General features: G+C 41.4%; 3 protein-coding genes across 9 annotated transcripts in view; 2 read left to right on the plus strand and 1 right to left on the minus strand.

Annotated features, from left to right (window-relative positions):
* The window catches only part of Tex55 (testis expressed 55), a 12,355-nt gene extending 5,487 nt beyond the window's left edge, over positions 1-6,868 (plus strand). The window contains exon 4 of the mRNA XM_010630055.1: positions 6,800-6,868. Within this exon, the coding sequence (XP_010628357.1) occupies positions 6,800-6,835 (36 nt within the window). The 3' untranslated portion in view covers positions 6,836-6,868. The remainder of the gene's footprint in view (positions 1-6,799) is intronic.
* Positions 6,869-18,557: 11,689 nt separating this feature from the next.
* Upk1b (uroplakin 1B) lies at positions 18,558-50,075 on the plus strand. Of its 5 annotated transcripts, none has more exons than XM_010630047.3 (8): positions 18,558-18,683; positions 31,041-31,140; positions 32,655-32,855; positions 35,853-35,927; positions 36,611-36,733; positions 38,803-38,982; positions 44,206-44,289; positions 45,986-46,957. In XM_010630047.3, the coding sequence occupies exons 2-8, from the start codon at positions 31,072-31,074 to the stop codon at positions 46,034-46,036; spliced, it is 783 nt and encodes a 260-aa protein (XP_010628349.1). In that variant the 5' UTR covers positions 18,558-18,683; positions 31,041-31,071; the 3' UTR covers positions 46,037-46,957. The 5 variants fall into 5 exon arrangements, with proteins under 5 accessions (XP_010628349.1, XP_010628351.1, XP_010628353.1 ...); XM_010630049.3 differs by having other exon boundaries at positions 18,612-18,683; positions 31,053-31,140; XM_010630051.3 differs by lacking the exon at positions 45,986-46,957 and adding an exon at positions 49,805-50,075 and having other exon boundaries at positions 18,618-18,683.
* Positions 50,076-52,740: 2,665 nt separating this feature from the next.
* The window catches only part of B4galt4 (beta-1,4-galactosyltransferase 4), a 28,417-nt gene continuing 9,068 nt past the window's right edge, over positions 52,741-72,089 (minus strand). For all 3 annotated transcript variants that reach the window (XM_010630043.2, XM_010630045.2, XM_019208324.2), the window contains exons 2-7: positions 69,766-70,144; positions 65,855-66,087; positions 63,183-63,370; positions 58,349-58,471; positions 56,262-56,366; positions 52,741-53,333 (exon numbers count right to left, since the gene is read on the minus strand). In XM_010630043.2, coding sequence (XP_010628345.1) covers positions 53,201-53,333; positions 56,262-56,366; positions 58,349-58,471; positions 63,183-63,370; positions 65,855-66,087; positions 69,766-70,027 — 1,044 coding nt within the window. In that variant the 5' untranslated portion in view covers positions 70,028-70,144 and the 3' untranslated portion in view covers positions 52,741-53,200. The remainder of the gene's footprint in view (positions 53,334-56,261; positions 56,367-58,348; positions 58,472-63,182; positions 63,371-65,854; positions 66,088-69,765; positions 70,145-72,089) is intronic.

Here is a 72,089-nt window from a genome sequence, read left to right on the forward strand (position 1 = left end):
GCTAGATCCCCGGCCTGCAATGAGTTTTAATATCTAGTAGAACAAGTTCACCCAAAGATGTCTTGGGTATTTTGGACATGTATATTTCCAGATCAGTTTTGAGAATTATTTGTGAAGTTACACAAACATATATACATATTCACACACACACACACACACACACACACAAATGGGATTTTTATTGTGGTTGTGTTCAATCTGTAGATTAATTTGGGGAGACATTATGGCTTTAAGATAAATATTTCCAACCCTTGATTTTTTCCTTTTATATTACTCTTCGTTAAGTTCTCTCAGTACATTTATTATTTACTTAAATGTTTTACATATATTTTAATAGTCTTATTCATAGGTATTTAATATTTTCAATGCTATTGTAAAAATAAAGCTAAAATTTCAGGCTCTGATTGCTGGTATGTATAAATACAATTAATTTTTTGTTAACCTTAGATCTAGCAACTTTATTGAATTCAACTTACTGACTCTAATCCTGTGCCTAAGTATTTCTGCATATACCTTCATATGACTTGCAAACAGTAGTAATCTTCCTTTGGATCTGTATCCTTTTGGCTCTCTTATCTTATTGCATGATATAGATTTCTCCTCTTTTACCCATCAGACCCAGATTCCTATCTTTTCTCTCTACTTCACAAAGGATTGATCCAGAAAGACTAAATCACCATTCTCCTGTCCCTCTCATTTCCAGTCAGGTTAAGGCAAAGGAAAACCTCAGAGGGAGAGGAGAAGGGAAAGTGGGGCCTTATGAGCTCACTTAGGTCTGTCTGCTTGGAGAATTTTTAAGGAATCTTGTGTTACATGACTATTTCCTCTGAATTCTAATAATATTCCCTCTCCCCTTGACCCTTTTAATCCAATCTGACTCTTACTTTGAGTTACTGTATTGTCCCACATGATTTCCCATGTCTAATCCTTTTTAAATAGTTATGAAAAAGCCCTCATTAAATTCGATTTTGAATGCACTATGTCTTTTTGCTGAGAAATTAACTATTTACTACACTGGCCAGAGATTTCCAGTGTAATTAATCCTGAACAGAAGTAGCTGCCTTGATTCATCTTAGTTGACCTTTAAAAATTGCTGTTTACTATTTCATTATTGAGTATAATGTTTATTTATAGGTACCATGAATCATATTATGGTGGTTTCCATCTCATATTTCCTAAGATTTTTTTAATGATGAATTTTATCAAATTATTTTTCCAGATCTAAGATGATTGAATTATTTTACTTCCTTACTCTAAAAATGTGACATATATTCATTTTTAGAGTTTTTCAAGCATACATGCAGAAATGTTTCTAGGTCCTAACTGAATAGATTAATGAATGCCAAGTGATTAAATCTATGTAGCCACCGTCAAGAGATGGAATGTTACTGGCTCCTCAGAAACCGGCCTAGTCCCTACTTCCAATTCCTACCCTTTGTCCTTCACAAAATAACCAAGATCCTGACTTCTTAAATTTGCCTTTTAAAAATTTCATGTTAGTGGAGTTTGATGCATATTATTTGGGATACTTGGGTGCTGACTTCTTTTGGTCCACAATGTATTTGTGATTTCAATGCATATATTATTCATTCCTTTTTATTTCTGTATTTTCTGTTCTCCATCAAATATGTCCAGTTTGGGGTTATAATAAATAACGCTACCATGAACATGCACATATACTTATCTGTTGGAGCACATGTACATGCCTTTCTGTTAGATATGTGTTTTAAAATGAAATTGCTGAGGCACAGACTACTGACATAAGTTCAGCTTTAAAAGATAATGTCACCAGCACATGGGAGGCTGAGGCAGGAGGATCAATGTGAGTTTGAGACCAGCCTGGGCTACATAGTGAGACCCTGTCTCAAAAAACCAAAAAAAAAAAAAAAAAAAAAAAAAAAAAAAAAAAGATAATGTCACTCATGCATATTAAGCCAAGGTACGTGCCTATCTAATGGAATTGTAATTGTCTTCATATTTCTTGTGCTCTGATGCTTCATGCTTCTTGGAGTTATGGGATTACAGTTCTCATGAAATTCATCAGTCACTATTTCTTGCAATATTTTTCTGTCCCTGCTCCCTCCTCTGGGGATTCCTGTTACATGTATTTTGGGACACTGGATGTTGTCACACAGCTTACTTCATGGCAGTTGCCCATTCATTAAAAAAATTCAGTCTCTCTCTATATGTACATTTTTTCCTGTGGCATCACTTGTAATGGCCCTTCTTCCACATATGATTTTCTGTGAGTCTTGTCTTTTTGTTATGCTTATTCTGGCTGAGTGATTTGTTTTTTCTGTCTTTTAAAAGAACAAACAGTTTCACTGACATTTTTATTGCCTTTTTATATTTTGTTTAATTTATTTATGCTCTCTTATTTCTTTCCTACTACTGATTTTGGATTATTTTTCCTTTTCTAGTCCCTTAAGGTGTAATGTTGTTTATTTGAGATGTCACAAGGCAGTGACATCATTTTTGTTTTAATAAAAATGTGCTTGGCTGGGGATTTACCTCAGTGGTTCTGGCGCCTGCCTCACAAGCACAAGGACCCAAGTTCAATCCCCGGTACCAAAAAAAAAAAAATAAAAATAAATAATAATAATAATCTTATGTGTTTGAAGAACTTGCAAGGAAACTTTTTTTTATATTGGCCCAGATAATTTATATTTCTAATTCTCTTTATTCATTGGTTGAACGTCTAGATTTCTTTCTGCAATTTCTTTTCACAAGCTTGAAAAGCTTCTTTTAGAATCTAGTATTGCAGGGCTCCTGGCATGGAACATTGATTGCTTTCCTTCCCCTGAAAAGTTATTTCACTTTCATTCTTATGCAGCAGTTTTATTGAATATAGAACTTAATTATTTTTTGCCCAACTCTTTAAAACTGTGCTTTTCCTATCTTCTGACCTTTGTAATATACAAGAAATCTGTAGTTGACCAGCTGATACTCTCCTGTATGTAAAATCTCATTTTTCTCTGCTGCCTTCATGATCTTTTATAGCTTTAGTTTCCAGGAGTATGACCATGATACTCATTGGAACTTACCCTTTTGGGTGATTAAGCTAAGCTTCTGGAATATATAAATTTGTCTTTAACCACATTTTGAAAAATTTTGCCATAATTTCTTCATATATTTTCCTGTTGCTTTCTCTCACTTTCTCCTTTTCCTCTTAACAATTCACATTACTTTCATGTTGCACCTTTGAATATTGTCCTACAGATTCCTGATGCTCTCTTCATGTTTTAATCAAGTTATTTCTCTTCTTCTGATCAGTTTCTAATTTTATTTGGCTCTATTTTTTTATTAATTGAGTTTATTGGAACATTTAAGGTATACAGTACAATTACGTTCAATATTGGGATCTTGTACCTTTACATGACAGGTCTTGGTTCTCATTTTTTCCCCCTTGTCCCTGCCCTCCCTTCACCCCCTCCTAACCTCCCCATTTACAAACACTTTATTTCCAATTTTTTCATTTTGTCATATTTTTTTCTTTTCCCTTACCAGCTTTCCCCTACCCTTCCCATTTTCCCTACATCTTTAGCCCTTTTCTTCCTATTTCACATGGTCAATTATATCATTAGGACCTTATGCACTATTATAGTTTTTCACACCAGAGAAACTATTCAGTATTTACACATGTGTGACTTATTTATTTCTCTTAGGACTATATCCTCGATATGTATCCATTTTCCTATGAATGAGTCTAATTTCTCATTCTTTATGTCTGAGTAGTATTCCACTTTGTAGAAAAACCACATCTTCTTTATCCAGTTTCCAACTGATGGGCAAATGAGCTGTTTCCAAGTTTTAGCTATTACAAACTGTACCGCTATAAACATTGGTGTACATATATCACTGTAGTGTGATTCTTTTAATTCTTTTGGAAAGATACCTAGCAGAGGGATGGCTGGGTCAAATGGAACCTCTAGTCCCAGCTCTTTGAGGTATCTCCATATTAATTTCCATAGTGGTTGCACCAGTCTGCACTCCCACCAACAATGAAAAAGGGTTCCTTTCTCCCCATAACCCCACCAACATTTGTTATTGATTGATTTCTTGATAGCAGCCATTCTTTGTGGGGTGAGGTGGAATCTCAGTGTTGTTTTCATCTGCATCTCTCCAATGACCAGTGATGTGGAACATTTTTTTCATATTTTTACTTGCCGCTTTTACTTCTTTGTCTGAGAAATGTCTGTTCATTTCAGATGCCCATTTATGAATTGGGTCTTTATATTTGAGGGGGCTGATTGTTTTGAGTTCTTTATATAGTCTCGATAGTAGTCCTTTGTCTGAGAAGCAGCTGGTAAAAACTTTTTCCCCCATTGTAGGTTGTCTCTTAGTTCTGTTGATGGTTTCTTTTGCAGTACAGAAGCTTTTTAATAAGATGAGATCCCGCTTGTTGATTCTTTGTGCTAGTTCCTGTGCTACTGAAGATTTGTTCAAAAAGTCTTGGCTCTATTTTTTTTTAAGTTTACTGAATCCTCTGTCATCTGTACATTGCTATTAAACTCATCCAGTGACTTTTTAAAAATTATTTTTTAGTGACAAAGTTTCTATTTGGTTCACTTTTATATTTTCTATTTCTCTTCTCATATTTGCTGTATGTACTTTCATGTTCAGTGTATTTTCCGTTACCTCACTGAGCAAAGTTCCCATGGCTGCTTTAAAGTCATGGTCTAACCCTAATGATGAGTGGAACCATCTTGAGATTGGTATCTACTGGTTTTATTTTTCATTTAGAATGAATTACATTTTATGGGTTTTCTATGAATAAGATAATTTTAGGCAATCTTTGATGTGTGAGCATTATGCTGTGTAGATAAAGTTCTGCTATGTTCCTCTGCTGAATGTCGATATTTTTATTTTAGGTGGCTGCTGACATGGTTAGATCCAAAGTGTAAGCTCTATTTTGCCATCTGTGACTCATGGGTCATATCTTACGTGAATCCTTTGAGCTTTTGTGCACTGTTCTGAATCTGTCCTCTTAATGCATGTTCCAAAGGTCAGCTTGAGATTTGTGCAGGATTCATATCCAGAACTGGGGAATCGCCTCCCTTTTAGAATTCCTCATCACTCTTCGGCGCCTGGCCACATTTGACTAGGTCATCTCCCTCCTGACTTTCCCACCTGGAAGACAATAGGTTTTAGGTTCTCCGTTCATGGGTTTTCCTGCACTGCCATGGCTATAGCGATGGATGTGGCTGTCACTGAGTCAAACTTTTTTAAATGAGGGATTGATTCCATGTTGGTCACTTGCTCCAAGTTTAGACCCTCCCTCCAAATCTTCCTGCCTTTGTTTAGTCTCCAGAGTTTTCAAGCAATTGGGGATTGTTTTGCTTTGATTTGTTTAGCAGACAGGACTGTATTTTGTTCAGAATATATAGTTGTTGTTTGCATTTTTAAGTGCCTCCTGTGGCATACAGGAAATGTATACATAATATATATTTATATTTAAAGATTTTATCACATACATTTAAATGTTGATATTTTATTTTATTTAGTTCAGAATCACTTATAATGCTCATTTTGATTATTTCTTCAACTTATGGTTTTTTGATGCCTCATTTCACTTACATAAATGATTAGGTATTGGATTTTGCAGTTGTCTATCTCTCCGTTTTTTAAGTCAATTGCATTTTGCTCATGGACACTAGATACTGTCAAATCTTCAAAATGTGTTGACTTGGTTTATGGCACAGTATGCAGTTGCTTATTTTTAATTAATTATATGGAGTTGGAAAAAAAGTTTATTTTGTGGTTACTGGGACATGGCCTGAATATATCCATTAAATCGGGCTTGCCAAACACGCTTTTGAAGCCTTCCAATATGATTGCAATCTGTCCATCTCCTACAGTTCCATTGATACTTGCTGTCTGTAACTGTTTGTGGTTAGTTACTAGGTACATATAAAATTTAGAATTTTTATATCTTTCTGAAAAATGAATTTTTATCATTAAGATGTACATCTGTGCTGAACAGTATATCGCATTTATTTTTGTTAATATTTAAATGCTATCCCTTTTCCATTCTTATTTTAAACATTCTCTGTCCTTAAACTGTAGATGCGTTTTTTTAAATAGCATTGAGTTTTAATTTTTTATCATTATTATTCTAATCTATCAAGTTTTTAATCATTTACATTAGATTTAATTAAAGATATTTTGTTTAAATCTTGTTTTCTATGCTTTATATGTCCTTTCTGTTCTATTTCTTCTATTCTACTTTCACTTTTCTTAATCATACCATTTTTCCCTCTATTGGCTTAGAAGTTATATACTCTTTGGTTTTTTATTGAGGTATTTTTTAATTAATGAGCTTTTTAAAATAAGAACAATTTTAGACTTACAGAAAAATTGAGCAGAAAGCACAATGAATTTCCATTTACCTCTTTACTCTTTCCTTTGTATCCCACCCCAATCTATTAATATTTTTCATTACTCTGATACATTTGTTCGAAGTGATGAGCCAATACAGATATATTATTGTTAACTAACACCTGTAGTTTACTTTAGTGTTCTCTTTGTACTATATATTCTGTAAATTTTGACAAGTGTATATGGCATGTGTCTACCACTATAATATCATACAAATATGACCAGTGTCATAATAACTCCCTTCATATTTTAATGGTTCCCACATGCATCCTTCACTTAGAAAATTCTAAATTATTTTTACCCATTCAGTACTAGAAGTTCTGTATTTTAAAATCTTCAACATATTTAAACCCCACAAGATATGGTAATTTCAAGTAAGCCAAGATTGCAAGTGGAAAAAAATCTTTCTCATTTTCCTTAGGTACAGAAAATGATGAAAAATAGAGGCAAACTGTGAAACCTACAAAGAATGAATCTCTCTTCAGTATTGTTTATAATAATCAATAACAATGCTATGCTCTGTTTCCCAGTCTGAAAATAGTTTTTGAATAGGTATTGGTGGTGAGTCTGGCTAAATGTGTGCTTAATCTTAAAAGAATATGTAGAATATGTTTCTAAGATTCACAAAGCAGTTATAGATATCTCCAGCTAATTGTACAAAAGTACACATGTTATAATTATACATGTATTGGTATTTTAATACGTATTCCCTCAAATCCATGGTCGACAACAAGTTGAAAAATCCTAGAGAAGATAAAATGTTATCTCTTTTCTATTTCTTAATAACTACAACATATTTTTACCATGTTTTACCACTGCCTATCATATCCTGTCATTAATAGATGAGATTTATTCTCTAAGGGTAGCTCACTTCTGATTTTCAACCTAAGCAAAACTCAAACACACAGTACTCTTGTGTACACACCTGTGGGTGAGGCTGAATGTCACTTCCTCATTACCTTTATTCCCTGAAAGGTATCTGCAGCATATGGAATGTGCAACCAGTCCAACTGGAATTTAACAGCAAAAAGCTGTAACTTAGTCTGTCTGGTATGAGACTATCTGCTCAGAAATCATAACTGAGCTGATCATTTGATACTACTTTGTGAGATGAACCTTTATTTTAATTTCTATTTGAACATTGAACCAGACTTGGTTCTTTATATGGTTTGATTAGTAACTTAATATGATTGTATGGTTACATTGCAATGAATCAGGTTTCCATTCCAAATAATACTCATATGCCAGAAAGAAAAGTTCCTTATAACTTCTAGATTCATTTAGCTTGTACTTTCAGTTACTCAAAAAATGTGCATATGCTTAGACTCAGCAAGTCTTCTCCACTCAGACAGATAAGACCCTTCTGTCAAGTGTGGGCTTGCAAATCTAAGTGAAAGCTGAAAACCCACAATGAACCCGGGGGAGACATTTCAGTGACATAACCAAAGCTATAACTTATCCGTTGGTTGAACCACGTAATTGAATGGCCAACGCAATAATTAGTGATCAAAAACCTGGATGCTACCAAAACCATTTGAAACTAATCATTGAACTTAGTTCACTGGTGTTCAGACCTAATACCAGCCCACTTTAACAAGTTTCTTATGGCAGAACGCTCAGATCCGATACATCAGCCACTTCACCCCTTCTCACTGGGAATTTCACAGCTGTCACTCTGGACCTTTACAGTGAGGCAGTGGAGCAAAGGAGATGGACTCGCTATGACCCGCCAGTCCTATCTGAACACATCTATCTGAGAAAGAGGAAGGTGCAGACAAGTTGCACATGCACTGACTCAGACTTTCTGCTAAAAGAGAGTTGCCTAGTGTAGGAGGTAATCAGCTCAAGTATTCAGTGTTCAGTTCTTACTTCCTAAGTGATAGGAAGTATTCCCGGGCCAAACATTAACACTGAAAGTGAACCTCTGAGCAGAGCTACCTGTCAACCAGAAAAGCATAGAGGATCTCAGAATTGGCCCTTGCAGAGTAAAACGGAGGATGCAGACAATCATGTAGAATAAAAATGGAAAATAAAAGCTTAGATGTCAGAGTAAACAGAGAGCAAAAGACATGATCTCTCTTGAAGGAGCTTTACGAAGATGCTTACAAAGGAGTTATGCGTAGAGATATGAGGTGTGGTTGTGTCAAGTGTTTTTAAGTAAGACAAAATGTGTAAAAGCACTTAGAACAGTTATTGACATTGTTAGCCATAAGTTATTTTAGCAGTGCTGTTATCAACAGTGATAATATTGATTGTACCTCAGCAGTCCTAGTAACCTTCCCTTAATCCATTCCCCATCACCCTGGTTTCCTCATAGTAATAGAGAGCAAAGTGACTAGTGTAAGGCCTATCCGCTCCCTCTTCCCTTTAAAGAATAAATATGGCATCACTGGTCAGTAGGGAAATGTGAATCAAAACTATACTGAGATACCACCTCCATTCACTGGTGGAAATATAAAATGGTGCGGCCCTGGTAGAGAGTATTTTAGCAGTTCCTCAAAGAGCTAACTGTCACATTATTGTATGACCCAGTAGTTCCTTACCTACAGTGTATGCCTAGGACAATTGAAAACATATTATTTCCACATAGAAACTTGTATACAAATGTTCTTAACATCTTCCCTAATAACCAAATAGTGGAAACAACTCAAAAGCCCATAACGTGAGGAGTAGATGCAAAAATGTGGTATATCCATTGAATGGGACATTATTATATTCATATGACCTTCCAAAGGAAGGAAATCCATGTTACAGTGTATTATAGATGAGCCTTGAGGACACTATGCTAGGTAAAATAAACCAGTGAAACAAAGAGAAATGTTGCACGATTATACTTACATTAGTATCTAGAGTAGTCACGTTTATGGGAACAGATTAGAATGCCGGTTCTCAGGGGCTGGAAAGGGAGAAAGGAAGGGTTATTTAGGAGTCAGAACTTCCTGTTTTGCAAGATGGAAAAGTTGTGCAGACCTGCTGCATACCAATGTGGATATATTTAACACTGCTGAACAATACACTTGAAATGGTTAATGTAGTAAATTTTAAGTCCTTTATACCACATTCAAAATTTTTTAATTAAAATTTTATAAAAATATAAAGAGTCAATAAATCAAATAGGTAGTTCTTCAAAGGGTTAAACAAGATAGACAAACATTTAACCAAACTTATCAGAGCAAAGAAATGACAAACACACATCAAAGCAGTTAGAAATGAAAAGGACAATGGACTCATCTGAAATCCAGATTACAAGTAACTACTTTGAAGAATTACCAGAACTGAATCAAGATGATATAAAAATACTGAAGAATAAAAATAATGACATTGAGGCAATAATAAAAAACCTACCAACTAAGAAAAGTCCAGGACCTGGTGGATTCACCATAGAATTCTATAAAAACTTCAGGGAAGATCTAACACCATACTCCTCAAATTTTTTCATCAAATTGAAAAGGCAGGAATATAGCCAAAGTTATTCCTGAAAGTTTTCATTACCCTATTACCAAAACCAGACAAGTACTAAACAAGAAAAGAAAACTACAGGCCAATCTCTTTAATGTACGTAAATACAAACATCCTCAAAATGATACTAGCAAGCAGAATGCAACAAGTCATACATCACGACCAAGTTAGCTTTATCCCTGGGATGCAAGAATGGTTCAACATAAATAAATCAATAAATGGAATGTGTCAGATAAACAGAAGCAAGGACAAAAACTACAGAAATATCTCAACAGGCACAAACCACACCTTTGACACACTCCATGTTTTTAAAAAAACTTAAAGGAAATAAGCATGGAAAGATTTTATCTCAATCTGATAAAAACCATTTATTATGAGCCTCCTGGCGACAGCATAGTAAATGGGGAGAAACTGAAGGCTTTTACCCTAAAATCAGGAATAAGACAAAGCTAAGCATTCACAGGACACATGTTCAATATAGTACTTGAAACTTTAGCCAGAGCTGTCAGGCAAGATAAAGAAAAAAATTAAAAGAAGTCAAACCATCCTTATCCTCAGATGATGCAATCCTTTACATAGAGGACCTAAAAAGTTCTGCCAAAAGATTTCTAGAACTAATGAATTCAGCAAGGTAGCATACCATAACTCTGTCTCAAAAAGAAAGAAAAGAAGACAGGAAAAGAAGAAGAAAAAGGACAGAAGGGAGAGGAAACCCAAAGTACAGGTAAGTTAAAGAGCAAAATAAAAAAATAATAATGAGGGGAGTTGTTTTGCAAATGGGAAGGGGATCTAGAGAAGGAGTGAGGGGACTTGAGATGGGAGTGGGAGGAGAATTAAAAAGGATTAAGATATGATATGTGCATAACAAATTCCCTGGGATAAACGTACTTTTTATGTGTTGTGAATATGTACTAATAAAAAACTCAAATAATTAGAAATTAGGGATAGAACAGTATAGCCACAGAGTGGATGGAATATTACTCAGCAACAGAGAGGACTGAAGGGCAGATACACAGCAATGACTTGGATGAGCTTAGAAAATATTGCGCTAAGTGAACGAAGCCTACACAGAAGTCACAAATAAGATGCCACGTATATTAAATGTCCGGCATAGGAAAATCTGCACAGACAGAAGCCCCGTGGTGGCTGCCAGGGCCTAGGATGGGAGCTAATGAGAGTGACTGCCAAAGCGTGTGAAGGGTCTTTAGAGGGCAGGGAAGATGTGCTGGGCTTAGTGATAACCACTGCACAGAGAGTGACGTATAATCTAACAACGCCGGAGCAAATGCTCCCCTTCAAAAGGGTGAATTGTATGTACATGGTTACATGTAAATAGATTTGTTTTTAGAAACAAAGAAATATGGAGTTTAATGATTTTTAAGTTTCACTTTATGACTGAGAAGAGAAGAAAAGCTGTGAAACTCAGAAACAGGGATAACTTGAGACTTCCAGGACCATTATCTCCCTATTTCCCCTCATTCTTTATAAATTCCCTTTACATGCTTTGGTTTCTTAAAAATGCTGTCTTAAAAATAAGCCTCCTACTCTTTCTTGACTGGTAGCTCATTCTGTTTTAGTCACCCACTCTTCTCTACCTTTTTTTTTTTTTTACTCTTATGTAATTAACCTCTGTATTGATTCTTCAAGTGCAGCCAATTTTGTACTTTGTGAGCATGCATGTGTAATTAAGTCTGTTGGTGCTTTTATGTTCATTTGTGTCTAGATATATTTGTGTGCACAGTGATGAGGACAAGTATTGTTCTAAGGGGCTTAAATCTTCGTGTCAGATAGTTGGGGCATTGGGAGTGTAACTCACTGTTTTCAGCGCTTGCCTTGCAGGCTTCAGGCCCTGAGTTTGAAAACCAGCACCACAAATGTTAAAACTTGCTTAATAGGAAATACTGTAGGGACAAAACTCAGGGGAAATCATGTCTTTATGAATAGCAAACAATACAACAGGGTACCAGTGCCTTCTTCAGCCCTCAAAAGACCCTTTTTTTCTGGAATTGTTGGCAGCATTTATAACACCTACTAATACCAGGCAGAGAGCAGTAGTGTAGGTTGCTATTATGAGCATCTAATAGGCAGAGTTATGTTGCCTGCCTAATTCTGTATTTTAGATTTTTTTTTAATGAAAAAGCTTCCTCAAATCCCATGAAAAATACACAAAGAAGGAGGGTAAAGGACCAAAGAGCTTTATGGTTTCTGCCATCATAAAGTGGATGGGATGATAACAATGATAGCTAACCAGAGAAGAAGCCATACCCAAGATTCCTCAAAAGCAGTGAAGTGGAGGGAGAGGATGCTCTTCCAGGGGAGCCCCAGGAAGCTCCCTGCTCACTATGAGCAGATGCAGTGTCACTGCAGGATGCCTCTTCCCTAATGACCTTTTACACCTGTTGCTGTCATCCACCACCAGAGCCATGCCCGGGCCTCACCAAAACTGCCCCACTGAGACGACTCACACGTCAGAAATGACATGGAGCCTGCAGAGCTGCATGTGGAAGATTTGTGTCAAAGTTTTATGTGACAAAATGGGGATGATTGTCCAACCACACATTAGTCAAATAAATCACAGCACATCCGTGCAAGGAATTATTCGGATGAGTATAACTGGATCTACCCCACATCACAAAAAATACTCATATATGGCAAAGAGATTAAAAAGCATTAAAAAAATCAGGAGCACGTGAAACCTTGAATGGGAAAGCCTTTTCTCAGCATAATGTGGAGAGCAAAGACCATTGAAAATATACAATACACATGAAAAACCAAAAGCAGTTCGGAGAAAAAAGTCAAAGGCAAATGGTTAAGAGTAATAGGTGCAATATGCATGTTATCCTAGGATCCCACAAATCTAGCAAGTGCCTACAAATCAATTTGTAAAACTGTACCTATTCCCAATTCAAGAGCACTAAGAACACGAATGAGAAACTTACCAAAGAAAATGTGTAAATGACCAAAGAACTAGAATAAAACAAATTAGATACTAATTAGTTTTTATAGACAGTTTTTTAAAGAAGACTGTAAATGGCATTATTCCAAATATGTGAGGGTGAAAGGCAAAGAAAAACCACAGGAAGTACCATGAGGCTAGGGCTTCCTGTCCACTCTACTCATCCTAGAACCACACCAGACACACACGAATCCCTCGAATAGATCCTGACTGGGTGCTTGCACACCAGTATGTTTATTGTGTTTATCACTGGTGAGAAAACATAGCTACCTGCTATATATAATGAAAATGCATTTACTTTCTTAGCAGAATAAAATAATACACATTATCTTTAAAGCAGGGAATAATTTAGGACATTATTTCAGAAGTGCAGCGGTCTTCGTGTAACTGGCACCTTTGTCACGCAGTTTGGGCTGTTCTCAAGCATTACTTACCGCAGTGGTTTTCTCCCAGGACTGAGCAGAACTAATTTATTCTAAACCTCCCAAGTCAGAAATTCATTTGTCCTTTCAAAACAATTCAAGTTTGTTAGAGTAAAGCAGCAAGGGCAGAGAACGAAAGACAACAAATAAACAACACCAGGTTTTGCTTCCTTTTACAACAGAAATATGAAACAAGGTGATGTGAGGGAAAGTCACTGGAGCGGGTGGCACAGGTTGTCTTCGGTGTTTCAGAATATTTAGGGGAATAGGAGAAGCTTCTCAGAGGCCAGGAGAACAGAGTCTTCATCACTGCACATCAGCCCGGGCAGCAGAGGGAAGAATGGATTTCCACTAAGGAGGGGGCCAGTGTGAAACCCATGTGGTGGGAGCACACAGAAGGTTAAACGCAGTACCTACTGAATTTGGAGCTGAACACATGGGCGACTTAGAAGCCCCAGTGAGGCGCTTGGACCTTATGCTGAGTGCGAAGGGAACCACTGAACGAGCTAAGGAGAGAAGAACATCTGATCTATGCTCCTAAAATTCTCAGAACCTTTCAATTAAAGGGCAGATTTAAACTGCATCACAGAGTCTTCTACATCTAATATTCAATAAACAAAAACCTTTTTAAAGTGAAGGTATATACGCTGGAAGTGGTGATGCACACATACCTGTAATCCCAGCACTGAGGGAGGCTAAGGCAGGAGGACTGTGGGTTCAAGTCCCAATTTAGCAAGACCTTGTCTCAAAATTTAAAAACAAAGAGGGTCGTGGATGTAGCTCAGTGGCAGAGCAACACTGCATCTGAGCCCCAGCGCACATATATAGCAAATATCAAATTAAGAAAGACCACAACCTAATTAAGCATTCTTCAAAAACTGGTGGCCATGAAAAGAAAAATGGTTCTCAGAGGAAAAAATACACACTGAAAAAAAAGACTAAAAGACTAAAAGCCTGGAATATTTACTATTACCTTTCTTTCTTCTTCTTCTTCTTCTTCTTCTTCTTCTTCTTCTTCTTCTTCTTCTTCTTCTTCTTCTTCTTCTTCTTCTTCTTCTTCTTCTCCTTCTCCTTCTCCTTCTCCTTCTCCTTCTCCTTCTCCTTCTCCTTCTCCTTCTCCTTCTCCTTCTCCTTCTCCTTCTCCTTCTCCTTCTCCTTCTTCTTCTTTCTTCTTCTTCTTTCTTCTTCTTCTTCTTCTTTCTTCTTCTTTTCTAGCTTTTGAGACAGGGTCTCACTGTGTAGCTCACAATACATTATTTCCCTTAAATTTAGGCAGACTTGCTTCATCTTTTTGTTTTTGTTGTTGGAGGGGGCGGTCCTGGGGATCGAACTTGGGACCTTGTGCTTGCGGCAGAATCACTGAGCTAAATCCCTCTACCCTGCTTCATCTTTTTTAATGTCTAACCAGGACACAGTGGAAATGAGGGAAGGTGTGGGGGCTGCCTCCTTTTGGTGAAGTACAGTTTCAGAGTTAGAATTGAGAGCTGGACCCAAAGGCTGGAGTCTACTACCATGATTGGTCAGACCAAGGAAGGGACAGCAATGGAAGGACTAGCCAGAGAAACTGGGGAATCACAGAGAATGTCATCCTATAGAAGCCCTAAGAATGAAATATTATTACAGGATGAATAGAAGAGTCTGCTGTATCAATTGCTGCTCACCAACTGAATAAATGAAACAAAAGAGGATCTGCTGAATTTGGCAAAATAGGGCTTTGCAACTTGAAAAGCAGTCTCAACAGAATGGTGAGGATAGAAGCAAGAATGAATCTGGTCAAAGATCTGTAGTCCCATAGGTGAAAACAAGAAGCATACTTCTTAGAAGTAGTATAATTCTTCTTCATGCTGAGACCAGAGACGGTTTCTCTCAGGCCTTTTTGTACTCAAAATGCAAGGTCATACATAACATCCTTAACTCTATCTCTACAATAAACACAAGTCTTATACAAATGTACTCCAATATTTAATGTCAGAGATATTATGGAGGACTGGCTTTATTGCATGAAAAATTGGGCTAACGTTTTGTATTCGTCAGCTTCCTCATCACTGAAACACAGTATGTGCCATCCACAATTCAAAGGAGAGGTTTAATTTGACTCAGTTTTGGGAAATTGCCCTGACAGTTAGCTGGCTGCCAGGCAGAAATGCCATGGTGGAAGGGTACGGCGGTGCTAAGCTAAGGTGCTTAGTTTTTGGTGGCTGGGAATCAGAGCAAGGGGTACAGTGCCAGAGAGGATGCGGTGAGGGACCAGATATAAACCGTGAGGCCTTCACTCAGACACACCCATGAGAGGGCTGCACCAGTAACTCAGGTGGATTCACCACAGCCAGCGAGCATCACGGACCCTCGGTTCCCTCATCTGGAAGCTGGGACCATTAATAGTATATTCCTTGAGAAAAGGAAAAAGTGGAAACAAAGTCTGCATAAATAGGGACGGGGGGGCGGTAAGGGGTGAAAGGAGGGGAAGGGGAGGGGGGAAAATGAGAACCAAGATCTGTCGTGTAAGGATACAAGATCCCAGTGGTGAATGTAACTGTGCTGTACACCTAAAATGTACCAATAAACTCAATGAGATTAAATAAATAAATAATATGTATCCCATTCCTCCCCCCAACCCCCCACTAAAGGTTTTTAAGTGAAAAAACAATTTTTTTGAGTATTCCTCACAGGGCTCTTGTGAAGAGCACAAGTAACTTTAAGCAGCTGGGACTTCAATAAGCACTCAAACTCTTAGGCAACATTACAGTCTGAGAAGTCTTCATCCTGAAACTGGTGACCACAGCGAGCAAGAGACGTTTACTAACCCACATTCCGAATTCAGGAACTTCTGGATAAGGAATCCAGCACTTTGGCACAGCTTACATCGCAGCAGCCTCCCTCCACCATGGGAAAGCACACTTGAAGTGAAGGGTTCCTTCCGGGAGCGCAGTGCTCATAAAGGGAGACATTCCAGTGGTTTCTTGCTCCCAAGATGAGATGGAAAAGTCTGGGGGAGTGTGTAGGACCAACATCTTTAGCCCACCCCAACATCACATTATCTGTTGACTGCTTTTTCTGAAACTACCACAGAAAAAAGTGAAAGAGTGGCGGGGGACAGGACAGGGCAGTGGTGCCACAGGCTGAGAGCCAGGTGGTCCCCCTTTAGTTCAAGGCTCCAAGGATGCACAGGGTGGGTCTGTGTAAGGATGGGCTGCACGAGAGCAAGTGAGTGGGGGTGGGGACACTACTGGCTGCAAACTAAAGAAGTGGGCAGAGTGCCGTCCTGTACTGGGGGGCTGGCTGGGCTCAGAGAGAACGCCCACTGGCAGACGGTCCCGCCGCCCCACCGACAGGGCTGCTGCGGGGGTCCAGAGGGTGGTGCGAGCCAGCAGAAAGGGACGGCACCTCTCCTAGTCCAGCCACAAAGGACGATGTCCGTCTCCTCCTCAGAAGACTGCACACTGGGAATTGGGAAGGGGTTGTGAGACAAGCTGAACCACCTAGTACCCTTTCATCCTCCCAAACCATTAGAGCCTCCAGTCTTTAAAAAACAAACAAAAAAAAACCAACAAAAAAACTACGTCTTTCTAAAAGAACTGAGATTTTCAGTAATGAGAATTCAATGATGAGTTTTAGAATCCAGTTAAGATTATGGTAAAGGGAGTTACCTAGCCAGAGTGAAAGGAGGGATTAGTGGAACAGGTTTAGAAGTCAGATTATTGAAAAATAAACCTAATCACACATTAAGGACTTTTCCACACTAATCAGATGCACATTTATTTGGTTTTTTGAGACAGGGTCTCACTATGTAGTTGAGACTGACCTGGAACTCACTATGTAGCCCAAGCTGGTCTGGAACTCACAGCGATCCTCTCCTGCTGTGGCATTAAATGTTTCTCTGTGGCGTCATTCTTAACTGCTGTGTAGAATTCTATTCTGTGAGCTGTCATAATTTATCTAACCAGGCCTTGGAGAGCTAAGGAGGAACAAGGGGTGGTGATCGACAGAGATACCCCGCATAGTCTCTCTTCCAGGGAACACTCGTTACCTGGCTGTTGGGAGCACTGGCAGCCTCATGCCTCTGTCACCTTTAGGAATTGCCTCAACTCAAGAAACTGCGTTTTCAGGGTGACCCACGCACAAGGACAACCCGCAAGGGACCCAGCAGAGACCTCTGACTGGCCATTTTCCTCCGGAAGCCCGGGGGTGGAGGTACCTGAGGCTTCCCACTTATACTGAAGCTTGAATCTCCTCTCCCTCTCCCAGGACCTATCTCGGTGCACTCCCCAATAAAGACACTGTATTAATGATATAATTGACCATGTGAAATAGGAAGAAAAGGGCTAGAGATGTAGGGAAAATGGGAAGGGTAGGGGAAAGCTAATAAGGGAAAAGAAAAAAATATGAAAAAATGGAAATAAAGTGTTTGTAAAGGGGGAGGGAAGAGAGGGTGAAGGGAGGACACGGAAAAGGGGGGAAAAATGAGAACCAAGACCTGTTATGTAAAGGTACAAGGTCCCAATGATGAACGTAACTGTACTGTATACTTCAAATGTACCAATAAACTCAATTAATATAAAAAAAGACACTGTACTGAAGAACCAACCTGGTGACTGAAATGGTCCTGACCCCGAGGAACTCCCAAGTTATTGATTAAAGCACCCAACAAATTCTAACACTGCCACCCTTCCCCAACCCTAACAGCAGGTAAACAAGCCACAGAGCAATGTGTGGTGATGCGTGGCAAGCCCATTAGAAGCTGTATTCTTGGTGCTGAGTGTGACATGCCGTGGCTCCAGAGGGATGGGAAGGGGGACGGACAGAGAAAGGAAGAGAGGATTGGGTGTCACTAGGCGATGACTTGAGCCCCTCTTTGTCTGAGTTTCTCCCCATCTCTTTGTTTCCTTGTCTCTTGCTCCTTCTTAGTCTCTGGATCACCCAGAGTGTGAACCTTACTCGGGCAGTTACTATCCCCGTGATGTGTTCGACAGCACCCCTGCTGCAGCAGACACAAATTACGGAAACCGAAGCTGGCCGGTGGGCAGGCACCAGCATCCTTAGGAGACATGAGAGGCAACAGGCCTTTTCATACATAAAGGCAGAAGCAGTGAGCAAATCACACTAACAGAGCAAGTTAAATAAAAATAAAAACAGAACCCAGAGGGTGTAGTCTGGCAGCAGTAAAGTCCAGACTTTGGAGGCATTCAAAGGAGTAATGAGCTGAGCCCTGTCAAGGCACTTCCGCAGGTTAGAATAGCAGCAACAATCTGGTCACAGGCTTCCTGCAACTGACTCTCGGCTCAGCCGGGCAGGCTCAGGCAGCACTGGGCTCAGCCCATGTGAGATGCCTCCTCCCAATCACAGACCACTTGTCCCTGGACCAGAGCCCCAGAGAATTGCTGCAGGGTAGAAAAGCACCTTGGGCAGGCAAGGACTGCAGAGTGGGCTGGTGCAGCACCAGAAGGAGGAGGAGAAGGAGGCAGCGCTCTGTGAGTAAACTGATTTCATCCATGGGGAGGCTGGCTGAGCTCTCTCAGGTTGGATTGCTTTCCTGGGAGTGAAGCTAGTGGACTAAGAGGAAAAGGGAACCAAGTTAACAGAATCTGTCACTTTTGGTAATTTAGGATATTACAGCTGTTCTGTTCACTCTTACTCTGACCCACACGCGTTGTTTTCTTAAAAGCTTTGATGTCATTGTCCTGTACTCAGAACTGAGGTTAAACTTCTGGGGGTGTTTGTCAGGTCTACTGATGCCAACCTTAAAACTTCCTCCACAGAATGACCAACAAACACTCAAGAACCCTGGGGAAGCCTTTGTGCCCCTAAATAAAAAGTGGATGAACAGATGCCTTGACAGACCCCTAATTTATTAGAGGTGGAGCTAGAAAAGCAACAGAAAATTTAAAGAAATAGTCATGTTCTTTCACAATCGCCTGTCCTTTAGCCTATGAGAGAGAAAGTTTCCAGATCTTGTCAGAAATCATTTGGTCTTGCCAACTCATAATGGGTTTTATGGAGCAGTTCACTCACATACCTTCTCTGCAGAGTTCTGTTTAATAAATGTGCCAGTTGACGTAAGGCAACAAATTAGCTTTATTTACACAATGTTTTTCTTGCATGATTTATTTTTGCTTTTCACCAATTAGTTGATCCACTAGCATCCACAGGTCCTAAATATATTTTTTGTTCTAAGATTTTTACACAAACTACAAATTAAGTTTCTAATCATGCTAGCGTTATTTATACTTATATCTTTGTTTATATTTTTAATTCTAAAACTCCACTTCTAGCTAGCATTAAAGATTTTTTAGGGTATTTAAGAATTTATATTAATTTTAATATCTTTAAAATTGATGATGATGTTTACTGATCATTTATTGCCTCAATAAAGGTGACAAGCACAACTGGAAAGAACTCACTTGGGTTTTTTCATATATATTTGAGTTATATATAAAACTTTGATTCTGTAGTTTTCAAACTTTGTGAAGAAATAGTTCTTTCTGTTGATTAATCTTCCCAATGAGGAGAAAATTCTGTTTTGCTTTCTGCTTACAATACACTGTTTTGCATTCAATTCACTTTTTTTTTAACTATCTGGGATGATTCATGGACTTTTAAATATAAAGGGGAACTTAGATACTATTTAGTCAAGAAAAACAAATGAAATATCAGAATTTCTTTTTTATCTCTTCTGCTTACATTCTTTCAGCTTGTATTTTTTATTAGTACATATTTATAGGACATAATGATTACATTCTTGTGGGGCAAGGCTCATGTACATAACACACCTCAATTATCTTCACCATTCCACTTCCCCTTGTTTCCCCCTTGCTCCATCTCTTGATCCCGTACCCATTTGGAAAAGATCTATCTCTCTGTTTCCTATTACCTCTTAATTTGCTCTGTACTTATACTTTGGGCTTTTCATACAAGAGAAACTATGTAATATTTAAGCTCCTGTGTCTGACTTACTTTACTTAACATTATGATCTCAAGATGAGTTGGTTTTCCTATGAATGACTCAAGTTTATCTTTGTGGTGGAGTAGTACAGCCAACACCAGTCAGTGAGCCCTAGACCCTGGTATACCCTACGCTGGAATCTGGGCCTGATGGCCACTCAGGCTGTGCACAAAACTGATAGGCACCATTGCCAAACTGGGACAGTGACCACAGCACCAGGAGGTGTCTGATCTAACTCCCTCATGGAGTCTCCACCATATTCCTGCCCCAGGGCTATGCTCCCCAGGGGCATAACCCACACTTGTGAGCACCTGAGCCACTGCAAACTTAGTCCTTGATTTCAGGTGGTGCGTGACTGTGAGCAGCACAGGGAGCACCAGGAACCTCGAGCAGCACTATCTGATAGAAGTTCCTGTGACGCCAGGAAGTTCTAGATGATAGCCACTACCACATGTGGCAAGAGTGTGCCTAAAAGGTGGCTAGCACAACTAAAGAACAGAATTTTTGCTTCCACTAAATTGAATTCATTTGATTTGAAATAACTTCATGTAGCTACTAGCTACCATACTGGTCAATGCAGGTAGAGAGCTTTAAAGCAAAATTAAACAAATACATAAAAATAATAATAATATGACCTGTGACCTGCAAGAGTCACAGCCATGGAAACAAGCTCCCTTCACCATCATCAGGGACACATCCTGCCCTACACTTAAGCTGACATCAACTGTGTGATCTAAAATCTCCACACCCATCTTTATATTCTAAACTATACAATTGTCTGCCCTTGTCCTTGGCTTCAGGGTCAGAGCTAAGGAAACAGCATAATATGTTTCTTTTCTCTCTTTCTCCCATTTAAACTTTTTTGTTGTTGTCGTTGTTGTTAATTCAGATTTGTCTAGAATAAGTGAAGTTTGAGGTGTGGGTGTGTTCTTTAAGTTCAAAAAAAAAAACACACCTTGAGTAAGGACAGGAGGTAATGAACTAAGAAGTAATCTCATGCTTGGTTGGTGAGTCTTTTTTCTTCAGCTTTGAAAATTGGTTTGTTTAGTGAGCAATTGTTTTGAGACCTATTCAATGTGTCTAGAAACATCAATGTCCTGGATAAGAGTAATTTTCATAAGAAAACAAACTGAATTAAGGCACAAGAAACATATCTCTAGCCTTAAAAAAAAAAAAAACCTGCACTTGTCAAAGCAAAGAAATTCCCAAGGTGTTAGCAATTTGAGTATATTATCATGGTACCAGGTCAATGGAGGATTTTTCCACAGGGTGGGGCTTACAAGGAAACTATTTAAGGTGAACTGCCCACTTTGGTCTGCAGCAATATTATTGCTAAAGTGGACAGTAACTTCTCTGACCACAGCCAGTTCCCACTTTTAAAATTCGCCTCATCCCGGGCCGGGGATTTAGCTCAACGGTTCGGTGGCCTGCCTTGCAAGCGCAAGGACCCGAGTTCAATCCCTGGTACCAAAAAAAAAAAAAAATTCGCCTCATCCCATTTGTTCCATTTCCAGCCCTTTCAGGCACAGGAAGCTCTGCATTACAATAATAAAAGACACTTTCAGAACACCACACATTTGAAACAGCTTCTACTACTGTGGGCAAAAAGAAAGGCTGGAAGGAGACCCATCGCATCACCAAGAGTCAGTCTCTACCCACAGACGTAGACAGTGAGTTGAAGAAGGGGCTGACTCTAGAGCTCTGCTCTATAGCCAGAGCTGATGTTCTCTCATTCATGGCTAGTAATGACTGCAGGATAATCCCCCCCTAATTATACACCTTCCTGGTAAGATAGAAACTGCCAGAATACAGTCACTGAATTCTGGGTATGTCACTCAATCTTAAAAGTTTTTCATTTTGCTTTTTAAATACAATTCTTCACTATTAAAATGCTAAAAATACAATTCTTTGTCATGTTGGTTTTTAAATGTATAGAAATCTGTTCCTTTATTTTGAATATATTTAAACAAATTTGCGTAAAGAAGAAAGGTAATAAAGTACTGGGTGAGGTTAATCATACAGAAAACCCATACATGCATAGCCTCCAAATAGGACATGGTCTAACTCCCCTGGAGAAATATTTGCCCAAGATGAGGGGAGAAGAGGATAGGAAAGAAAGGACAATTCTGGACAAAGACAGTTGGATAAAGAAGAAATTTTTGAGTTGAGCTTCAGAAGCCAGCAGAGCTTGACAGACAGTGGTAGAAGAAGGGATCCCCAAGGGAGGGTCAACCTGAGCGCAGCAAGTGGGGCTGGTCAACCGCTCAGAAATGCCAGGTACTTCCTGTCTCAAACACACCTTTGGCATTTGCACTGTCATCCCTCAGGTTGTCCAACTTCTCTTTCATTCTAGAAGAATGAAATGCTTGGGTCTGACCAAATCCTGTAGAAACAAGAAAAGGGAGTCACTGATGTGTCTCCAAGAGCTAAAAAGCCATGACTTTCTCTCAAATCCAAACACAAAAGATTATAACAGGAGCAGATCTGGCTATGAAGAGACTGGTCAGCAACAGTGAGTGGGTGGGCAGCAATAGGGAGTGAGGGGGAGCCAGGGCTGAGCTGGCGGTGAGAGGGGCTATTTAGAATTCTTCTTTGAATGTAGGCCATAGGGAGCCCTTGGAGGTTTTTAAGCAGAGGAGTAATATAAAATCAGAGTTGTCTTCAGGACAGTAGAGCTCCAAATTGATTAAATGACTGGCAATTGAAAGGCTTGTCTGCCAGGTGTGGTGTCACACATCTGTAATCCCAACATTCAGGAGGCTGAGGCAAGAAGATCCCTATGAGTCTGAGGCCAGCTTGGGCTAGCTACATCATGAGCTCAAGACCAGTGAAACCCTGTCTCAAAAGAAAAAAGTCTCATTTATGGAACACTACAACGTATTGATATGCTAAACTTAAAATAATGAAATAGATCATTATATATTTATACTAAACATTTATACTATAAGTGATTCTAAAATACACAGCACTCAAATTTTAAGAAAAAAACTATGAGAGAAAAACACTAAAAATCACAAATTGTAATCAGAAGTTTCTCTTTAAATTAGGAAATGACTGGAATTATTCAGTTTTGCCCTGCAAACATATTGCCCTGTGGACTGAACTTCTGTGCTCTATAGGGTTGTTTGAGAAGCTCTACTTTAAAAAGTTCATTTGCAAAACTCTACGAGGAATAGAAACACAAATTTTTGGATTTGTTTGAGCCAGAAGTTAGTTGCTGGCTGTGGGAATTAGAGGAAGCAATAAAATGGTCTCGGGAGACATCAAAAAATGGTCAGTTTTGCTTTTATTAAAATTATAAACCAGGGCTGGGGATGTAGCTCAGTTGCACAGCACCTGCCTGGCCAGGGTGAGGTCCTGAGTTCAATTCCCAGTACCAAAAACATAAAAATATCAATTTAAACAAATCTAACTTGGGAAGGTATTTTTGGGTTTGCTACAGATACAAATTTCCCCGTGAGATCAGCAATGAACCTCACCATTAAATTGATTTGGTTCTCATCCAATTCGGTTTGAGACCTGAATCTAGAAAAGCATTGCTTATGAACCGAGGCACCCCTGTACCCCCTTCTCAGACAGCCCATAGGCAGGCCCTAGAGAACGGTAGGGTACATTCCATCTGCTTCCAGAGGAGCACCCAACTGTACCCGCCTTTTATTTGTTCTCCTGACCTGTGCTCTACCGATTCATAACATCTTCTTTAAAAAAAAATACTGCCACTGTGGGAGTTGGTCTTTCTTTCTTTTCTTTTTATCCTAAAAAGTTCATTAGTCTACCCTTCCGCACAGGCATTTATGAGCCTTCATAGAAATCATGCCACCTCTCCTCTTATGTACCAAGAATGGTACCTACGGCTTGGTACAGCCCTTCCAGCTTGTGGACAAGGGAAGAAATCTCATTTGTCTGTTTGTCAGGATCATTTCCTAGGCATCTTCCACTAAATTGAAGTCCCTTTGACAAAAGAGACTATATAATGTCAACTGTAACCTTGTAACCAAGACTTTCCAACTTTACTCTGAGTATCCACTGATTCCTTGAGTAACTGCCTTCCAAGCTCAGTAACTTGCCTACCTTTTGTCCCACTAGTTCTAGAATACTAGCTTCTAAATGCTCTGTGGCACTGCATCTACAAATCAGTGACGTAGTAAGGTCCCCACTCCATTAGCCCAGGTCCCCACTTTTGTTCCAGCCAAAGAAGCACTGTTTTGATCTACTTTTAATATCAGAGCTCCATTTGGAAATCACATTTCCTTTCAAAATATGGCTCTATGTTTAAAAAGAAAACAAACCACTGCTTTAGATGACTTCATCGTTAATTAGTTTTTGTCTGTCTGCTTCAAGAAACTGAGGCAAAAATAAGATAGGTACAATCATGTACATCCATAACCTAAGCACTCGAGATGGTGAGTCAGGAGGATTGTCTAACCCTAACCTTAACCTTAACCCTAAGACAAGAGGCTAAGGCAGGAGTTCGAGGCCAGATTGCACTACAAAATACAGCCAAAACAAAAAAGAAGAAGAAACTGAGGCAAAAATAAAGAAAATTGATATTGAAACTTCACATATATCCAATTTTATTTTCATAGTTCCACCTGAAGCTAGGCATTACTACTCTCATCTACAGATGAAACAACAAAATCTAATAACTTCCTGTGGTCACAAAACCACCTGGTGGAAAAGCTAAGATTCAAACTTAGTTGTGTCCAAAGTGTGTGTTCTTTCTGTTCACCACACTCTCTAACCTGTTCTACAGTAAGCTCTAGGCAAATCACTACTTTGTATTTTCACTCATTTATTCATCTGTTCATTCATTCATTCAAATAAATATTTATTTGTTCACTTTATCTTTTTACTTAACAAAATAACTAAGTGCTTTCAATGAGTCAGGCACTGGGCTACTTTGAAACTAGAAAAACAAATATAACAGGCTCCTAGTGCCATCTGTCTTAGAGCCTCTTGCAATAAAATGACCTTCATGGATTGATACCAAGGAAAAAACAGTGCAAAAGAGGAACAGAACAGAGTTCTCCCTGAGTCATTTCTGTGGCAGAAGAAACACAAACTCAGCACAAAAGAACACCTCAGATGTCATCTCTTCATCCCCCAAAGTCTAGAGCAGAGACCAAAGCCAGAGAGATGACTCCCAAGGCAGGAGCTAGCTGTTCAAGAATGCGGTCTGGAATGCACAGAGGCTCCCCCACAGGGACGTGCGGCTTGGTACCTGCCTCTGGCCACACCCTGGCCCAACTGGGAAGTACTTTGTCCCGCCCCCGCCCCCCAGAAAACATTTTTCCCCCCTGAATGAATTCAACTATGGAAAATAAGTACAAATGGATTACTCTGTGTAAGGCCTCCAGGTCCCCTCCTGCAGAGCAGCCTCTGGGCAGAGAATAGAGAGAAAGTGGATGGAAAGAAGGCCTGGCTGTGAGACCAGTCACCATGAGTACCTCTGTCCTGTGCCCCAGGGATCTCTGGTGCAGAAAGTAGAACCCTAACCCAATATCCTGCACTTTCTGCATATCCCTTGGCTCTGATTAGTGACTTTCCATGTTTGTAAACAATCTTACTGTTTGCCAACCACTTCTGTATTCTGTATCCCACTTGGTGGTTATAATAATCCCATCAAACAGGTTGCGTTCTACCCACTTTGTAAATGAGGAAGTGGACTCACTTTTAAAATGAAATTTTTCACTAGTAAATATTTGCAGTACATAGCGAATACGTTCGTCTTGGGGAGTTGGTGCATGTCCCTCCTCTGCCCTCCCGCTCCTTCCATCTCTAGATCTCCTTCCTATTTGTAAAAGCTCTATCTCCCTGATTCCTGTTTTCCATCCTTTATTGTACTCTTTAAATTACTTATACTTTGGGCTTCTCTTCTAAGAGAAATTATGTGATACGTAAGCTTGTGTTTGATTGATTTTCCTTGATGCTATGGTGTCAAAGTGCATCGATTTTCCTACAAATGACTCGTGTTTATAGCAGCACAACTCCTCACACCCACAGCCACTGCCCAGAGTAACACAGTAAAGACAGGACAAGACTAGGACGTGAGCACTGGCATTCTGATGCCAAGTCCACGGTGCTCCACAGTTAGACCACAGCCACTAGATTACACTGTGAGCTTTCGGACGCTTACATCTGGCTCCCTGTTGACTTCTGTTGCTCTTTGGGGGTTTCACCAAAAATCAACCTAGTCTAAAACACAGGTGGCCGAGAAGGAGCTATGAAACGCAGACCTTGCCAGTGACTTCACACGGCACCTTTTCCTTTCAAGAACTCTGGCCCCAGGAGCAGGAGGGAAAGCTACAGGTTTAGGATGCACTGAGACAGGTTTCCTGGAATAATGTGGCTGCAACACTGGATTTGGTGTGCTGTCAACAGGCCCAGGAGACAAGAACCTGGAGAAGTGAGTAAAGAAAGGCCTGGTATCTCTGACCTTTGCTAAGACAGAGTCTTCTAAGCAGGGAAAATATATTTATCTGTTCTCTATTTCCAGGGCTACAAAAACAAAAACAAAAAAACAGCAAGCCAATGTTTCTTTTTCTACTTAAAGGATCAGCAATACTGCAGTAAATCACCTGGAGCCAGGCAGAAGCTGAGCTTCTGTGTCTTCTGGCAGTTTGGCCTGGGACAGTCTAATCTGTCCAACCTCATTTTCTTCATCTGTGAATTGGAAGTGAAGAGAGTCTTCCCCTAGACCCTTCAGAAGGAACGCAGCTCCGCCTGCCCTGTGAGAGCCCAGAGAAACTCACTTTAGACTGCTGCCCTCCAGATCTGTAAGCTAATATTTTTTAAGCCACTAAGTTCTTGGCAATAGAAGTAACAAGAAACAAATATAGATTTTGCTACAAATGCCGGTCTCGCTTGTCTGCTGAGAAGGTGAACGTAAAGGGCCTTGCTGCACCGTACTGCAGAGCTGAGAGCAATGTACACAAACATTAAAAGGCAGCGCTCCTCACTCCTTTGTTACTCAGGAAGGCAACTGTGGCTTTCTAAATTACTGTGTGCCCCAGACGTCACAGGTCTAAGGGGAGAGAGGGAAAAGCACAGTGAAAAGAAAAAAGCATATTCAGTGGCCAACATGTTCAGCACGTCTCGCCCGTCAGCGCTCCTGCTTCCCACAGGCCAACGCTCAGCTGGCTCCCTCCGGGCTTTTCCCGCCACCTCTCTGATTATCTTGCTTTCGCCTTCTTCTCACTCAAACCAGACCCCTGTCTGCCTCCTCGCTTCTTTTCTCCTGTTCTTGTCGACATGTTTCCTCCCTAATTCTGATTCTCCCAAGGAGTTTTCATTCGTCCTTTCCCTCTTTTTGAAATTCTGTGGGGCAGCGTCATCTTTGGGAGAGTATGTATTTTGTGGGACATAACTGCGTCACAGGACCTAGGCCTCTTTCCAGGGAATCCTTCAGCTCCTTTCTGGACTCATAAAATCCCCTCATTGATGGTTTGCCTGACCTTTTCCTTTTTTCATACTCATCTTACTTTCCCCCTTTATTCTACTGTATAGTTACTTTTGCTCTAAATCCACGTTGCTATAATCCCACTCTAAATACCTTGAAAAGAAGAAACTGTCTTTCTGCCCTTTTAGCTCAACTAAGTCACTACAAATAGTCTGCTACGTGACAAATGGGAGTTCTGTCAGCACAACACCCATCAATAATGGGGCTGACACTGTGATAAAAACAGCATGGTACTGGCAAAGAAACAGGCCTGAGGATCAGTGGAACAGACTGGAAGACACAAAAACAAATGCAGATGTACTCAGCTACCTCATCTTTGACAAAGGAGCTGACCATCCTCAGTGGAGGAAAGATAGCCTCTTTAATAAATGGTGTTGGAAAAACTGGATGTCAACCTGCCACAGATTAAAATTAGACCCTTATCTTTCGCCATGCACTAAATTAAAATCCAAATGGATTAAAGATCTAAATATTAAAACAGAAACATTAAACTTGCTGGAAGGTAAGTTAGGCAGAACTCTGGAAGACATTGGTATAGGAAAAGACTTTATGAACAAATCCTCAGTAGCACGGGAACTAGCAGATAGAATCAACAACTGGGATCTCATCTTACTAAAAAGTTTCTGTACTTCAAAAGAAACCATCAGCAGAACTAAGAGACAATCTACAATGTGGGAAAAAAATTTTACCAGCTGTTCCTCAGACAAAGGACTATTATCAAGGATATATAAAGAACTCAAAACAATCAGCCCCCCCAAATATAAAGACCCGATTCAAAAATGGGCATCTGAAATGAACAGACATTTCTCAGACAAAGAAGTAAAAGCAGCAAGAAAATATTTGAAAAAATGTTCCACATCACTGGTCATTCGAGAGATGCAGATGAAAACAGCACTGAGATTCCACCTCACCCCACAAAGAATGGCTGCTATCAAGAAATCACACAATAACAAATGTTGGTGGGGTTGTGGGGAGAAAGGAACCCTTCTCCATTGTTGGTGGGAGTGCAGACTAGTGCAACCACTATGGAAATCAATATGGAGATACCTCAAAGAGCTTGGACTGGAGGTTCCATTTGACCCAGACATCCCTCTGCTGGGTATCTTTCCAAGAGAACTAAAAGAATCATATCACAGAGAAGTATGTGCACCCATGTTTATAGCGGCACAGTTTGTAATAGCTAAATCTTGGGAACAGCCTATTTGCCCATCCGTCGGAAACTGGATAAAGAAGTTGTGGTTTTTCTATAAAATGGAATATTACTCAACCATAAAGAACGAGAAAATAGATTCATTCATAGGAAAATGGATACATATTGAAGATATACTCCTAAGTGAAATAAATAAGTCACACATGTGTAAATACTGAATAGTTTCCCTGGTGTAAATAATCTGCAACAATGCATAAGATTCTAATAAGATTACTGACATTTAGAAATGGGAAGAAAGGAGCTAAAGGTGTAGGGAAGGTGGGATGGGTAGGGGAAGAGTAAAAAGGGAAAAGAAAAAAATGTGAGAGAATGAAAAGATGAAAATAAAGTGTTTGTAGATGGGGAGGGGAGGAGGGGGTGAAGGGAGGGCAGAGATAAGGGGAAAAATGAGAATCAAGATTTGTCATGTAGAGGTACATGATCCCAACAATGAATGTAGCTGTACTGCATCCCTAAAATGTACCAATAAACTCAATTAAAGCTGAAAAAAAAATAATAATAATGGGGCTGAAGTTGGCCTCTCCGGATACAGTATTTGCCTTTTGCTCTCTATATTTCTGTTATCTGAACTTCTACCTTGCACAGGCTATTTATTTGTGTGTCCAGTTTAGGGAGTAACCCAACAGGTCAGAGATAATGTCTGTGCATACCAGTAATGAATTTGCAGTGATCTGGCTACATGAGTAAGATTCTCCCTTGGGAGAGTTTGGGCATTAAGTCCTTCAAGGTGCTGAGGTTCAACTAAGTGCACCAATCACTGGACAGAAATGAATGGCATTTCTAGGCGGGCACTCCCCACAGGGATGGTGTAACAACAGCTGGACTGTTCCGTTCCTTTGGCACATACTGATGGAATGTCCGCTGTGCGCCAAATCCTAAGCCCAAAACACTCATGAGTTATTACACTTTAAAGTCCTCTAGTTTTCATAGCAACAGGAAAGAAAAGATTATTTACAGATGTTTAAACCGCTTTGAAGGTTCATGTATACATTATAGTCCTATAATAGAATTAAAATTTGGCAAGATCTGAATCAAATAAAAGACTTGCCTCCCACCCATCTCCTCCTCAGACTAGGAGTCCAACCAAACTGGCTAGTTTGCTATCTCTCCAGCACCTCAGTCTCCTATCTCTCCACTAGTATTTTTCCTTCCTCTTTCCCTGGAATGGAGCCCACCTCACTTCCCTCATACACAGCCTCAGCTCTGCTGTACTGGTTAAAATCATACCCATCCTTCAAGGTTCACACGCAACTCCCTCCTCGGAGTGCCTGTGGTATTCAGATTCTCACTACATGTATTACAACTACTTGGGAACATACCTTAGCTTCCCTACTAAAGCACAAAACCCTAGACTATAGCAGTCTCTTTTGGGTGACTGTACTGCTCAAAATGCAAATCGTTTCATTTCATAGCTTTTGATTTAAAGCACAAGTGCATGACTGGATTAGCTAATTAATAAAATGTTGAGAAGTATGGCCATCTTTTCTCACAAGGTTTCAAGTGCAAAGGCCAAAATGATTGACCCAAACTCTTGTCCTTTGTGTTCACTTTAGGGCCACCTTAGGGAGGTGAGAGGACCTCAGGGAGGTGAGAGTTGCCTCTGGCACTACACCTTGTAAATAGATTCTGGGAGCCAATTGAGATGCAGGGGCAGTGGGTGGAGCCCAGAGGCACGTGGCCAAGGGTGGTAACCCCAACTCTGCCCGCTGCTTCTGTGACCCCAGAAAACTGAGTTTACCAAATTTGTTCTTTGCCAACTATTTTTTAAAAATCAGAAAATAATGGTTTTTAACCAAAGCCTACAGTTTGTGGCAACCAATCACTAACTCTGTAAGCTTAGCCTCTAGGTTTTGGTTTGCACTGGCCAGGGCCTAAATCTGGGGCTTTTGTGAGTAGCAGCTGTGTCCACCAACGGGCACCCCAGCTCTATTCTTTGTCCTTGTTGACCTTTGCAGGGCCTCAGTTCACACCACAGATGTGTGCATTCTATGTGTACCGTTCCTTAAAGAAAGGCTTCATTTTGTTTTTCTTCTTTATAAAGATGGTGATTGCTAAGCTCAATCATCAAATTTCTTTCCTCCACTACTAAAAGGTCATGACCTTAATTTGGGTGCTTTGGGACACAAAAAGGAAATATACGAGGGCATGATTTAGTCGTATTAGAGAAATTATAGCAGTATCTTTCAGCAGTTCCTATTAAAGTGTAATCTTCTCAGCTGTGTCTTCAGCCTGCGGAAAATCCTGAAGATGGCCAAAGATGATTCCACTGTTCGTTGCTTTCAAGGCCTGCTGATTTTTGGACATGTGATTGTTGGTGTAAGTAGCAAAAATTTTTTCAGAAAGTTCTGCTCTTCCGGTTAGCATGATTTTGGATTAATCAAAAGTGAGGGTTTAAAGGAAAGGTACAATACAACTACTAATTCCCTGTGCATTTTCTTCACTTTAAGAGATGTGGTAGTAATATGCTCACCAGGATTTGACTACATAAATAACCATATATAATTATGTAATATGTCAGAAGACCATGGTTGACAAAATTAGACATTTTCCTTCCAACTTTAAAATATAAGAATCTAAAAGGATTCAGGTCCACCATGGTAAGTGTCCAAACATACCTGTCCCCCTTTTCCCCACACACACACTTTCACTCTTCTTTCTGATTTCACTTTAGTTTGATTTGAGGGCTCTGTCACGAAGGTCAATGAGGCAGATGTCTGTATCTTCTTTTTTGTTATTGTTATCATTTTCAGATTTATTATTTACCATCTATGAATTTGAAAGAACACTACAGAGTGCAAAAAATGGTTCATTCCATGCATATATTTCTTGGTTCTTTTCCTTGTTTATAGAGTTGTACTAAGTGTATTTAAGAGAGAGTAGAATCAATTGTAGCAAAATAGGTATAACTTTAGGTACTCTAGAAAGGAGGCCGGGCAGTCTAGCAAAACCTCACCTAAAATATTTTTAGGTGACATTGACCTAAACTATTGAAGTATGATTTAAATATAAATAACTGTGAGACAAAAATAACCGAGAAAAATCATACTGTAACACAAAATGATTGCTGAACCAGAGGTTGAACTTGGGACCTTGCACCGGCACCACTGAATTAAATCCCCAACCCTACTTCTTTTCTTTTTTGTAGAGCTAACATGGGAGTGTAGAGGGACAAGGATAAAGGATCAGGTAAAAGAAAGTGGAAAACGTTTAAAAGAGAGATGAAGGAATAAGAGGAGATTCTCATAGTGAAGAGACCAGTGTGAGGGTGTGAGAGTAGCTTGGAGCCAGGCTGTAGTCAGTATGGGAATGAGGACAAAGCTCTTATTTGAGAACAAAGACAGCTGGCCTTTGCCCCAGCTCTGTCTGGTGGCTCTGGAAAAGTTATCCTCTTTCAGGACCAAGATTTTTCACTCATGGACATTGAGGTAATCGCTACCAATCTTTCAGCTTTCACTGATTGCTATGACCAGAACTACTTCAAATGTTATAATCCAGGAAAGGGGATAAAAGACAGTAGGTGTAGGGTTGGCAGGGGGAGAGAGCCTCACATGAGAAAACCGCCCAGATTTATGGATGGTCTGAGATTGCCTAGGTCTTTTCCCACATAGCAACACAGAGAGACACATAGAGGGTCTCCAAAGAAGAAGGTATGTGGAAGAAGGTTACAGGATAAAAATAGCTGATTTCCTGGGAATGAGGAGCTTTTCGGGTGCAGGAAGCCTGTGCAGGGGAAGGAGACTGTCTCTCCCATCTACCTATCACCATCTCCTTTCCCAATGCCATGTTCCTGGCCACCAGCCTGACACGGCCTGCTCTTGACTTACTCCCAGATGTGCGGCATTGCCCTGACAGCAGAGTGCATCTTCTTTGTCTCCGACCAACATAGTCTCTATCCCCTGCTTGAAGCCACCGACAATGATGACATCTATGGAGCCGCCTGGATCGGCATGTTTGTGGGCATCTGCCTCTTCTGCCTATCTGTCCTAGCCATTGCAGGGATCCTGAAGTCCAGCAGGAAACTTCTCCTAGCGGTAAGGCTTTAAAACTCTGTTTCTTCCCTGAACCAGTTTTGATTGTGTTACTTCCTCCTTACTGAGCACACTGCTTTAGGCTTTGGGGAGGCAGATGGGAGCAAAGAGATCCAGATTCAGAAGGGAGAAGGGAGGAGACTTGCTGCAGTAAGATAAATCGTCACATGGGGGCAGGGATGTCCTTCACCATTGCAAGGCCAGAAGATTCTCACACAGTGAAGCTCAAGGGAAAGCAGGTGACACTGCTGAGAATTTTCCAGATCTGTGCTTCTCCTGCTGGTGTCTGCATGTGCCCAAATATGACCAGCAATTACACGGACCGAAGAAAAGACCTAGGGAGAACTTGTTTATTGGATTTTTTTTCCTCGCTGATAAGTAGTTTAAGATATTTAGTTAGGAAGAGTGGTGCACACCTGTCCTAGCACTCCGGAAGTTGTTAAAGCAGGAGGAAGATTTCCACAAATTCTAAACCACCTTGGGCTACACAGTGAGTTCAGGCCAGTCTGAAACACGTGGTAAAACCCTGTCCCCGAAAAAGGAAAGTATCGTTTTAATATTCAACAGACATTTATATGTTAGGATATAAAATACAAAGTAGACAGGGACTTTTCAAGAAAGCATGAGCCCTTTGGGAGATGTCTGAGCTTGAGGCAGAGGCTTTGTACAATGGCCTCCACTTGCACTTGTTATTCATGGTGCTTTCCAGGAACCCCGAGGAAGCTTGATACCACCAATGCCTCACTCCGGCCCCACACCACAATCAGCCACAGCAGGCTCTGCTTTTACACATGGCAGCAAACAGTGCTGAGGAACCTTTATATTGGTCCTAGTCCTCTATTTCATGCCCTGTCCCCCAAAGCAGCATCTCTCATATTGTGATGGGACACACACACACACACACACACACACACACACACACACACACACCTCTACCCCTGAAATGACTCCCCTACCTAAATGTGCAGGACCTGAGAACCACTTTTGCAGAACAAGTCCAGCAACTTAAAGGGCTTGCTGGTTTACTTTTTCTTTGATCTAACCATTGTCTTTGAACCCAGGAAATGCAGAACATTTGTGTTGTCTGTTTCCTTATGTGAATTAGTTCTAGGGCAAATGTACCCACTTTCAGAGGGTGGGGAAACAGAGAGATGAGAGGCAGATGTCCTTACAGACAGCCTTCCTTGCATCCCAGCAATGCTTTGCGGCCAACCTCATGTGTACCTGACACAGCCTGGAGAACTGAGCTGGACAGGGGATGAGAAGGAGCAGTGGCATCTCCTGGCAGCTGAAGGAGAAATACTGTGCCTCACTGGCTTCCAGAGCACCACTAATGGTTCTGAGGCTCTGTAACAGAAGCCAGCAAAGCTCTTGGCAAGAACAAGGGGGAAGCTAATGTAGAGGAAAATGTTACAGGTCTCCAAAGGTCTCCTGAACCTACAGCTAGAATTTTGTTCTGGACAGGTAGGGAGGGCAGAAGCGGGTCTTGTCAGAGAGCTTCCCATGCCCAAAGAGGGAGGACAGTGTCTCGTGTTCACCCTCACTGATTCTGACCACAGTGCCCCTTCCCAAGAAGGACATGAGTATAGAGGAAATGATATCAGGACCTCCAAATATGATATAAAGGAAATATTATAACTCCCATCCTGTTAGAGGTCTAATACTCAGAGTTTGTGTTCTCTAAAATCAAAGAGTGAATTCTAAGAACAGTGGAGGTTAAAAGTAGGAAAAGTTTACTGAGTGGATAGCTGAGAGGTAGGAGGGGGTCCCAAAAGGGTAGCCGAGGACCCCACTTTTCAGGGGAAGTTTTATGGAGCAAAAACCATGTGAGTACAACATGGGTTAAAGCTATGATCAACCAAAAAGGTTACAAGTATAGTTGCTTAGGTAATAGGAATCTGGTGGGGCAACAAGTCATGCAACAAGTGTGCATGGAAAGAATAAAGACGTTTCCCAGGAATGATGGGTCCAGAGGTCTTGGTCACCCACTGAGGTGCCTGATGTCTATCCAGACTCCACTGGGCCAGGTATTACTGCTTACCTTGTCCTTTGGGGAAGTAGGCAGGCCTGGTCATTTCATCTTTATCTTGAGGCCTGGTCTCCAACAGATGCATCTCTGGCCATGGTTGCAATGTGTTTTCATCTTTTGTGCTGACTCTGTCAAGGGCCCAGGCCTCTCTAATGGGCTACGATATTTCTACCTAACTTAGCTGTCCATAATATGAGCACCAGTAGCACATGCACAAAGCTGAGGGAGGCAGAGAGAGTTCTTGCCAACAGTTCCCACCCAGATTCATAGGCCGTCTGCTGTTCACGTATTTTCCAGCTGGAAACAAGGGCACACGTGGTGCAGAGGCATGCATCTATACCACCCCTGCATGGGTCCCTCTCACCCCCTGAGCCCATGTCACTAGAGAGGCTGTAAGAGAAGGATGCCAGTGAGTCACTGCATGCCCAAGGCTGCAGGCTCTTCCTCTCTGATGAGACTGAGTGAGGGATACCGGGTGTTAAACAGGCTCTGCTTCACCTTTCTCTGACTTCTGTGATCCTAAATACTCAGCAAATCATAAGGAAAATGTCTCTCAACTAGAGGGGATTTACAAGGCTCTACATCTTGAATGATGCACTGAGATTCTCACACATGTGCAGGCACAGGCAGGCAGGCATACACACACACACACACACACACACACACACACACACTCACTGGTCCATTCTCGTGTGTCTGTTTTCACAGTTAAAATAGAAATTCAGGATACCAGATGAGAGAGCTGTGTGTTCAGTGGCCATTTGTCCTCTGAAGAAAGGCAGAGAATTAAGCTGCCTCACACCAAGCCTGCATTCCAAACAGCTGATCTGAGATAGTTTGCAGAGTAATTATATGAATGGCTAGATGGTTACCTTTAGATAAATGTGCTGAAAAAACTCATAGCAATTATTTGGGGAGATCTTTCTTTGGGGGTAAATGTAATACTTTTTTCTCATTTGTTTCTTTCCCAGTATTTCATTCTGATGTTTATAGTATATAGCTTCGAAGTGGCCTCTTGTATCACAGCAGCAACACAACGAGACTTTGTGAGTATGGTCCCACAACACACACAGCAAAAATGATGACAGGAATCACCATTATCACAATAATATAATAGCTGATGTGTACTGAGCCCTTACTATGTGCCACGCATGCTAATACGCACATTAATAATACATATAATCCTATTTAATACTCTTAAGCTTGAGAGGTAGGCAGTATCACTTGCCATTTTATAAATGAAGAAATTAGAAAGAGAAATTTAAAGTAACCTTCCCAAAGATTCACAGCTGGCAACTGAAGGAGCGAGAAGTCTCAACACAAACAGCCTGATTCCAGGACCACACTGGTGACCCTGATTCTCATTGACATTCTACATGGCTACTGGCCTTCCAGCTGGATGGTCCATATTTTACCTCATCCAAGATTCACTGTCAGTTCAGCATTTGTAACGCTGAAAGCTCTAAAATGTTCACCATCAGTGCCCTAGCCTACACCACCCCACAATACTTTCACCTTGAAGTGTCTTCTTTGAAGATTGGGGCTGCTTCCCAACATGGGGAATTTGGCCAACCTGAAAAGCAGCCTTGGGCAAGTGGTAGTTGGCGCCTCTGAGTATAATTTTGTTTTAAGAGAATGTTAGTGTCCTTAACAACAAGAAAAAAATATTTTTTCTTTCTGGGTGTTAATGTGCTAACTCTCCCTCCTATGTCACCTCTCCCCCTTGTAGTTCACACCCAACCTCTTCCTGAAGCAGATGCTGGTGAGGTACCAAAATAATAGCCCTCCAACCAATGATGATAAATGGAAAAACAATGGCGTCACCAAAACCTGGGACAGGCTCATGCTGCAGGTAAGGCCTGTGGTCCTTGGGAGAGACTATGTCGCAATGAAATTGGAAATGGGAGAGGAGGGCTGAGAGGGAAGCCAATGCCTCCAAGGGGATTTCCTTCAAAGATCTGCTATAGGTAAGATCTTCTATACCTCTTATCTACTGAGGGGTACTGGCAGATGTTACAGACATGAATCAGTGGAACCCTTAAATCTTTATCTTATTTCAAGCAATAACATTGATTGGCTTATCAGTATAGCAATAATGGCATGGTCAAGAAATTTAGATTAGGACCAGAGATTTAGCTCAGTGGTTCCACTCCTGCCCTGCAAGCGCAAGGACCCGAGTTCGATCCATGGTACCAAAAAAAAAAAAAAAAGAAATTTAGATTAAACATACCTCTCAAACATTACTTATATTAAATGAATAAAGATTTCTCTACCCCTACAGTGAGCTCAAATAGCAATAGCAACTACTGCCTGACCTAACTTTTGGGGGTCTCTTCACATCTCTTCTGAGCTCGTTCTGCTAAGGCCCAGAGGATGTGACTTGATTTACTCACCCAACTTTTTCTAAGAGGCAATTATGCCATATACCCAAGTTTACCTCAAATGTTATCAGACAGCTAAGTCTTCCTGAACATTCACCCATGTGGCCCTATGGGTATAAAGGGAGGGAGGGAGGGATTCTCCTAATTAGATGTTTCTTACAATCCAATGGCAAAATGGGCATCATTTAAAGATGTTTTTTATCATTAAGTTTTCTTGGATATATTCATTTAAAAGTTGAGAGATACCTGTAGTTTTAACTTCTTCCTTTGAAACATTGGAGCAGAATTTGTGATAAGAATGAGTTGTTTTCTCTTCTGTCTTTGGTTCTACCCAGCGCGTAAGGATCTTGGTTATGTGACAACTGTATAGGCTCAGTTAAGTGCCACTAGGTTTTTACATTTTTTCCAGTTTGTATTCTCACTCTATAAAAACAACACACAATTACTCTAGGAAAATGTTTAAAATATAGAAAATTAAAACAAGAAATCCTCATAATTTTGTCACCACTAAAATGTTTGCTCTGCTTTTAAATTTGCTCATGTGCAATATTATAGCAAGTATAACTCTCTCATGTTATTGTATCAAGATTATTAGTATTAAACTGGGTATGGTGAGGCAAGCCTGTAACCCCAGAACTCTGGAAGGCTGAAAGGTAGGTGGCAAGTTTGAGCCTAGCCTGGGTAACTTAGTGACTTAGCAAGAACACGTCTCAAAATAAAAAAGGGTGTGTTCAATTCTCAGTACTGCAAAACAAAAAAACAAATAAAAAAACCACTAGTAGTAATAATAATTAACATTTATCAAGGTTTTACTATGAACCAGGCATTGTATCTGTTCTAGTTTAAATCTTAAATGTGCCCCCCCAAGTCACATGTTCAGGTTCAGAGGTGGGGCTTTTGCAAGACAATATGGGGGTGCCATCCTCATTGATGAATTCATATCTGAAAGTGCTGTTGGAGGAGGTCACTGTGGCACCTCAGGGGTGCTCTTATCCCAGCCCCTGTCCTCTTCCTCTCTCTACTTCCTGGCTGTCATGGGATGTGCAGCTCTCCTTTGCCATGCCCTTCCCCCTTGGAGGCAACCACCCATGGACTGGATCCTCTGAAGACGTGAGCCAAAATAAACCTCTTCTCCTTTAAGTTGTAGTGTCCAGATTTTATTCCAGTGATGGGAAAGCTGACTAATGTAGTGCCCAACCCATAAAGCATATTATTTCACTTGATCATCACAAAAACTCTGTGAGGTAGGAACTATATTTACGACACTTTACAGTTAAGGAAAATGAGGTTTAGAGAACTTATGTAACCTGTCCAAAGCTACAGAATTCATTAATGGCTAATAAAGCAACGAATTAAAAAAATTCTTGCAAACTCTAAAATGTAAGTTATCAATATCTTCAGCTCTAGTTTGGGGAACTTTTTTAGTAAACATCAGACATGGTGCACTTTCCAAATCTTTCTTTATAAAATCTGAGTTTCTACACTGATGGCTCCAGAAAGAACCATGAAGGAGAATTTTATATCTCATGTTCACTGACAGGACCACTGCTGTGGTGTAAATGGTCCATCTGACTGGCAGAAATACACATCCGCCTTCCGGACGGAGAACAATGATGCAGACTATCCCTGGCCTCGGCAGTGCTGTGTTATGAACAATCTTAAAGAGCCACTAAACCTGGAGGCTTGCAAGCTAGGAGTGCCTGGTTATTACTACGATCAGGTGAGGCCCCTCTGCTCCTAAGCCCTGCCAGAGGGTTCTTCCACACTTTAGGTGGAAAATAACAGTCAACTGTAAGTAATAAGCTTTCAGGAGGGTGTTCTGCATCTTTTTTTCTAAATCTGGTGCTAATTCTTTTCTTCTCTGTTACTAAACTGTGAATGTTAACCTCCAGCTGCTGTGGGCAAATTTATATTTTCATAAAATTAACAGAACATAATATAGCAAAGTCCAACTCTGTTTAAATTAAGATACTTTGTAGAATAGCTAGAATTGGCATTCCAAGGAATATTTATTCTACATATTTTACATTTATTTTATATTATTATTTTATATTATTTATATCATACTTACATTGTATTTTACATTCTTTTATTTACCTATTTTTTAAATCTTTGCAAACTATGGCAATCACTTAGGGTAAAGGTAGTAATTGTATATTAACATTTCTTATTCAGTGGTGATACAGGACAGTCCTGATAAAATATTCAGTTGGATGTGGGTCAAAGGTGGTCTGTAAAGTGTGTAAAAGCCTATGGGGATCTGGGACTGAGGGGAGACAGAAGGACAGGGAAGGGAGGGGCAGTAAAACTGATTAAGGTACAGCACATACAAATACCAGGTCCCCAAGATGAATGTAATTATTACATGTCACAAATCCATACTAATACAAATAAAATAATCCCTTAAAAACAAAGATAATTTGAAATAGGAAGAAAAGGGCTAAAGGTGTAGGGAAAGTGGGAAGTGTAGGGGAAAGGAAATAAGGGAAAAGAAAAACGCATGAGAAAATGTAAAAATGGGAATAAAGTTTTTGTAAATAGGGAGGGAGGAAGGGGTGAAGGGAGGGCAGGGAAATGGGGAAAAAATGAGAACCAAGACCTGTCATGTAAAGGTACAAGATCCCAATGGTGAATGTAACTGTACTGTATCCTTAAAATGTACTGATAAACTCAATGAGGAAAAAACACAAGGACAAAAAAAAAATGAAACAAGGCAGTGAACAAATATATGAACAAATAATTATTATTAAAAGATGGTTTACATACAGATAGACTTTGAGCAAGTGTTTCCAGGCTGATGAAAAGAACGTGACAATCACTGTGAAATAATTTAAGTTCTTACTCAATGCCGGACACCGTCCCAAGGGCCACACATATGCTGACGCCTTTCGCACTCAAAAGTAGTTGCCTGTGTGAGCCGGGTTTGACAGATGAGGAACTGAGCTGAGAGGTGGTGATCAATATACCTTGTCCAAGGTCACATAACTGGTAAATTGTAGTCAGGATTTAAACCCAAGCAGTCTGGCTCCAAAGCAGACTCCAAGACAATAAGGACTTCGTAAGAGTCCCCAGAGTCCTGGGCAAGAGCTCCCACACCCCAGCCGTCATCTTCTGCTGACACTGCACACTGAAACACCTGGCCTGGCCTGGAGAGTGAGCTCTGTGAGCATGCGCTGCTCTGTGCCCCCACCACACACACTGATTAACTGGAGTGAATAACGCAGACTACGTGTAGTGCTGCAGTGCCAGGTGCCGCACTGCACTGCCCGGCTCTGCAAACCACCTTGCTTTGCCTGACAAGGTCCTGGGCTAAGATGCATATGGTAACGCAGAAAGGAGAACCCAGAAAGGCGAAATGAGAAGCAACTCTCATTTAGCTTCACAACAACACACCCTGGTATTGTTTTAATCAGTTTCGTTCAAACTGCTATAAAATAAAGTCTTTGCTTATAATCTCAGTATGAACTATAACTGTCACTCCTGTGACTGACAAAATGCTCTCAGTATTTCAACCTCAGAACTGGGGCGTGCAAAGGAGTCTTGCTGGGCTGGGTTTGTGTACAAACTGTATCACCTCTTTGAAAGAGACAAAAGGTAGCCTACGTGTCCATCAACAGATGAATGGAAGGGCCCGGGATTTAGCTCAGCGGTTCGGTGTCCTGCCTTGCAAGCGCAAGGACCTGAGTTCAATCCCCGGTACCAAAAAAAAAAACAGATGAATGGATAAAGAGAGTGTGGCATTTACACCAATGGAGTACTACTCTGACAGAAAGAAGGATAAATATGAGTCATTTGTAGGACAATGGGAACACCATGAAACCGTAATGTTAAGTGAAATGGATCCGACACTCAAGTTTAAATACCCCACAGTTTCTCTTGCATGAGAAACCCAAAACATAAATAAAGAACAAAATAAAAGAAACAGGAGGTAGGGAGATAGATCTTTCTCAAATAGGAAGGGGATCCAGAGATGAAGTGGGGAGAGAGGGAAAGGACGCAACAGGGTTGAAAAAGGAGTTAAGATGTGTTATGTACACGTACCAACTCCACACAGCAATGTAAACATTGTGCAGTGCAAACACATACTCAGATAAAAAGAAAGACAAAATGGCACCTGCCTTCAGGCAGTACATTTCACAAAACACTGTTTTTCCTAGCACGTGTAACATTTTAGTTATGAGGGGGAAAAAAAACCTAAAACTGCTAACTTTTCTCAAGTGTAAAGAGATGAAATGCGAAGGATAAACCCTCTCTCCTCTCACTGCCACAGGACCTCCACGCTGACTTTGCCAGCCCTTTGAACGCCTTCCCTGCCAGCTCTTTGGCCTCCTCTGTCTTCATCATCTCCACCAGCACCACCAGCCAGCTATGCTACACCCACAAAACACTGGGACTCAGCCCCACTCCATCACCAGTGTCCTGAGCTCCAGAATCTCTGCCTCTGTCCCCGACTCCCTGTGATCCCTGTCCTCACCGCCGCTCATTCTTCACCCCGTCACAGCCTCGTGACTTTCTGATTCTCCTTAGCCCAGTTCCCCCACTTCTGATTTACAGGTGCAGCTAATTCTGCCCAGCGATCCTTTTCCACAAACTATGCCACATCAACTCCTGCTATGCAACTGCTCTCATATTCACCATGCTGCACCATCTTGGCTTGCAAGTTATTTTTTCTGAGTCTCCTTAAGGACTGTGCATATTCAGTTCTGTGCCTTTAGTACTAGCATAATGCCTGGCACAAAGCAAGCATGCGATAAATATTTGGTAGGTGGATGAATGAAGATATGAGTGGCTCTATTACATCCATAGTACAGCTTTTTAAGATCTACAATGTACAGTGTGCTGCTATAGCCATGAACACTAACAAAATGAGCAAAATCATCATAAGTGTGGTAATGTAGGAATCAGCCAGAATTTTACTTAGCAGAACATATACATATATATATGTGATATGATATCTAATATGATCTATTAATATATAATATATATAATATCATGGTCCATTTACCTCAGAAATTCTGTGTGCATATTATGATCACTATACCTCAAGAATATTATAATGGACCTAAGAAAGTAAAGCACCACTAAAATGATTAGTTTCATGAAAATTCACTAATAAGAAGGAACGAAAAACGGGCTTTTGTCTGTGAGCTCCATTTGTATGTGAGCTCCGTTTAACTGTGAAAGACCCACTTCTGTCTTGTCACAGCTAAACGTCCAGCCTAGTACTTGGCATCAGGCTTAAGTGAGTGTATACATATATATTTAAATGAATGATCATTTCTCAGAATTTTCAGGAGAATAGAAATGGTTTGTGAACCATCAAGTGTGTTACAGATGATTCTGTTGTAATCATTGCCTAATATCACATTCCATTCATTCTGTAAATATTCATTAGGTATTTACTTGTGCCAGACTATTACTTTAGGTTCTGTAGATTCAACAGTGAAAACATGAAATCTCTGCCCTAATGGAATTTGCTATATGGGAGACAGATAATAAATGTGCTACAAAGAATTACATAGCAATTCCAGGTAGCAATGAATGCCATGAGCATAAATAAAACAGGGTAAAGTACACATATTATGAAAGGAAAAAGGATTGTCTCCACAGTTGTTAGCAAAGGCTTCATTGAGATGATGGTCCCAAAGTTCTGAATTGAGTGAGGAAGCGAGACACTGGGAAACGGTGGGGCAAGGGAGGGGCAGTTCGCAATGAAGGAAGCAGTGAGTGCAAAGGCCCTAGAGAAGGAATTCTTCACTCTTTGGAGGAGCATTGGAGGATATCATCCTGAGAAGACCAGAGTGAATGAAGATGGCTAGAAGGCAAGGATGGATTTAGAGTTTGTGAGTGGATTCAGGCTTGTGGGAAACCAGGACGCTATTACAGTAATTCTACTGTGTGGCCCTAGTGGGCCAAGGCAGTTCTGGGAATGATAAGAAGTAGACCAACAAGGATTTGCTTAAGTATTAGATGTTGGATAAGGGATAAACAGTTAAGGATAATCCTGATGTTTTTTAATTTGGGTGTCTGTGTAGGAAGAGTAAATAGGGACAAATCAAGGAACAGCAAAGACAGAACATGGACATGGATAAACAAGGGACAAGGGTAGAGTCATAAAGGACAGACCCTCAAGTACCACCAGGAACCACTGGGTAGAGCTCAAACTTCATGGTCAGCCTAGGACATTTGCTGGAGCATTTGCCTCTGGATTTCGTGGTTCATGGAATCAGGCCTGGTTATTGCATTTCCTAACTATTCTATTCCCTGGATTCCAGGGGTCTACTGGCAGTTGCTTGCATGGGAGGTCTAGCCTTACACACATATAACTCCAGAACTGCATAGTGACTAGGTCAGAGTACGCCACCTACAAATAACTACTGGGTTATGTCATATGTGAATGAATGCATAAACCTAATCACTCAAGTGCATAAACACCTTGACTTTTCAAGTTCTCACTAGAATCCAATACAGATATGTTGAAATATGATGTGAAATGAGAAATTAGGGGGCATGATATAGGGTTTGTTAATAATTATCTTTAAATGGCAATAGAAAACCTTTGTTTTTTTCTTAAAAACAAATTTAAAAAATAACCCTGCCCTCCAATACCAATGAGACCTTTTGGGAAGGAAAAAATTTGAATTTTTAAGAGCAAATTATCCACATGTTTAATATGGAAAATATGCTAATATATCAACACTTTTGTTAGTGAGACTGAGTGATAAATACAACGATAAATGGGATATAGATAATTTTCAACAGTATTATTTATGTTCGCTTAGTAAAACACTCCTAGAAGTTGCCTCCCCGCAGGGATATGAAAATAAACTGGTTGTGAAGCTGGACTCTGGAGGTTACTGACTCGAGTAGGAATCTGTTTTCCCACCCATCTCATACATCCTCTCTTTCTGGTTCCTCTTACGCCGTCATGGGTGTGATGCAGGGCTGCTATGAACTGATCTCTGGGCCAATGAACCGCCACGCTTGGGGCATTGCCTGGTTTGGATTTGCCATTCTCTGCTGGACCGTGAGTACTGCCCTGCACAACTTTTATTTCTGAAAGGGGTGTTTTGAAGACTATGGTGGTTGTCACAGTCACACTAGAAGATCTGGACACAATATTCTGCAGCTCAATGCTGTTTGACACCTGAACAATGACAGTGGGTTCTCTTAAAGCCTGGGGAGTTAATTCCCTGGGGAATTAATACAGTACCTGATCTTTCTTCAGGCTGCCTGGAGCCCACTGACATCTAGGGAGCTGGACAACTTCTTTCTCTTGCCTGGACTTCTTCATGAATTCTAGCATGATGCTCCAGATCTCATTAATTCATGGCACTAGATCTCAAAGACCTCTCTAGACAGCTCCTGCCTAACACAAATCCACCGAGCTCTTCCCAAAGCACTGCCTCTTCCAGTCTCATCATTTCTGTTTTCCCCTTTCCCTGATGCACATACAACAAGAGATCAGAGCTGTGTTGCTCAGCCCTGGCCTTGAACTCATTATGTAGCCCAGGCTTGCCTTGAACTCATGGCAATCCTCTTGCCTCAATTTCCCGAGTGCTGGGGACTGCAGGTGTGTGCCACCATGCCTGGATGAATGCAAGATTATAATTGTGAAGTTATTATTCATATTAGTGGAAATGATAGGAAAACATTTAAAGACTTTTGAGTACCTTCCTACAGTGTGCCAGACCGATTATACCCCTTAATATTTCCATGGATTCTAGATATTACAAGCCTCTCTTAAAATTCAAAACACAGAAGCAAAGGAAAATAAAGGTACTGAGAATCCTTCATGGTCAAGATATTATGTCAAATTACTTTAACATTAAATCCCCACACGAGTAGCTCCGTAGGTAGCTGCCAATCTCTCATCTTACAAGGAGCAGGATTTAAGATGTCCTAGGTGTATCCAGTTCCCTGCTGCTTTCCTGCAGCGGTTAATGAAGTAAACTCTGAGGCTGACAGCCTGGGTTGGAACCCAGCTCTTGTTTACTCTGTGGTTTGGGTGAGATCCTAATTTCTGTGCCTTGGCTTCTGCAGAGGGTTTAGAAGCAACAGTGCCTGATGTGTATAAGGTCCCCTAGTAAACCTTAGGCCCCAGCATTACTATTTCATTGTCTCGTTTGCTCCTCTATATCTGAGGGAGGTAGAGGAAAGTGGTGTATTTATTTTACAGATTCAGTAACAGAGACTCAGGAAAGCTAAGTCCCTGGGAATAGGTGACAAGTAGGTGAAACTCAGCCCATATATCCCAACTTCTTACCTTAGTCAGACACAGTGAATTCTGTGGCATCCAGACCAGCTATCCCCTGGGAGGAGAGGGTTGATACCAAAAGCCAAAAACTCTTACCCCAAAATGGTGCCTACTAGAAACTGGAATGCAAGAGAGACTTAATGGCAAGAGGAGAGAACTTGTGCATGGTAAGAGTTGGGTTTAGCCTAGCACAGAAGTGAAATGCTCAACCTCAGAAGTCAGGGAGTCTGAGATGGGAACTGGGGTTGAAAAGTGGGGAACAAGGACACTGCTTCTGAGAGGCACTGAGTTCAAGGGATGCTTTGGAACAGGGGACTCATGCCACATCTACTGTGTGGTGATGCTTAGGGCAATATTACTCTTAGAGAAGGTAGAGTCACCTAAGCTTGAATGAACCTAACCTCTTTTTTTAATAGATGTTTCTTGAATTTTTTAAATTTATTTTTGTTTTTTCCCTTTATTCTAGTTTTGGGTTCTCCTGGGTACCATGTTCTACTGGAGCAGAATTGAATATTAAGCATGAAGTATGACCACTATACCTCCTTCCTCTGGGGACTCTGGATTTGGTGCTGGAACTTGCTCCCCCTAAATTTGTACCTGCAGTAATGTGAACATCTTTGTTGTATCACCGAGGCAGAGGGCATGGAACTGTGTTAGGCCTCCTAGCTCTTACACTTCTCAGAAATGCTATTTTTCATCCTAGTAAAAGATTCTGTGTCATTTTTGTGCATTACAAGATGGATAAAATCTGGAAAGTGGTGACTGTTCTCACCCCTCTTCATTTTTTATATGGGGTATAAAGACATTCAAAGAAACCTGTATTGTCACAGTAAGCCAGGTCTGTATGTATTTCAAGAGCAGATCTGCCCTTATTTCTCAAGTTTTCTAAAAAAAACACACACACTAATCTTCTAAGGCTTCCATTTATCTCAGTGTTTTCCAGATGAGGGAAGGAAAGAATACAGAATGTACCTTTAGCCTTTTATTCCATGGCCCCTGACTTATGAGACTCTAGCAATTCTCTTGATACTGCTTTCACTCCCTTTTATTCTACAGAGCAACCTATGATCTTTAACAGTAGTTGAACTTTCCTCTCACGTCTTTCAGAGTGCTTTGTGTCTAATATTCTCAATTCACCATTAATTAAAAGTGTATGGAGGGCTAGGGATTTAGCTCAGTGGTTCTGCTGCCTGCCTCGCAAGTGCAACGACCCGAGTTCAATCCATGGTACCAAAAAAAAACCTCAAACGTATATGGAGCTGAGCATAGTGGAGCCGGGCATAGTGGTGCATGCCTGTAATCTCAGTACTCTGGGAGGCCAAAGCTGAAGGATCACAAGTTTAAATCTAGCCTCTGCAAATTAGACCTTAAGGAGAACTTTCCTCAAAATAAAAATAAAAATAGAGGCTGGGGATTTAGCTCAGTGGTTCTGCCGCCTGCCTTGCAAGTCCAAGATTCCAAATTCAATCCCTGGTATCCAAAAACAAAAAAAAAAAAAAAGAAAGAAAGAATGGGATATAGCTTTATGCAAAGGCCCTGGGTTCAATCCCCAGTACCCCAAGAATAGAAAAAAGTGTGTGTACTTGGAGACACAAAAGAAGCCTGTTATATATTTATTCAGTCTTTGCCCTGAATTATCTTCACTCAAAACAGCTTTCAAACCAGCAAGGTGTAGGCCAGCTCTTAGAGTGGGTGATTCATAGAGATTTTTGTTTGCTGTCAAAATATTTCTCTTCTGGAATATTTCCATTTTTGGTCCCAGAAGAAGTTCTTATCACTCAGCCTTTGCTAGCTTACTCTTGTAAATAAAGAGGGATTTAAAATATGTTCACTCTCTTAATCTTTACCAGTGTCACAAATGGTCCTGCATAAGTCTAACAACATGAGTTTTCCAGTAGGCAAGACGAGCTCATGGGAATGGAAGTAGATGAGAGAGGAACTACAGACATGAGGTGCAGTTTTCAGCAGGATGCTGGCTCACCCCACTGCCCAGCAGGTTGGTGGGAACCCTGTTTGCTTTTATTTCTCACTCCTGCTGCACTTACCCACAAAAATCCTTTTCTTCCTGCTCTTGGAAGCAAACTTCTCCGATACCACTGGCCCAGTGAAGAAAATGTGCTTGGTCCTTGGGGACAGCCAGTTGGGGTACAGAGAGCACCCGCATCCAGGCCCAGCAGTTTCCGTAAATGAGGCTGAGCTTGGGGAGAAGAGGGCTGAGGAAGAATGCAGGGTGCCCCACTCAGGCACACAGTGGCCAAGCTGGGGCAGGAGCATGGTCCCTGATCCCAGGACAGGTGGCCAAAGCAGCATACCCCACCCTTGCCTTACCTTGTCTCTCTAGGGTCAAGGCACCTTGGGGAATATCAGGGTAAATGGCCCCAGCACTTGGCCAAGAAGGCTCTCTCCTGTGGTCTTTCCAGAGAGGGTAGGAGCTCACTCACTTAAAGCTTTTATCTCCCTTTCACACTCCCACACACACCTGGTGCCTTTCGCTTCCACACTAACTAGGTTTCCCAGTGTCCTCACACGCTTCACTAATTCTGCCTCAAACTCACAGCTTCCTTCTCTCCCAGGGCTTTATTCTCCAAAATGCTCTCTGCTTACAACATTCTCTTCCTTCCCCTTGCGACTGGATCTCAGCAAAGCCAAGGAAAACTAATTTTGAAAACTAATTCATATTAAGTGACAACCAGCCCCCACTCCCTCAGTTTCAGTGGGGTTTTCTTTCACAGTAGTAGGAAAGAGGTACCATGAGGCAAGACAGCCCGTTTGCAGTTCCCCAAGTCAAATTACTTAATTTCCTACAAGTGGTAACTAGGAGGAAAGAAGGCCTCTGCTCTCTGCCCCCTCTCCAGTTAGCTTCCTATCTAGAGACCTAGAGCCTTCACAGAAGGTCCAAATTTCACCACAGGTGGGGACAAACTTAGTGGGACAATCACAGCAGAACCCACTTTCTTAGATCCTGGCTCTACATAACTTGGACAAGTTCTTTAGTTTCTTGGAGCCTCGTTTAGAAAAATCTATCCCCTTATAAGACTGGGAGGATTTGTAAACCAAGTAAAGTATGGATCAGAATGGCTAACAAGCTACAAGATACCTCATGGGAAGATAAGCCATGAATCTGTTGGCCCTAATCCATGAGAACATACCAACTAATGCTATCTTGCTTCAGGTTATTGTAATAAGCTTAATGACCAATTATATGGGTTCAAATTTACTGGCCATCCAACAATAGCTGTGAGTAATAACTTTCCAGAGAAACTCCTATTCGATAATGGGAGAATGTACTGGAGTCATCAAGATAAGGCATTTTAATGAATACATCTCCAGTTCTCTAGTTTCTAGAATCCTAGCAATAAAATATGATTCTGCCCTAGCTTCCATCACAGGGAAATCCATTTCCCTTACACTGTGATATCAGAGGAGGTTGGCACAATATTCACATTAAGAGAGATCCATTTCAAACCTCACCTCCTCTTCTACCAACTTTGGGAAGTTAACTTGAATCTGTTTTCTCTTTGCAGCACACACACATATGTGTGCACACACAGCTATTAGAAAGTTAGAATTTGAAATTCTTAAGGCAGAAAAAATTATACAGAGCAAGGATTCAAAATTTTTTTTCCAGTACTGGGGATCAAACTCAGGACCTTGCGCTTGCAAGGCAGGCATGGTGCCACTTAGCTAAATCCCCAGCCCAAGGATTCAATTATTATGCCCTACCCATCACCAACATCTCTTCCAAAATGCTCATGCGCTCCCTCTCATTCTCTTCTCTCTCTCCCTCCCTCCCTTCCTCATATTCTCCCTCCCCCTTCCATGTGGACACTCAAGGAATGATATTTGAATTCTCAACAACTGTCAGAAGAACAATAGAGCATTTATCTATAGAGGTCTGCTCTCTGGGATAGAGCCTGTGAGCCACTCCCTTGTGTACACGGTCTCAGTAGACCCTTTCAGCAGGTATGACTACACACACACACACACACACACACACACACAAAAGTGGCAACAATTTAAAATATCAGTGAAAAACAATTTACACATGGACATCAATAGGTTTCATTGTGTAGTAAATGAATGGTTCTTTACAGGGAACCAGGGTTTGTGGCAGAAAACATCATTCACTTCCCTCAAGTTCACTCTCAGAGCACTTTGGGGCTCCCAAGAAAATTATCCAACTAGGACTTAGTTGAAAGTAAGGGGGCTACAGGCAGATTAAGTAGGAAGGCAGTCTGGAAAAAAAAAACAGAAAGAGACCAGATGATCTGAATATACTTTTTAGGATCTGGCGGCCCTTTGGAAGCTGTAGAAGACAGCGATATCAACCCAAGAAAACCACCTCAAAGTCTGAGCAGCTCAGATGAAGACCACATGGTATAACGTGCTGGAAGTCAGAAGGCCTGAGTTGGCCTTGACCTTCCATTTACTAGTTGTGGAATTTCTGGCAATGACCCACCTGTCCTGCACCTCCACTTCCTCCTCTGCCCCCTTATCTGAAGAGTCCACAGTGTCCATAAAGTGTGCACTGAAATGTCACAAGCCACAAAGCACTATAAAAATGAATGCTAGCGTAAGTGAGAAAAAAAGCAACGAAAACTTTAAAGTAGCAGACTCTTTGCATTAGGTGCTTGTGATGTCTAAATAGTCTGCACTCACATAATTCTTAGCAACATGGTGCACATAAGCATCTCAGAGACAAGGAAAATGCTTGGCCTCTTTGCGCAATTGACAATGAAAAAAGGTACAAAAGGCAGGGACTGGGATGAGCTTAGTTCCTTTGAAGCAAAACTCCACAGCCAAGCAGGTGGCCACGTGCACCCCCCAGCCAGCCACAGAGCCGGACTCCCTGCACCACTCAAATGGCACAGGGTGGTATACAGATCTTAAAAAATTATCTTCTACCACAAGAAGTTTCACAAGTCACTATCTTGGTTGAAACAATTATCTGAAGAAAACTAAAAGGCATAGTTCAGTGGCTTCCAACATTTTTTTTTAAATGCAGATCTTATTAATAACAAAAAAAAAACCAAAAATGGCGAATTCTCATGTGGTATTAGCTGTATTCTATTTCCACTGAGTAAGAAATGGACAATTTGACACTATGTGTCTTTGAATTCTCTGCACACACCATTCTAGCCCATGATTCTCCCCAGCTGTGAGCAGAACCAGGTGCCTCTAAGCTGAAGTCTATTACCACCTTGATAATTAAAGGAGTGGGACAGAATAGTACTAGAGAAAAGTCCCGCAGAAGAGGAGGAAGGAAAGGGGAAAGCACCATCACCATCTACTACACCCTATTAGCATGTCTCCCAAGAATGAAACTCCTTTAGAGAAATATGAAAACAGTTAGTACTGTTTTGCTGAATAAAGAAAATGCCCAACTTTTACTCCCTAGTCTGAATGAAATGTAAATCAAGCTAGCCCTTAAGTAAAACCATCTTACCTATAAAAATATACTCTCCTTTCAAATTCTCTTTTGTCACTCAGGTGGTAACTTACCTGTCTTTCTTGGGTGCTTCTGAACTGTCCTTTCCCTCTGTGTTTGGGAGATGTTGTTTACCCCAATTGGCTGGCACCCATTCATGTTAAGGTTTAACAGTGAGGATGTCATGTAAAGACAGTGGCTTGAGGGCCCCTGGGGCTCAGGTACATCACAATACTTGCTTAAGAACATCCACTCCTACCTTATTGATGTGTCCATTCATTCCCTCAAGCAAAAAGAATATGTGTACTGCTGTTCCAACCCAGTGACAGATGGCTTCAGTTACTTCCTTTATTCTTTTCCATATTCCCCTGCACTTCCCCAAGAAGCTCGTTGGACTGGTGGCTGTTCTCCCAAGTAACTATCACCACCCAAGTCAGGGCCACAGCCCCACCATCATCCCAAATCAAAGGCTTCCCAACCCTGGGCCTCCTCAAGGGCTAGCCCCACTCGTGCCTGTCCCATATCCAAGCAGTGGCAACCCTGAGATCACCCGGATGTTCCTACCGATTACGGGAAAGGAGCGGGCATAAGAGGATGAAAAGAACAAACCCGGAGAGGCCCTGGGAATCAGAGACAGAGACACTTCCTGGAGCTGGCTGTGCAGGAAGACATACAGAGGAGCAGAGAGGGGAACGGACGCATGAAAAAGAGTAGGAGGATTTGATTTCATTTGTTCTATTGTTAAGCTGTTTGAAATAAAGGATCTTGAACCTCAATAAACTAGGATTAGAGGTCCCATTTGACCCAGATATCCCTATGCTAGGTATCTTCCCAAAAGAATTAAAAGAATCATACCACAGCGATATATGTGTACCCATGTTTATAGCAGCAGAGTTTGTAATAGCTAAAACTTGGAAACAGCCCAGTTACCCAACAACTGGAGACTGGATAAAGAAGACGTGGTTTTTCTATAAAATGGAGTACTACTCAGCTATAAAGAATGAGAAATTAGAGGCATTTATAGCTAAATGGATGCATATTGAGGCCATACTCAAGTGAAATAAATAGGACACATGAGTAAATACTGAATAGTTTCTCAGGTGTGAAAAACTAAAAGTGTAAATAAGGTTCAAATGGTATAACTGATAGTGTGAAATAGGAAGAAAATGGTTAAAGGGGAACTAGGAAGGAGAGGGGAAAGGAAATAAGGGAAAAGAAAAAATATGAGAAAAGGAAAAAATGGAAATAAAGTCTTTGTAAATAGGGGAGGGGGGAGGGGTGAAGGGCGGGCAGGGGTATGGGGAAAAAATAACCAAGATACATCATGTAAAGGTACAAGATCCCAATGATGAATATAACTGTACTGTATACCTAAAAGGTACCAATAAACTCAATGAAAATAAAATAAAAGGATCTTGAAATGAATACATCTGTGACTTCCAATGATAGCAAAAAAACAAGACTGAATAGCTGAAGCTTTTTCATATTTTACTAGAGAGGTACTTTATAGATGTATTATTAGTTATTAGTTATTGTGTAATTTTTAAACTGTTAAGTTATATCCTACATGTATAAAATTATTGTACAAAAATGCTTTAAAAACTAGCAGCTAATGTGCTGTCTGCTGGGCACTTTCGGGAAGGTATATCTGGGTGGGCAGCATCCACTTCTGAGGACCCACAGAGCTGTCAAGGCCAGTTCATCTGACTCCCTGTCCTCCTGCCACCTCTTCATTCCAAATTCACAGCCTCTTCTGTGGCCTCTTCCGTGGCCTCTTCCATGGCCTTCTCCCCCAGGACCCACCATTTCACAGATCCCACGCAGGATAAATGAGCAATGGAAATGTGTCTTCGTACCTTTCTTGCTTGGATGAGAACAATTCCAGTTCTCTGAGACATTCAGCAATCCCATTTTCTATGAGCTTTTCTCTCATAATGCACCACTTCAAACTTAAATAAATCCCCCCCAATCCGAGTTTTCAGGAAGCCTTCATGATATCCTTTCAGTCATCTTTTTATGCTGTCTTTCAACTACCTATTACAATATTTAACCCTAAATGATCAAAACAATTAAAAAACCTGTATTGTTACAGTCGTTTACATTCGATATCATCAGGAGCTCTGCTAAGAAAATGCAAAAAGGAAACATTCAGCTCAGTAACTGGCTGCAACAAGTTCTCAATGTGTGCTACTAGAGAAAGTCTCTAGGCCAAAATTATTGCAATCAGTTTTACAAACGCCAAAAGATTCAGCGTCATGCACCAGCCCAGAAATCCACTGTGATGTTGATATATAAAGGATTATGTTCCACAGACAATAATTTATAAGAACAGCTAGTCAAGCCGTCTGTTTTCCAGACCTGTGACACCCGGTGCAAGAGCTTCATCCTAAAGATAAAAAGAGCAGAAAGTGAAAATCAAAAGAGCAGAAAGTGAAAAATCTACTTCTGGCATCTTACCCCCAATGCTGCTAGTCCCCAGATGTAACCTCTATGAATAGTTTCTTGTGTAATTTTCAGAAAAAATTTCATGCATATAGAAGCAAATATGTGATCTTTACTTTAAAATAAATGAGGTCATATGCTTTATACAAAAAAAAAGCACACGTCTCCTGTGGTTTTTTTTTTTTTTTTTGCCTTACCCCAAAATGGAGCAAAAGTATATATAAATTTAAGTATGTACATTTTATAAATTATTGCACCCGTTAGGTTTCCTACAGCCAAAAACATTTGTTTTCTCCATTAAACATAACAACAGCAACAGTAGTCGTGTACTCATGTGTCAGAGTCCACGTAAGACAGTAGGGACCATTGGTGAAGGAGTCACCAGCCTTAGTGTCCTCAGGCTGCAGGACAGAGGAAGGACACCCCTCATCGTACAATAGGATGCACAACACCTGCTGTTACCAAGACCTTGGCTGAGCTTTAAGGGATCTCTGGACCCTCCAGGGTTGTTAGGGGAGTTTCACGTCTGCAGATGGGGTGGACACACGGCCCTAAGAAGAGTCTAAAAAACCCTGAGGATATACATAAAAGAGGATGAATGAAGGGCACTAACCTCATGGGGTAGCCTGGTGAGGGGGATAAAGAGGGCAAATTTCACTTAGGATTAAGAGGTGAAAGTCACTAAGCGAAGAAGGTGAAGGAAAGAACACTTCAGCAGAGAGATCACAGGAAAGGTGCATGGACACACAAAAGACCAGGATGCATTTGAGGACGGATGTATCATTCAAGCGATGGGATCCAAGGAAAGTGGGGAGAGAAGCGAGCCCTGAAAGGAACAGGTCTCCGGGATCTCAGCATTGAAAACAATTGCAATGGAGAGAGGAAGTATAATGGTAAGCTGAAAAATGCCAGTGGAGAAGATGTATGGTGTGATTTCACTTATATAAAGTTGAAAAACATGCAAAACTAAACACTCTTTTGTCTAGGGATTAAAACATAAGTGGAAAAAAGAAACAGAAACAATTATCATTAGCATATATAATTATCACAGAAATTCAGGAAAGTGTTACTGGGGTGGAGTAGGGCAGGAAGCGGGAGGGAATGAGATTAGGGAGGCCACAAGGGCATGAACATCCACTGGGTGTGGCGTAGCAAGAATCGCCATACTTTTCTCTTTTGTAACTATTCAATAATTTTTAAAATTTAAAGACAAAAGCACACACCTAGAGACAAAATTGGAAAAACGCTGAACATAAAAATAGTAGCTGTTTTGTTGGGATGGCAAACTCTAACAAAAGGGTTCAAAGCTCTTTAATACTGTTTTAAAATTCAGGAAAAAATTCAGAAGAAATATTCCTGAATCAGAGCCACAAAAAAAACCGGCTCATCTTCCAAAAAAAGGGCCATTTCCTGGGCCCGGGAAGTGTGCTGAGAGCACAGGACAGGAAACTCTCAAAGGGTACTGGGGTTATGTTGAAAGGATTCAGGAGGCAGCTTGAAGAAGGTTCCACTGGCCACAGATGAGACAACTTGAGTATGAAAAAGGACATTAACTACATCCTGAAAGATGCTAGGCACTACTGGCTCATTATTCTGAAAAATGAGAAATCAATGCTTGATTATTTCCCTTTACTCTGCCTATGCAATGAAAACTGCACTCTAGGGTATACAAAAATAGATGAAGAGCCGGGGCTTTAGCTCAGTGGTTCTGCTGCCTGCCTTGCAAGCACAAGGATCCGAGTTCGATCCCTGGTACAAAAAAAATAAAATAAAATTGATGAAGAGGGCAGGTCCTTCTTGGGAGAAAAATGTAATGAGCAAAGAAGAAATGACAAAATTAACAGTATGTTAAACAATACATTTTAGACAATGAGCATCAGTGGATGCTAAACATCATTAGGTGAAAAAAACAATGAGGAATCTCACCATGAACAGATCAGGCTGACAAAATCTGAACCCAGGATCTTTCCTAACATCTCTACAGATACATACCCAGATAATAACTGCTCCTGTGGTGACACAAGAGGAGAGAAACAATGCCACTGATGAAGTGTTTCTGCCCCAAAATAGTATCTAGAATCTGTTCAAGCTAATTCCTATTTTATTAAAAAATATTTTAGAAAATTCACAGGAAGAAACCAAATTATACCACCAGGGTACAATTGTCAAAAATCCATAAGATAAGACATTGTATTGAACAAATGACCTGGTGTGATTATCAAATAAATCACAAGGGAAAAGGGTGGGGCAGGGGAACGTCTAGATTTAAAATGGTCACCCAATCTACACACTGAACTGAACAACCAACTGTTAAAAGCATGTATGAGATAATCAGGGAAACCTAACATTTGATGATACTTAGGAAATACTGCTAATTTTATGTTAGGTATGATAATGGAACTGCATTTCTTTTCAGAAGACTTCTTATATTTCAAGGATGTGTACCAAAAGATTTTCATACAAAATTTATGATATCTTTGATTTATTTCTAAATAATCTAGTAGAGGAGGAAAGGAAAAAGTCTATGAGTAGACAAGGAGGGGTCCATGCACCATCTCCCTACTTTTGCTTCTGCTTGAAAGTTTCTTTCATAAAAAAATTTTAACAGCTGGGTGTGGTGGCGCACATGTGTAATCCCAGCACTCGGGAGGCTGAGGCAGGAGGATCGCTGTGAGTTCGAAACCAGCCTGGGCTACATAGTGAGTTGCAGGTGAGTCTTAACTACATAGTGAGACCCTGTCTCAAAAAAAATAACAACAACAACAAAAAAAACTTATAACAAAGGGAACTTGCTCATCTGATGGAATTCAGCACAGTCCCTTTTGACAGAAGGGGCCAGACGCAGGTTGCCAGACATGAACCTAGGACTTACCTTTCCATGTTCACTTCATTGCCTCTGTCTCTAGTGTGGAAGATCATTGTGTATTTACCCACTTCAGGTTTTGGCCGAGATATTTTCATTCTGTGAAGCTCAACCCTAGAAAAACAGCAGAAGAGATTAAAAACTGAATCCTTTCCATTCTTCTAGCACTGGGCACTTAAGAATCATTGCAAAAGCTCACACACATGCACTTTGCTTGGGTATCAAAAAATAAAAAGATTTTCTTATACTGGTGAGACCTCAGACAAGAAGTCCATAAAAGAATCACATTTCATATTTACAACTGAGGCACCATGGGGATATTCAATTTACAGTCACTTTTTTTTAAACCTGATAATATATTTAGTGTTTTAATTATGTGCTGAGGAATAGGAAAATCAAGTCTCCTACAATCTCTAATTTACTTAACACTGTCTTCTTTAGCAAAGAAAGGACTACTTATGTAAGGTCATGAGCTTTAAAGCCTCAGATCTAGGTTTAAATTTATCTAGGCTCTTGTTTACAGTCTCAGTGAGACAGTTCACTGTTAGCCCGGCATGCTGGCACATGCCTGTAATCCCTGCACTCAGGAGGATGAGGCAGGAGGATCGCTATGAGTTAGAGACCAGCCTGGGCAACATAGTGAGTTCCACGTCAGTCTCAACTACTTAGTGAGACCCTGTCTCAAAAAAAAAAAAAAAAAAGACAGTTCACTGTTACAAGTCTCCACATCTATAAAATGTCAACAGTGACACAGAGTTGCTTTGAAAGAATCAAGCGACATAAGTCACACAGAACATGCTTTGCAAACTGAGGTATATTAAGTGAGAGCAAGGAAGGGTGGAAGTAAATATTGAGTTGATGAATCTCAACTAACTTTTATGTACCAATCATTCTGGTTTGTCCATAGCACTAGTTGAAAATCATTCTGAAGGCTATGATGTTCTCATAAAGTAAAACTAAAGCTTGAGGATCCCCTCTATCTTAAAGCTGAGGGGTAGCAGGAAAAGAGAGTGAAAATAGGTAATCAAAGCACAAATCTATCAACCATCCCAGCTAGGCAAGGAGATGGATTTGGGGAAGAAGATGGGTACTGGTTAACTCTAGCTCTTGCTGCTATGCCTGAAACCAACCCAACAGGCACCCTGCATCCAGTTCCTAAGCCATGACCACCTAGGCTGCTGATTGGTAACCACATGAAGCTGATGGTCAGGGAAATATATGCCCTCCTGCCAGAAACATTCCAGAGCCTCTCACCTTAGGCCTGGGAACAAGACCAGCATGGAACCTTTGACTTTATCATGCCAAAGCAATTGGAAACTTTTGATAATCACACATGTATTAATTCAAAACCCCTACATAGGAACTCACTTTGCAAGAGGTACCAATAGGAGAAGGGGTCTGATAACAGCCACGAAGACCCGGTGATCACATGTCTAACATATCAGCAATAGGCTCTTAAATAATTACTGATTTCTGGGAGCTGGGATACCTACAACTATCTGGCCCCCAAATCCAAGTTCAGGGGAGGAAGTTGAGAGAGGAGGCTAGACATCCTGGGCATATTCCTTTGAGTCCTCCAGAGCAGAAAGTGGCCCTTGTGAACCTGGGGTAAAGCCAACATCCCTGGCCAGCAGCGGCTTCCACAGCATGCAGGAAAGGATATCCTCAGAGGCTGTAGGCATTACCCACTCTGAATACCATGCTGGGCATAGTGCCAGGGTCTCTGGGGACTGAGAAAAAGCACAAAGCTTCAACACAAGACTTCTCTGTCACAGTTTCAGACACCCTGCAGTCTAGAGCTTCTCACTCATTGGCGAGACCTTGTCTTGGTAAATCCTCCCCACTGATGAGCCTCAGAAGCCTCCACCAACACTTCTGCACCCCAAACACAGGAACAGAACACCACCTTCCATCACCCCTGGTGAACAATAATTCAGGTCTCCTGCCCTCCCTCCATACCCTGCCACGCTTTAAACCAAATCTTCAGCCCTGTGACCGGGCAGATTGGTGTCTATAGGAACTATACAGTAACACGGGTTTCCAGAGCCACCACTGATAGCAGAGCCCCATGAAGGGGACCTTTCTCTTTTGTTCACCTGAGTCTGAGGTCATCGTCTTCGCCTCCCCATCCCCAGTAGTTGTTAGAGAATCCATTCACCTTGAAAAATTGCTCTCTGCTTAAGGCAGTAACACCCCCAAAATATCCGCTGTAACGTAACCTGGAGCAAAAAAGAAGAGATAAAAGGTAAGGATGTTAGTGCAAAGCCCTTTTATTCTGCATGCACTCTTCAGGGTCTCTGCTTTCTGGGCAGGCATTCTAGAACACTCCTGCCTGACATTTACCTCACAGCACCCCTGGCTTTTTGTCTTGCCTTTGTTGCTCTGTCTAGGCAAGGGCTCACCACTGCTCCCTAAGCAAGTTGCCACCCGTGTGGTACTAATAATGTTTGTGTGCAGAGGTCTGGAGAGATGCCTGTAGATGTACACCACAGCATCAGATCTGGATGACTGATTTTGCTTTCTGTACCAATCCAGTGAATGGTAACAAATGCTGGGAACACTGGATTAAGAAGACCCCAGAGGTCATATCCAGATTCAGCAGGAATAAATGTCATGATGAACACATTATTTCCTGACTTTTACTATTTTGGGAGAGGAGGGATGGAGAGCAACAGATAGCTCCTACACACACACACACACGCACACACACACACACACACACACACACACACAGCTCTATCTTAGAGTCTGTTTTCCTGAAAACCTAACGTATCACCCACCACCTCTGAAGTTTCTGGCTTGAGCAATTAATTACACAACAGTGCCTTTTATGAAAATAGGGTATACAGAATAATAATAATAGGTGTTCTGTTTGGTTTTGCGAGGAACACAGGAAACTATGTCTTGGATAAGTTCAATTTGAGATGCCCCCTGGGGCTTTGCCAGTAGGAAAAGAATGCAGAGAAGCTCGTAAGAATGTCTAGAGATAGTGCTTTGGAAATAAGCTGGCAACAGATTGTACTTGACACAAAGGAATAGAAGAAATCATCCAAAAACAATCTGGTAGATGAGAAGAAAAGAGCTCAAAAGGTAGAACCAGTGGGGTAAATTCTACAGGATCAATGGAAATAATGAGGAAAGAGAAAATGACCTGAAAAAAGATGAGGTGGTAACAGTCTTACATGACTCTCATCTGATAGCAGTGGACAAATGAACAGAACTGAGAAATAACGATCATCCTTAAATGTAACTTGGTAATGACGCAAATGAAGGCAATTTCATGACTCTAATGTTATGGAATAAAAGATGTGAATATTTAGGCGCTCTCATTTTAATGAAGTTTAGTTCAAAGTTTTCCAGGACTAATTACATACAGCTGTTTCTCCAGATAAGAAGAAACTTGAAAAGGAAAGATCAACAAACACATAGACACTTGCCATCTAACAAGTGACATCCAAAAAGCTAGCTTGTCGGTCAGCTGATTATTTCTATGTTTTAAGTAGAGATTGGAGACACTCTGGGCCTATAATTAAAAACAGGCTTAGTTATATATCACTAACCTAAGATTTTGGGAAATGGCTTTTTTGTAACTTAAACAAAGGGAATAAAGTGCTTAGGAGGTGGCTATCACTGACCAGGACATCTACTAGCAGTGACTTATAGCCATTGTTATCAACTTTGCTTGACTATGAAGGGTTCCTAACTACCCAAGACAGCAGCTTCCTCAGGATCCCATGAGCAGAACCAGTACCCAGATACAAGCTGTCAAGCACTAAGGAGTAGGCTCCATAGAGAACCAGCTCCGGCACATGGGGAGGATCTATTGCTACCACCATCTGCCATGCATAAGACCACTGACTGAGCACTGTGACAAGTGGTCCCTGCTCTCCGGGAGTTTGAGATCCAACAAGACAGGTAAGCATCCCCAGGGTTGAAGAAGGAGTAGCCACCATGTCAGAAGTTTAGGCTGGGAAGGATTCAGAGAGGCTAAAAAAAAAAAAAAAAAGGCAGGGATTCTGTTGTGCCCAAGACACTGGTAATAAAAGGCACAGGAGAGAGAAGTTCAGGCTGTGTGAAGATCCCTGGAGACCAGCTTTTCTGGAGTGGGGAAGAGCAGGAGACAAGGCTGGGGACTTAACAGTTAAGGAACTCGTGCTTTCCCAGTTGCCTGGGACGTGGCAGCTGTCTCCATGTTTATTGACCATCTTTGCTCTTGGGTTTTGCTCCTACCTGGAAAGGCATAAATATTTAATTGGCCCTGGATAAGGCTTATGTATTTTTAAAGGCCTATCAATCCCAGGGTGAAGTATAGTCATAAAATAACAGTAGAATCCTTGTCAAAAGCAGGTGGTGCCAAAGGACCTTAAGAAAAATCTATACAGGCCTCTCCAGAGCTTTACCGCCTACAATCGATAATAATCAAGATTGATTTCTGGTTCGGTCAGGCCCTGGACACACGTGGCATGTTACTTTAACTTCTTTTCTCTGCACATATGGTAACTGAAAACATTTCCTGCACTCATACCTGTTGGCTGCTGTGAAGGTAAGGCCTGGGACCTTGGCGGTGGTGCGGGGTCACTCCCTGGCAGGGGACATTTAGCTGCCTGCACCCAAACTTGACAGCCATGGGCAAGACTTTGCCTGCTGTGGCAAAGATTAAGTAGAAAGGGAAGAGGGCACCTCTGACATTACTTTCCATCCCTCTCCCCAGCCGCACAAGCCGGGGCAGTTTACATGATACATACTAGAAACCCGACTCATATAAGTGGCAAAGAAGAACCAGGGAAAGTTTTAAATCAGAATAGAAGATGAAGGTAGAAAATGTATTAGCACTCTGACCTGCTAATAACATTTCTTTTCAGTTTTTAGAGAGGACCATGGTTTGGCTCAGAGCTTCTCGCATATAGATCAGAAAATGACACACATTCAATTACCTGACTCACTTTAAGAAAACCTGTAAGTTACCCAAGAGAAACAAAGACCTTCTGATGTCTCATGGTAAAAGAAAACAACCTCGTCAGTTGCTTCTCCCAGACATTTGCTCTGGGATACTAATGAACCAGCACAGGGCTGTGTCTCTGACATGTCTGGAACTCTTCTGGGAAGTTCCCACTGACTTCACCAGATTAAGGGGTCACCTTCCCTAGGAACAGCTTTCAACACTCCCCTGGCTGCTCTTAGAAACTGTGCTCTCACCCACTGCAGCTCTTTCTGGGTACTGTGTTTATTTCTACTCCGCTGTTTATACAGGGAATGGTTTTCAAATCAGTACCCACGGCAAAAGTCACAGGCAGTGGCACTCCAGAATTCTCTTAAATAATTCAAAGTAAGCGATCTACCCACTGTAAGAAGCCAAGACCAAATGAGGAACGAAGAGAACTGTCAGTTTTCATTTCACACTCACTGAGAATACATACTGGTGGAGTTGCCCTTATATTAGTGCAGGCTTATGGATCGCCCTCAAATTCTCCCATACACCATCTCTGTCTCTGCATCTGTCCTTCTCCCTCCCACCTTACTGGTGTTTACAGTTAAGTTTGCAGAGGTACAATGTGACTGTAACTCCACTGTAGCTCCCTGTCTCCTCATGCCAGCACTCACCAGGGCAAGCACTCTGCCTGCCCACACTGGTCATGTGGTGCCAAGCCTGGTAAGCATCACCATTACCAGTGTGTGGCAGGACTTGGGAGAAGCTGGCAGGCACCTGTGCACACACATGCAAATACAGTTTCATTTGTAGGGACATTTTCTTGGCCACTATCTCCTCTCCATTGTGCTAAAATAGGAGCTGCTATAAGATAAGGTTGAAAAGAAGTCAATCCTCTCCTCCGCACAGAGGTAGGGAAACATATAGAGATCGTGGTACCTAGCACTTCCTGTGGTGGCTCTGAGAAAAAGAACTTGTCCTGGGTGTCCTCACTCCTAAACAGACATTTCAGCAGACAGCTACACCCCTCTTCTTCTCCTGGGAACTCTGGAAAGAAGCTGCAGTCTGGAAAGAAAGAGGCGCTATATCTGAAAGTTAGCGTAAGAGACATCATCTTACTGCCTGCTAGAGAAGAAGTCGTGCAGGAAACTACAGTACTGATTAAGCTCAAAGCAGGCTGTAAGCAGTGTAAGCTGTGAATTAACTGCACAATTGGCTTGATTTGAGAAGTGAGTCCAACCAAAGCCTTCGTACTGAGGTCAGAGTAACTCGTGCCCAAATTGCATTCCCACAACTAAAACTTTTGTAACTAGAAAGACAAATGTTCTAATTATAACCATATATTTTGTCTATTCTGTTCCTAATTTGAGAATGCTTTGTCCTTTTCCTTTATGAGCCTCGCTTACATTAATGTCCAAAGAAACTGCCCAAATGCATCCTCACATGTAGTTTCACGCTTGCATATAGTTCACTTTACCCCACCCAATTACCTACAAGAATCAGTAGCTTGGACCGGCCAGTGCCTTTTTCGGTTACACCAGCATTGGTTGTCCTGGCACCCTGTTTTCTGTCTCTCTTAGTTCTTCCCATCTTTGTTTTGTTTTGGTTTTTTCCTAGGCTAGTATCATACACTGAGCAGGAGAGTGCAGCCTACCATAGAAGTCTCCAGTAACATTTCAGGGGTCCCCAGTAAGTCAGGGGCACACAAATATGTCAGGCAGGTTGTACTCATGTGGGAAAGCTTGCTAAAGTCCCTCCACGGGAGCACCACAGGGTGAGCTGGCCGTCATTTGCAATGTGGATTATATCCTCTCTTGTATTCTTTTCTGTCTGTGATCCTCTGTCAAGGTTGTTATAGAATTTTTCTTTCTTGTTACTTTTTTCATTTCTATTTTTCATTTTAAGAAAATAATGGTGCACTTTTTCCTACTTCTCGCTTTCCTATGATAATGTGGACACCATGCTCCTTGGTCACCACTGGGCAAGTGTCCGAGCCACCATACCTGTACCCAGTACTGTTCCTGCCAACCACCAGGTGCTTGGGCTGATCCTCACACAGGTAAAGGTTGAAGTCATTCTCGGGCACCAGGTCCACGTCGTGGAATACAAAGCAGTCCCAGTTCTCCTCCTTGAGAGCTTCGAGATAGCCCACATTCAGGAGTTTGGCTCTATTAAACTTTTTAGCTCCAGCCTGTAAATAATGGAAATTAAACCAGGAAGAGTTACTGTGATAAGCATTCCCACTGTTCAGCCCCAACTAAGCAGTTGCTATTACTCTTAATGCGCTTAAGATCTGACAGAAGAAACAGGACGATGATAAGAGACCTTTCTTTCTTTATCTTTCTTACATACTTGCATTCTGTATCTTTGAAACATTCTTTTGAGGGCTGGGGATTTAGCTCAATGGTACTACCACCTGCCTCGCAAGAGCAAGGTCCCAAGTTCCATCCCCAGTACCAAAAAAAACAAACAAACAAACAAACAACAACAAAAAAACATTCTTTTGAGAGTTATTGTTTAATGGTATAGAATTTCAGAAGAGCAAGAAAAAAAATTCTGAAGATTGGCTGCACCATAGCGAATATTCTTAACACTTAGATATAGCTAAAGATAGTACAAATTCTTAAAAATAAGAACTTGCTGAGATGATAAACTTTATGTTATATGTGTTTTACCACAATTAAAAATTCTTAGCAGGGTGAGGTGGTACATGCTTGTAATCCCAGCACTTTGGGAGACTGAGGTAGGAGCATTACAAAGTCAAGCCCAGCCTCATTAATTTAATGATCTTCTGAGAGTCCATCTCAAAAAACAGAAAAGAAAAGGGCTGGGAACGTAGCTCAGCATGATGTTCTGCGTTCAATCCCCAATACCAAAAAAAAAAAAAAAAATTAACTCAAACAATCAACAATAATGTATTATACACTTAAATTGCATTAAACTAGATCTCATGTTAAGTGTTCTTACCACAATAAAGTTATTTAAAAACTCAAAGTTTTGAAAGGTACCTTTACTTATTCTGCCTAAAACTCCCAAACCTCTCATTCATACCAGTTGCATCAATTAGTATGACGGTTTCACTGTTAGCTCTCATCTGATCCCCACCTCACCCTCTACAACAAACTGACACTGAGTTTCAAAGAGAACTAATTTATAGTTTGTCAGAAAGGACCAAGGAATCATGCCTTTAAAAGAAGAAGATTATTGCTAATAGCTACTTCAAAGTTTCTTGGAAATCACCGTACAAAAATTCTGTTAAAACACTAATGGTGGAAGCTAATCCTCACAGTGGCCTTGTGAATGGAGCTTTGTCCCTAGGTAGGAAAAGGACAAAATTTGACTTGTAATATGACCAAAGCTACAGTGTGCAAAAGATTTTACAGTATTCATTTTTTTTTCATGGCTAGCTGGATCAACTTCCCTAAGAATAAATTCCAATGTAATAAATAGTTCCTCATAAGAACATACAAGCAGGTCTCAGAAATAACCAGTGTTTTCCTGAAAAGAAATACACAAAGCAGTGTATGTATGCTTCCATTCATAAAAGTGGTTCTATAGCTTGGAGGTTTCCAACTTACGTAAGAACCCAGAACCAAATAAATCATGCCTGTGACCAACAATGTTAGAAATAATTATAAAACAAAATAATTATAAAGTTTTGTCTCAGGAAATGAGCAAAGGTATATTAAATAAGCACACCGATTTTCAAGAGCCCCAGTTTGTCACCAAGTATACATGTAGAAGTAATCTTCTGAGTCATCGAAAGCTTTCCTAAACAGATATTAATTACCATCTACAACCAGTGGTAAGTAGTTACTGATTCTGTTTGCACTCTTCGAATTTGTAACAATTGGAGGGTACATTATTTGGATGGTCCAGAGTGAATCTGCAAAGCTTAGACACGGATGTTTTAAGTGGATGTCTTATTTTCCTTTTAATAAACTTTAATAACAAATAGAGTCATCTGTAATCACCCACTCCACAGACCCTAGAACTGAACTGTCCAAAAGCAGCCTACAGTCACCTGGAGCTTCTGGAAGCCAAATAACGTAAATGAAGAAGGTGAAAATTTGACATAGGGCTGGGGCTTTCGCTCAGTGGTGCCGCCGCCTGCTTCACAAGTGCAAAGTCCCAAGTTCAATCCCAGTATCAAAAAAATAATATAATAATTCAACGTACCCTGTCGGATGTAATCCATAGCAGCAAAGTTAAAGGCAGAAATGTGAAGAGTCACAGAACCCAATGGCTGCTAACACTAAGCACCCTGCCAAGTCTTGTCTAGATCTCCACTAAACAGCTACAATCGGTAATGAGAATCAAGTCCAACAGCTCATTCAGTAGCAAACAGCAAGTGCAGAAGGAATCATCAAGAGGGGCCAGTAGATCTCAGGGGCTATCTTAGGGCAGCGTTGGCTAACACGGAAGGACTTCAAACCCAGGCTTCTTCACGAGGCACATTGTAGGGTTGTAACATTTCCCTGAACTCGGTCCCATGACTCTATCCTCTGCAACAAGAATTTCCTCTGTTCCTTCCAAGGACAGGTAAGGTTAACAGAACTTCCTCTTGCTTGACAGGTTATGGTACTTTTTACACAAGATAGACAGGGGATCACGTGACCCGGCCCCTCAGAGGGAGGAGCCAGTTACAGGGCGCACAGGGCTGTTCTGAACTCACCTGGTGGATGATGTAAATGCCATAGTCCAGCTGTTGCCTCTGCAGGAAGGGGTGCAGGTATTCTAGCAGGTACATCAGGTGTTTCTCTCTGTTCCGGTGAGGGATGAGGATGGCGACCCGCTGCAAAGCCTTACATTCCTCAGGGTGATACCGGCCTCTGTCGACCTTGGGATTTTCTGCCTCTACTTCCTCCAGCTTGAGGTCGGGTTTGAAAATGAGCTTACTCCGGCCCCCTGAAATAAACAGGTCATAAAAGAGGAACTATTGCAGTTCCTCTATAAGAGGAAATATTACATTTAGCACTGAGAGGCCTACATGAACTAATACAGGTGGTGTTGAGCACTCGAGGAGGGTCAGCTCTTACTTCTATTAAAGTCTCATTTGGTCACATATTGTCCTTTGGCCACAGAATTCATGTGACAAAGATTATTGTGACAAAAGCATTAAACTGGTATGTAAAAGCACTTCCTTGTGGTTGGGTAATCAACTCTGGCTCTAAGACCAGGAAATATAGATGTCCCGGTGGCCCTGGTGTCCAACAGAGATCAACCCTAGACCAAGACACTGCTCAAATTTGCTCTACCCTCATTTTCTTCTCAACATTCCAGAAGAGCTGGGGATTTAGCTCGGTGGTTCCACCGCCTGCTTTGCTAGCACAAAGACCCAAGTTCGATTCCCGGTACCAAAAAAAAAAAAAATCCAGAAGCAGGTATGATCTCTGAAAAGTCAAGAGCATTCATGGAATCAAGCACCTAAACAAGGACTTGAAGACAAAAAGCCCGAGACGGAAGTAGAAGTAGAAGCCAGCCCCATCTCTAATACCATATGGGCAGGTGTATGCAGCAAGGCAGTAAGTCTCCCATTGCGTCAGCGTGACAGACACTCCCGGGGAGAGCATTTGCTTAGTGAGTCTGGAAGCAGCCTGATCAGATGAAGCTCAAGGCCATCATGCAACCCAATCCTGTGCAAGGCTTCAATACTGGGCTGAAGCAATTGGCCCTCATCTTTTCCTCTTTTGGTGCAAATGAATAGGATGCTGACTGATAAGCGAGGAGGCAGAGAGTTCTATTAGGGAACTGAGCGTTGCCTCCCACACATGCTTTTTATTTTTTATTTATTTATCTCCACATATACTGGTCAGACTGTAAAAACCTCAAGCTGCTTGGAAGTTGTGCTATTCCCCTTCCAGGCAAAGCAGTCACAGGCCTTCCTACACATAAGTAACCATTCCTTGCTCACTGTGACAATTCCTACCTCGGCCATCGTTAAACCAGGCTCCAGCACCCAATGGCACCAAGAGTCAGTAACCAAGTGCAGCCATCCATGAGAATAGCCAGCCCACCAGAGCCTTCCTGAAAGTCTGTGTGTAAGACCCAAAGCCAGTAGCCAAACCTTGAGGACAAACAATATGAAATGGAATTACACGAAAGCAATGCTGCAGGAGCTGCTGCCTAGCTATGGAGAGACCAAGGGATGAGGAGTGGCCTATAAGATGGTTCGCTGTGTAGCCAGTTAATAAAACCCATCATTAACTTCACCACATTGCCAGTGTCTGACTTTAAGCCACCACCATTTATGTCATACTCTTGATTCAGAGTGGACTCATAATTATCACCAACCATCCATTCATTTTCTTTGGGGGGAGGGATAGCTGGGGATTGAACCCAGGGCATTCACACTAAACTACATCCCCAGTCCCTCACCACACATTTCTTGGAGAGGAGCCCTTGCTGAGTCACTAATTTGCCCATCCTGGACACAAATTTGTGATCCTCCTGTCTCAGCCTCCCAGGATGCTGGGATTCCAGGCATGTGCCACCATATCGAGCTCCATCTAGTCTTTATGGAAGAATTTACTGCTTAAAGATATTGTGAACATTTTGAGCAAGGGGGATCATGTAATCAGTTTACACAAAATGGCACATTTTCATATCTTGACTTGTGTAATTTGTGAGTGGGATATACACTCAAGAATAATGCTTTGGCTTTTTCATGACTGACTAGAGGGAAGTAGCATGCCAAGGTGAATCCACTATGAGATTGTGATTCATTTGGGAAAGAAGACGCATGAACTGAAGGCCTGTGCCCCCCTCAGTTCATACGTTGAACCTCCAACCCCCAATGTGATGGTATTTTCCAGGCAATTGGGTTAAGATAAGGTCATGAGGGTAGAGCCCCCTGGTTGGAATTCATACCCTGATAACAAGACCAAGACACATGAAATCTCTGTCTCATTCTGTGTCTGTGCACGCACATGCTCATACATTTGCACGCCAAGCAAAGGCCATGTGAGGCCATTAGCAGTAAGAGGTCCTCCCGAGAGCCACCCCATGCTACACCCTGATCCTGGCCTTGCAGAAGCCTCCAGAGCCCTAAGCAGCAAAGTCATGGTGTTTTGTCATGGCAGCCCAAGTGCACAGGACAGAGGGTCCGCAGTGACTTGTGTAGTTAAGAGCAGCAGCCCACGAGAGCCCAGGGCCACCCTGTGGGCAGCTGTCTCAGTGTGTGGAGCCACAGGTGCTGGCCAGGGAGTGGGTACAGGGCAGAGCTGGGAAGCTTCATGCCTTGCACATCCGGCTCATCCCGTGTGCCTGGGGCGGAAAGGCAAACACGAGCCACCTGCTGTTACCTGGACTCACTAGGGGTGTTGGCACGGGGAGCCTGAAAGGAGCTCTGGAGGGCAGTCCCAGAAACCCCTGGAAGAGATCTTAGCTACATTTCTGAAGACAAAGCATGAATCCACCAGCCAGACACGGATTGAGGAAAGGCATTCTGGAAAGAGGAGTCAGTATAAATTGGGCTCAAAGAGGGTATGGAAAAGTACCATCACTCTGACATTCTGGAGAAGGAAGATACACAAGAAATATCACAGAGTAGGGTCTTTTCCTCCCAACAGTATTGTGTCCACTAAAACTAATTCTCTGTGAATTAAAGCTGAGAGGAAAGACGTCAGAGGGTAATCAAAACATATGGGACAGCCGGGCATGATGGTGCACGTGTGGAATCCCAGCACTCAGGACGCTGAGGCAGGAGAATCACTGTGAGTTCGAAACCAGCCTGGGCTACATAGTGAGTTCCAGATCAGTCTCAACTACATAGTGAGACCCTGTCTCAAACCCCCCCACAAAAAAAAAGAAAAGAAACAAACACCAAAGAAAACTTAAGATACTGCCTCTGATGCCATATTTTTGGGCAAAAAGATGCTAGCAGCCTGAGTGTGCTTGCATTTCTCCACTTGCCAAGCCATGAGAAAGCAAGCCCACTGGTCCTAGGAGGATAGAGACACATGAAACAGAGCCACAGGCCTAAATCAATGGGCCCTATTGTATGCTGCTGGTATTCTAGCGACTGGATAATAAAAGTAGGTATATTTACATAATGGTAGAGCATACTTCAACAAGACTGAACAAAGTAAAACCACATTGAAGAGATATAACAAGAATCGTGTTTAACAGCAGAAGCCAAACACAGAGGTACAGAATGTTTGCTTCCAGTTTGTAAGGTTAAGAGCAGGAAGAACGTAGATGGACGTGGTGGCACATGCCTATAATCCCAGGCTGAGGCAGGGGGAGCTCCAGCTCGAGCCCAGCCTGGGCAACTTTGTGACTTAGCAAGACCCTGTCTCAAATTTTAAAGTGAAAAAGGGCTGAGGATATAGCTGAGTGCAGAGGAGTTGGGTCCAATCCCCAGTATCACCTAAAACAGGAATGAATCTGTTGATCGGCGGTACAGTCACGAAGCCAGGGTAATGACTGAAAGAAGCACGGGGATTTGGGGGATTCTAGAAAGATTCTCTTTGTTGATTTACATGCTGGTTACCCAGGTATGTACGCTTCAGATTGGTACCTGTGTTAAATAAAAGGTTTACATAGTATTTTTAGTAGATTAAAAAAAAAGAAAAAAATACTTACTGAGGTTTGGAGACACTGAAGGACAATTGTCAAGCTCTGCTTTTTTCCTGGATGCTTCACTGGTGAGCATTTCCTCTTTCCCCAAAGCTACAGCCTTCTTGGAACCAGCTACGAAGTCCTTTGCTTTGGGAATCTCTTGAATAGCACCCATGAAGTAGTTACTGGTGGCCCACCCAACCAGAGTGAGGCACAAGGTAAAAAGTAGCAGCAGGCGGAACTTGTAGGAAAAGTGGAAAGACAGGTTGAAGCCCATATCTTTCATACTGTGAGTTTGCAGGCAAAGAGGCTTCAGGTTAAACTTTACCAGCAGGACTGCAAACCAGACAACACCTGACAGTGCAGCGCTTGCTCCCGTCCAGTTGTTCCACTCCAACACTTTCTAGAAGGCAATTACAAAAGACTTGTTTAGAACAGAAATCCTGTCTGAAATTGATTCGCTTTGGCACACACTGAAAACCACTAAGAGGAAAGAAAGCTTTTCCACGTAGGGTGCAGACATCAGAAACCAGAGATTTCACCTGTTCCCACCCACCTCCATGGCACAGCAGCTAGCTCTCTCTGGATGATGAACACCGCCTCCAGACGCCTCACAGAACAAAGCAGAAAAAGGGAGAAGGGCAAACAGGAAATGGCCTTCATGTCTGAGCTGGCCACAGCCTGAATTGCAGCCCCATCAGCTCTCTGCCTCCGTTGGTCCTTCCTGAGCAGCTCAAGAGAAAGTTAACAAAATGTGACCCTTGTTACAAAAGCATATTTGGATCCAAAGCGAAATTTAAGGAAAAGGCCAAAGCTCTTCTCCTCATAAGTGTAAGAAAAACAAGGTCCTTGACAAAGGCTCTGTTCCTAACAAGGGCCTGCCACAGATACCATCCTGAGGGTGGGTAGGGGCAGAGTGAGGGCAAGCAACATGAGACAGTCCCAACAGAGCCAGTCACTAATCTATGAGAAAAATGAACGACAGAGCTGTGTTTAAGATCAGGTGTTTGTATTAGAGAGAAACTACAGCTCCACCATTTACCAGCCAAATAACTTTGGAGCACTCACTTCAGTGAGCTGTAGCTTCCTCATCTGTCAAATAGGGACGCAAATGACACCTCCTGAAGGGCCTACCTCCTGACACACAGCACCTGCCCGCTAACCAGTGCATGTCACCATTACTGTTTACTTTACCTTAAAGCACCATGTCCACTGTGGATGGCCACACTAATGGCTTCCTGAACCTCTACTTTTTGGTGCTATTTGCCAGTGTCCGTTGAAAGACTGCCATTCTGATTTCATGCTTCAATGGTGCAAGGTGGGATAACGTGAACTCACCTCTAAGAAGCGCCAGTGCCATTCTTATTGTCATCGCTAATTGACAAAATTTCAGCTTTTAAGGACACCTGGGTGAGGGCCCAGGCCAGACCACAGTCAATGCACTGGGTGGTGAAGACCACTTGATGAGGCCTCCGTGCCATAGCCAGCAACATCCTGACAACCTCTCTATACAGGCAAAGCCACGCAGCTCCTCAGATTCTAAACATGTACCAGAAAAATGCAGAAAATGCTAATACCAGGGCTCAAATAGTCTCCCTAGTCAAATATATCATCAATTAAATGAGTAAAATGGAGACCGAAACATATTCTGTGATAAGTAATAACATGCAAAAACATGATTATGATTACATCTTAGGCAAGGAAAAAAGGAAGGAAATGATATATGTGTGCTATAATTACAATTGAAGATACAGAATTAATAAAAATCTAGGAAAAATATACTCAAAAGTGGACAATTGTGAGTAGGAATTGATTAGACTGGTATTTTTCTTTTACTTTTTTTTTTTTTTTTTTTTTTTTTTTTTTTTGAGGAAGGTTCTCATTAATGTTGCCTAGGCACAAATAATTCTGCTGCCTTAGGCTCCCAAGTAACTGGGGCTACAGGCAGCTGCCCCTGTGCCCAGCTCTTTACAGATTTTAATAATATAGTTTTATTGTGGGGAGAAAGGAACCCTTCTCCATTGCTGCTGGGAGTGCAGACTGGTACAACCACTATGGAAATCAATATGGAGACACCTCAAAGAGCTAGGATTAGAGTTTCCATTTGACCCAGCTATCCCTCTGCTGGGCATCTTTCCAAAATAAGTTTAAAAAGCATACCACAGCGATATATGTGTACCCATGTTTATAGCAGCACAGTTTGTAATAGCTAAAACTTGGAAACAGCTCAATTACCCATCAGTTGGAAACTGAATAAAGAAGATGTGGTTTTTTCTATGAAATGGAAGACTACTCAGCCATAAAGAATGAGAAATTAAGAGCCATTCTGAGGAAAATGGATGCACATT

This window comes from Fukomys damarensis, unplaced genomic scaffold, assembly GCF_012274545.1.
Source record: "Fukomys damarensis isolate Sample0158 unplaced genomic scaffold, DMR_v1.0_HiC HiC_scaffold_24, whole genome shotgun sequence".
Taxonomy (NCBI): domain Eukaryota; kingdom Metazoa; phylum Chordata; class Mammalia; order Rodentia; family Bathyergidae; genus Fukomys; species Fukomys damarensis.

Coding starts and splice junctions, on each gene's coding strand:
- Upk1b (XM_010630047.3), top strand. CDS start 31,072: ATGGCCAAAGATGATTCCACTGTTCGTTGCTTTCAAGGCCTGCTGATT. Junction 31,141..32,654: donor TTGGACATGTGATTGTTGGT/GTAAGTAGCAAA, acceptor ACTTACTCCCAG/ATGTGCGGCATTGCCCTGAC. Junction 32,856..35,852: donor GCAGGAAACTTCTCCTAGCG/GTAAGGCTTTAA, acceptor TTTCTTTCCCAG/TATTTCATTCTGATGTTTAT.